The sequence below is a fragment of the Oncorhynchus keta genome, chromosome 2 (genome assembly GCF_023373465.1).
Source record: "Oncorhynchus keta strain PuntledgeMale-10-30-2019 chromosome 2, Oket_V2, whole genome shotgun sequence".
Taxonomy (NCBI): Eukaryota; Metazoa; Chordata; class Actinopteri; order Salmoniformes; family Salmonidae; genus Oncorhynchus; species Oncorhynchus keta.
In genome coordinates this window covers 60,660,145-60,732,233 of record NC_068422.1, presented here as the reverse complement: position 1 = coordinate 60,732,233, position 72,089 = coordinate 60,660,145, and the positions used below count along the sequence as shown (strand labels likewise).

The 72,089-nt window shown below is 44.5% G+C and overlaps 1 protein-coding gene, 2 long non-coding RNA genes and 1 other non-coding gene across 5 annotated transcripts; all 4 read right to left on the bottom strand.

Moving 5' to 3' along the window:
* Positions 1-32,486: 32,486 nt before the first annotated feature.
* On the bottom strand, positions 32,487-41,885 carry LOC118362747 (uncharacterized). 2 transcript variants are annotated; one of them, XR_004821259.1, is made up of 3 exons: positions 38,075-38,776; positions 37,819-37,952; positions 32,487-32,601 (listed from the first exon to the last, which is right to left on the bottom strand). It is a non-coding gene; the product is annotated as an uncharacterized LOC118362747 (long non-coding RNA). The 2 variants fall into 2 exon arrangements; XR_004821258.1 differs by lacking the exons at positions 32,487-32,601; positions 38,075-38,776 and adding exons at positions 39,899-40,303; positions 41,760-41,885 and having other exon boundaries at positions 37,642-37,952.
* A 1,933-nt stretch (positions 41,886-43,818) lies between these two features.
* Positions 43,819-46,836, bottom strand: LOC118358169 (GTP-binding protein RAD-like). The gene is made up of 5 exons (XM_035735689.2): positions 46,678-46,836; positions 45,979-46,344; positions 45,392-45,465; positions 44,998-45,202; positions 43,819-44,797 (listed from the first exon to the last, which is right to left on the bottom strand). Exons 2-5 carry the CDS (start codon positions 46,331-46,333, stop codon positions 44,520-44,522), a joined length of 912 nt encoding a protein of 303 aa, XP_035591582.2. The 5' UTR covers positions 46,334-46,344; positions 46,678-46,836; the 3' UTR covers positions 43,819-44,519.
* Positions 46,837-57,155: 10,319 nt separating this feature from the next.
* On the bottom strand, positions 57,156-58,216 carry LOC127909307 (uncharacterized). Its single transcript, XR_008070725.1, has 3 exons — positions 58,112-58,216; positions 57,780-57,879; positions 57,156-57,454 (listed from the first exon to the last, which is right to left on the bottom strand). It is a non-coding gene; the product is annotated as an uncharacterized LOC127909307 (long non-coding RNA).
* A 3,094-nt stretch (positions 58,217-61,310) lies between these two features.
* On the bottom strand, positions 61,311-61,383 carry trnaf-gaa (transfer RNA phenylalanine (anticodon GAA)). The gene has a single exon. It is a non-coding gene; the product is annotated as a tRNA-Phe (tRNA).
* Between the last annotated feature and the right edge of the window lie 10,706 nt (positions 61,384-72,089).

Here is a 72,089-nt window from a genome sequence, read left to right as displayed (position 1 = left end):
TCCCAATATATACACACCACATACAAAAACCCATGCCACACCCTGGCCTGACCCAATACATGAAGATAAACACAAAATACTTCGACCAGGGCGTGACAGAACCCCCCTAAGGTGCGGACTCCCGAACGCACCTCAAAACAATAGGGAGGGTCCGGGTGGGCGTCTGTCCATGGTGGCGGCTCCGGCGCGGGACGTGGACCCCACTCAGTCAATGTCTTAGTCCCCTCTCCTCACGTCCCTGGATAGTCCACCCTCGCCACTGACCATGGCCTAGTAGTCCTCACCCAGAACCCCACTGGACTGAGGAGTAGATCGGGACTGAGGCAGCTCGGGAGTGAGGGAAAGCTCGGGAGTGAGAGAAAGCTCGGGAGTGAGAGAAAGCTCGGGAGTGAGAGAAAGCTCGGGAGTGAGAGAAAGCTCAGGCAGGTAGATAGATCTACCAGATCCTGGCTTGCTGGTGGTTTCAGCAGATCCTGGCTGACTGGCAGATCCTGGCTGACTGGAAGATCCTGGCTGACTGGCGGATCCTGGCTGACTGGCGGATCTGGAAGAGTCTGGTTGACTGGCGGATCTGGAAGAGTCTGGTTGACTGGCAGATCTGGAAGAGTCTGGTTGACTGGCAGATCTGGAAGAGTCTGGTTGACTGGCAGATCTGGAAGAGTCTGGTTGACTGGCAGATCTGGAAGAGTCTGGTTGACTGGCAGATCTGGAAGAGTCTGGTTGACTGGTAGATCTGGAAGAGTCTGGTTGACAGGCGGATCTGGAAGAGTCTGGTTGACAGGCGGATCTGGAAGAGTCTGGTTGACAGGCGGATCTGGAAGGGTCTGGTTGACTGGCAGATCTGGAAGAGTCTGGTTGACTGGCAGATCTGGAAGAGTCTGGTTGACTGGCGGATCCTGGCAGACTGAAAGATCTGGCGGCTCCGTGCAGACTGGCAGCTCCTTGCAGACTGGCAGCTCCTTGCAGACTGGCAGCTCCTTGCAGACTGGCAGCTCCTTGCAGACTGGCAGCTCCTTGCAGACTGACTGCTTCATGCAGACTGACAGCTCTGGCTGCTTCATGCAGACTGACAGCTCTGGCTGCTCCATGCAGGCTGGCAGCTCTGGCTGCTCCATGCAGGCTGGCAGCTCTGGCTGCTCCATGCAGGCTGGCAGCTCTGGCTGCTCCATGCAGGCTGGCAGCTCTGGCTGCGCTGAACAGACGGGAGACTCCGGCAGCGCAGGAGAGGAGAAAGGCTCCGACAGCGCTGGAGAGGCGGGAGACTCCGACAGCGCAGGGGAGACGGGAGACTCCGACAGCGCAACGAGAGGCGAGGCGCACTGTAGGCCTGATGCGTGGTGCTGGCACTGGTGGTACTGAACCGAGGACACGCACAGGAAGCCTGGTGCGGGGAGCTGCTACCGGAGGGTTGGGGTGTGGAGATGGTACTGGATAGACCAGACCGTGCAGGCGCACTGGAGCTCTTGAGCACCGAGCCTGCCCAACCTTACCTGGTTGAATACTCTCGATCGCCCTGCCAGTGCGGCGAGGTGGAATAGCCCGCACTGGGCTATGCAGGCGAACCGGAGACACCGAGCGCAAGGCTGGTGCCATGTAAGCCGGCCCAAGGAGACACACTGGGGACCAGATGCGTAGAGCCGGCTTCATGGCATTTGGCTCGACGCTCAATCTAGCCCGGCCGATACGCGGAGCTGGAATATACCGCACCAGGCTATGCACCCGCACTGGGAACACCGTGCGCACCACTGCATAACACGGTGCCTGCCCGGTCTCTCTAGCCCCCCAGTAACCACAGGAAGTTAGCGTAGGTCTCCTACCTAGCGTAGCCCTACTCCCTGTGAGCCCCCCCAAAACATTTTTGGGGCTGACTCTCGGGCTTCCATCCACTACGCCGTGCTGCCTCCTCATACCTGCGCCTCTCAGCTTTCACCGCCTCCAGTTCTTCCTTGGGGCGGCGATATTCTCCAGGCTGAGCCCAGGGTCCTTTACCGTCCAGTTCGTCCTCCCATGTCCATTTCTCCAGGTAGTGCAGCCTCTGTTGCCTCTCCTGTGGCTCCTGCCTGTTGACACGCTGATTGGTCCGTTTGTGGTGGGTGATTCTGTAACGGTTCTCTTGTGGTGAAGGAGAGTCGGACCAAAATGCAGCGTGTAGATTGCGATCCATGTTTTAATAAACAAACGTAACACGAATCTAAATACAAACACTACAAAAAACAATAAACGTAACGAAAACCGAAACAGCCTATACTTGTGTAAACTAACACATCGACAGGAACAAGGACACTAAGGACAATCACCCACGACAAACTCAAAGAATATGGCTGCCTAAATATGGTTCCCAATCAGAGACAACGATAAACACCTGCCTCTGATTGAGAACCACTCCAGACAGCCATAGACTTTGCTAGATCACCCCACTAGCTACAATCCCAATATATACACACCACATACAAAAACCCATGCCACACCCTGGCCTGACCCAATACATGAAGATAAACACAAAATACTTCGACCAGGGCGTGACAGTACAGGGACATATTCAGCCCTCATCAGCAAATCACAGCTACCCTGAGCAAACCACAATGACAGGGAGAGAATGTCTCAATGCCCCTGAGGCCTCAGGGTTTTACTAAATCAGTTCAGTGTGCTGTAGAGGGGGGATCACCAGGCAGACTGGGCTGAGACCAGGCTGCGACAGGGTGAGAGGATGCACCTGCGGCTCAACCTGCCCTGAGACTGAGTCAGTCTGAACATAATGTCTCAGGATGACAAGTACTCTATTCCAACATGCTGCCATACATCAGGCGTATAAGGAAACAAATTGACAGGGATCTATGAGATGTCCTTTTCTATTTACAGATTAAGATTAAGATTAAGATTGAGTTGTGGAGATATTCTGAGGGGAGGGAGGGCCAGGAGAAAACACATGAACACAGACCCAGCATATGCCCAACCCAGTCCTATTTGCTTTCAGAGAAAGGACAGACACTACAGAGTAACTACAGCTCCATTGGTGGCCCAGTGTGAAAGGAAAGCCCAGAAGTGACATTGATTGTAAACACTGCATGTTTCTTTTGATAGTTCAATAATCCATTGACATGACTGTAATAAGAGCACAGCTACCAGAGCGAACAATGGTGGTGCTGACAGAAATGTATACTCTACTGAAAGGAATGGACAACAAACAATGGCCATCTATTATTTAGTCCTCGGTTGCAGGACTCACTGCCGAGTTCCAAACTGCCTCTGGAAGCAACATCAGCACAAGAACTGTTCGTCTGGAGCTTCATGAAATGGGTTTCCATAGCCTAACAGCCTCAGACAAGCCTAAGATCACCATGCACAATGTCAAACGTCAGCAGGAATGGTGTAAAACATGCCGCCATAGGACTCTGGAGCAGTGGAAGCGCGTTCTCTGGAGTGATGAATCACACTTCACCATCTGGCAGTCCGACGGAATAATCTGGGTTTTGCAGATGCCAGGAGAACGCTACCTGCCCCCAATGCATAATACCAACTGTACAGTTTTGTGGAGGAGGAATAATGGTCTGGGACTGTTTTTCATGGTTCGGGCTCGGCCCCTTAGTTCCAGTGAAGGGAAATCTTAACGCTATAGCATACAACGACATTCTAGACAATTCTGTGCTTCCAACTTTATGGCAACAGTTTGGGGAAGGCCCTTTACGGTTTCAGCATGACAATGCCCGTGTGCACAAATGGCCATGATTTTGGAATGAGATGTTCGACGAGCAGGTGTCCACATAATTTTGATCCTGTAGTTTACTTATAAGACCAATTTGACTGACGATACACAGAGGTATCTTGTCCATTTTGGCTAGCGTCTAAAAGCAAAGTAAACATCAGAGGGAAATTCCAAAAGCTCCAGAGCCCATGCGAGAACGAAAAACATTACCTCAGATATATTTTTAAACATCTGCTTGGACTCAGTAACAAGTCCTTGGATACAGGCCAATTCATTGGAAATGTAATTCACAGCCATGTATAAATAACCATGGCTGATTGATTAACTAGGTTTTTGGAAAACACAAGTAAAATACTGACAAGATCAACAGCCCACACCAACATTATTCTTAACAGAGGAAAGACCTAGGTCTGTTTATCATACACGTACTGTATGTGTGAGGGACCCTGTCACTTGTGTGTGGTGGAGACTCTGTGACTCAAAACAAACAAACTGGCCAAAGGGTGACAAAGGTTTTTTATTTTTTTTATTTTTTTGGGGGTTCTAGTGCAAATGCTCTGATTACTTTAACTAATCTATGAACAAATCCAAAATACAGTGGCATATAACATAGAGGCAGGAGCTCCCGTCTCGTAAACAGAGGTTTACTATCAGACTGTTAGCTGTTATCTGGGGGTGCAAAAGCCCCTGGCTGGCCTCTGACACTGTTCCCCTTCATGTACCTCTGTTCTGAAAGAGATGGAGAGACTGTGACACACCTCTGGATCAACACAAAGAACATTCTTATCTTCTTCTAACTTCTACTATTATCACGACAGGTCCTCAGGTCTGACAGACATTATAGTATATTACACTTTACACAGCCTTACACAGCTTGACGTGTCATTATGTACCTACCGTATGTAATGTCAGATGCACAGTGCATTCGGAAAGTATTCAGACTCCTTCCAATTCCCCACATTTTCTCATAAATCTACACACAATATCCCATAATGACAAAGCGAAAACAGGTTTTTGGAAATGTTTGCAAATGTATTACAAATAAAAAACAGAAATACCTTATTTACATAAGTATTCAGACCCTTTGCTATGAGACTCTAAATTGAGCTCAAGCGCATCCTGTTTGCATTGCTCACCCTTGAGATGTTCCTACAACTGGATTGGAGTCCACCTGTGATAAATTCAATAGATTGGACATGATTTGGAAAGGCACACACCTGTCTATATATGGTCCCACAGTTGAAAGTGCATGTCAGAGAAAAATCCAAGCCATGAGGTCGAAGGAATTGTCTGTAGAGCTCCGAGACAAGATTGTGTTGAGGCACAGATCTGGGTAAGTGTACCAACAAAAAAGTCTGCAGCATTGAAGGTCCCCAATAACACAGTGGCCTCCATCATTCTGAAATTGAAGAAGTTTGGAACCACCAAGACTCTTTCTAGAGCTGGCACCCGGCCAAACTGAGCAATCGGGGAGAAGTGCCTTGTTCAGGGAGGTGACCAAGAACCCAATGGTCACTCTGACAGAGCTCCAGAGTTCCTCTGTGGAGATGGGAGAACCTTCCAGAAGGACAACCATCTCTGCAGCATTCTACCAATCATGCCTTTATGGTAGAGTGGCCAGACAGAAGCCACTCCTCAGTAAAAGGCACATGACAGTCCGCTTGGAGTTTTCCAAAAGACACCTAAAGGACAAACAAGATTCTCTGGTCTGATGGAACCAATATTGAACTCTTTGGCCTGAATGCCAAGCATCACGTCTGGAGGAAACCAGGCACCATCCTTATGGTGAAGCATGGTGGTGGCAGCGTCATGCCGTGGGGAACGGAGCAAAGTACAGAGAGATCCTTGATGAAAACCTGCTCCAGAGCGCACAGGGCCTCAGACTGGGGCAAAGTTTAACCTTCCAACAGGACAATAACCCTAAGCACACAGCCAAGACAACGCAGCAGTGGCTTAGGGACAAGTTTCTGGATGTCCTTGAGTGGCCCAACCAGAGCCCAGACATGAACCCGATCGAACATCTCTGGAGAGACCTGAAAATAGCTGTGTAGCGACACTCACCATCGGACCTGACAGAGCTTGAGAGGATCTGCAGAGAAGAATGGGAGAAACTCCCCAAATACAGGTGTTCCATACATGTAGCGTCATATCCAAGAAGACTCGAGGCTGTAATCACTGCCAAAGGTGATTCAACAAAGTACAGAGTAAAGGGTCTGAATACTTATGTAAATTTGATATTTAGGTTTTTATTTTTAATACATTTCCAACCATTATGGGGTATTTTGTGTTGATTGATGAAGGGGGGAAAACTATTTAATCAGTTTTAGAATAAGGCTGTAAGGCAACAAAATGTGGAAAAGGTCAAGGGGTCTGAATACTTTCCGAATGCACTGTATATCATCATGTTAGGTAAGGTTGCAGCCGACAGGCGTCAGTGACATAAATAGTAGAGGAGCCCTTGGTCTCAATGGTTCTTATTGTGAGCTTTCTTTGACGTCATCATTGACAGGAATAGTAGATGTGAGAGGGGTTTTTAAATATACCTGGCTTTATCACGGCCCAGGAATAATGGGAAATATAGAGGTAAATGATTGCTGTATGATTAATTATAATTGACTGACGGTCTGTTCTGTTCTGTTCTGTGGTGAACAGGAACAGTGGAATCTACTGGTACCCTCTCAGAACAAGCACGGCACAGATGCTGCGTCACACCTCCGTCACTCTCTCCAGCCTCCCCAGTTGTCAGGGAGGAGGAGGGCGAAGCACCACAAAGGTGAGGTAAATAGGTGCGCCATGGCACGTCTGCAGCAGGTGTTATTAGGGACATGTCTTGCAGCTGCTAGGCACTGGTGGGAAAAATACACTTTTAGCCTCTTAGCCTTTCAGCCCAGCGGGCCCCAGCTGTGACATCACACAAATTAAAGGGGAAATATAATTACAGCCAGCCCCAGCCGCTTCCATTAATAACGCGTCAGAGAGTTTGGGCGGGAGAAAAAAAAACGAAGACAAAAGGTTTTCAATCAATAGAGACTATGTCAGCACAGCAAAGTGGACAAGTCTGATTAATGTATGTCAGCCTGACACATTACAGACAAGTACAGTAACAGGAAGAGGGCCATTAGGCGTATTACTGACACTGCCTAGTCAGAGCGCCTCAGAAGAAAGGATAGGGGCCATTTTTACTTCCACTGCCAGTCAGTGTCTCAGTGCCACTCACTCCAATCCTCTCCACATGTGACTGTGGATCTTCAGGTAGCCTGAATGGATCCCTGAATTACATCATATCTGAATTACATCCTATCATCCTATCTATTTTGAAAACCATTTTATTGTCGGTGACGTCACCCGATACACGGGTAACCACAGTGAGTGTCAGGTCTAACATCCCCATGACGACTCAAATAGAATGGTCCAATTTGTCACTTTAATTTAGCTGTCTTGTAGTGGTTCTTACACAGACGTGACTCAACCAATACAACACCTCGATCTAGAATGGCACCGGAGAGGATGGCTGATGTTTTACGTGCTCCTGGTGTTGTTTGTACATAATGTTGCTGCTACCATCTCTTATGACCGAAAATAACTTCTGGACATCAAAACAGCGATTACTCACCTCGAACTGGAAGAAGCTTTTTCCTTTAACGAGTCCGACGCGAAGGACATACTGCTTTCTCGGGAACAGAACCAGATCCCCATCATTTGTGTGAAGAAAATACGGAGAAAAAAGGGCGGATGTTGAGCTGTCTCCTGAGAAATCATGGGCGAGCGAGTAAACTCCCACTGCCATCCTTTCTATTGGCCAATGTGTAATCATTGGAAAATAAAATTGATGACCTACAATCAAGATTATCCTACCAACGGGACATTAAAATCTGTAAAATCGTATGTTTCACCGAGTCGACACGGATAATATAGAGCTGGCGGTATTTTCCATGCACCGGCAGGACAGAGAAGCTACATCTGGTAAGACGAGGGTAGGGGTGGGTGTCTATTTGTCAATAACAGCTGGTGTGCAATGTCTAATATTAAACAAGTCTCAAGGTATTGCTCGCCTGAGGTAGAGTACATTATGATAAGTTGTAGACCACACTATCTACCAAGAGAGTTCCCATCTATATTATTCGTAGCCGTCTATTTACAACCACAATCCGATGCTGGCACTAAGAGCGCACTCAAACAACTCTATAAGGCCATAAGCAAACAAGAAATTGCTCATCCAGAAGCGGTGCTCCTAGTGGCCGGGGACTTTAATGCAGACAAACTTAAATCCGTTAAAAAAGGAAAAAAAACTCTAAACAACCTTTACTCCACACACAGAGATGTATACAAAGCTCTCCCTGACCTCCATTTGGTATATCTGACCATAATTCTATCCTCCTGATTCCTGCTTACAAGCAAAAACTAAAGCAGTAAGTGCCAGTGACTCGCGCAATACGGAAGTCGTCAGATGACGCGGATGCTATGCTACAGGACTGTTTTGCTAGCACAGACTGGAGTATGTTCCGGGATTCATCCAATGGCATTGAGGAGTATACCACCTCAGTCATTGGCTTCATCAATAAGTGCATCGACGAAGACGTCCCCACAGTGAACGTACATACATATCCCGACCAGAAGCCATTGATTACAGACAACATCCGCATCGAGATCAAGTCTAGAGCTGCCGATTTCAAGGAGTGGGACACCAACCAACGCTAATAAGAAATCCCACTATGCCCTCAGACGAACCATCAAACAAGCTTGTTGGATGTGGCAACTATTACGGACGATAAAGGGAAACCTAGATGCGAGCTGGCCTGTGACCCGAGCCTACCGGACGAGCTAAATGCCTTTTATGCTCGCTTCGAGGCAAGCAACACTGAAGCATGCACGAGAGCACCAGCTGTTCCGGACGACTGTGTGATACGCTCTCGGTAGCCAATGTGAGCAAGACCTTTAAACAGGTCAACATTCACAAAGCCGCGGGGCCAGAAGGATTACCAGGACGTGTACTCAAAGCATGCACGGACCAACTGGCAAGTGTCTTCACTGATATTTTCAACCTCTCCCTGACCGAGTCTGTAATACCTACATGTTTCAAGCAAACCACCATAGTCCCTGAGCCCAATGAAGCAAAGGTAAACTGCCTAAATGATTACCGCCCCGTAGCACTCACGTCGGTAGCCATGAAGTGCTTTGAAAGGCTGGTCATGGCTCACATCAACAGCATCTTCACGGATACCCTAGACCCACTCCAATTCGCATACCACCACAACAGATCTCAATCGCACTCCACACTGCTCTTTCCCACCTGGACAAAAGGAACATCTATGTGAGAATGATGTTAATTGACTACAGCTCAGTGTTCAACACAATAGTGCCCACGAAGCTCATCACTTAGCTAAGGACCCTGGGACTAAACACCTCCCTCTGCAACTGGATCCTGGACTTCCTGACGAGCCACCCCCAGGTGGTAAGGGTAGGCAACAACACGTCTGCCATGCTGATCCTCAACACTGGGGCCCCTCAGGGGTGTGAACTTAGTCCCCTCCTGTACTCCCTGTTCACCCATGACTGTGTGGCCAAACACGACTCCAACACCATCATTAAGTTTTCTGACAACACAACAGTGGTAGGTAGTCCTGATCACCGACTACGATGAGACAGCCTAAAGGGAGGAGGTCAGAGACCTCGCAGTGTGGTGCCAGGACAACAACCTCTCCCTCAATGTGAGCAAGACAAAGGAGCTGATCGTGGACTACAGGAAAAGGCGGGCCGAACAGGCCCCCATTAACATCGAAGAGGCTGTAGTGGTGTGGGTCGAGAGCTTCAAGTTCCTTGGTGTCCACATCAGCAACGAACAATCCTGGTCCATACACACCAAGACAGTCGTGAAGAGGGCACTACAACACCTTTTCCCCCACAGGAGACTGAAAAGATTTGGCATGGGTCCCCAGATCCTCAAAAGGGTCAAGAGCTGTACCATCGAGAGCATCCTGACCGGTTGCATCACCGCCTAGAATGGCAACTGCTCGGCATCTGACTTTAAGGCACTACAGAGGGTGCATACAGCCCAGTACATCACTGGGGCCAATCTTCTTGCCATCCAGAACCTATATACTAGCCGGTGTCAGAGGAAAGCCCAAAAAATTGTCAGAGACTCCAGTCACCCAAGTCATAGACTGTTTTCTCTGCTACCGCACGGCAAGCGGTACCGGAGCGCCAAGTCTAGGACCAAAAGCCTTCTTAACAGCTTCTACCCCCAAGCCATAAGACTGCTGAACAATTAATCAAATGGCCACCGGACTATTTACATTGACCCCCCGCCATCCCTTGACATTTATGAACTATTTTGCATAGTCACTTCACCCCTACCTACATGTACCCCCACCCCGCACATTGACTCGGTACTGGTACCCCCTGTATATAGCCTTCGTTATTGTTATTTTATTTTGCTACTTTAAAAAATTATTTTACTTTAGTTTATTTGGTCAATATTTAATTCTTTCTCGAACTGCACTGTTGGTTAAGGGCTTGTAAGTAAGTATTTCACGCTAAGGTCTACGCTTGTTGTATTCGGCGAATGTGACAAATCAAATTTGGTTTGATTTGATTGATCCTGCAGAGAGGTTCATGTTTCCGGGGTCCTACTTCCTACAGTGTGGTGCTCGCCTACAATGTCATAGCGTTGGGTCACCCTGTCGCTACTACAGTGACTACAGCTATTGTATTGTCATGGTAATATACACAACTCATTCCACTGCTGGATTGGTTACTAAAATATCTGATGGGCTAACAGGTTGGTCTGAACTTGTGTTGATCTTTCTGTGGGTCAAGATAAAATAAAAAATGTCTTAGTGAAAAAACAGAAGATGGATGATGAGGCAGACCATTGATGGTGGTGAGGTTACAGTTGCCGCGCACGGTGGCATCACTGCGGAGAAACAAGTTGAGCCTGCCACCATGCTGGGGACCATTGCCGTCCCCGGGATGCCAGCACCAAGGCCTGGTCCTCCCAGCGAGGGGTACACAGGTACTTCCAGGAGTAGTCCCCCACCAAAACAGGACTGTTGTCGTTCACATCCAGGACATGGACTATCACCAGTGTGGAGGAGGACAGAGAAGAGTTCCCTGGGAGGCAAATAGTACAGTTTTAATTACATTTACATTTAAATTTAAGTCATTTAGCAGACGCTCTTATCCAGAGCGACTTACAAATTGGTGCATTCACCTTATGACATCCAGTGGAACAGCCACTTTACAATAGTGCATCTAAATCTTTTAAGGGGGGTGAGAAGGATTACTTTATCCTATCCTAGGTATTCCTTAAAGAGGTGGGGTTTCAGGTGTCTCCGGAAGGTGGTGATTGACTCAGCTGTCCTGGCGTCGTGAGGGAGTTTGTTCCACCATTGGGGGGCCAGAGCAGCGAACAGTTTTGACTGGGCTGAGCGGGAACTGTACTTCCTCAGTGGTAGGGAGGCGAGCAGGCCAGAGGTGGATGAACGCAGTGCCCTTGTTTGGGTGTAGGGCCTGATCAGAGCCTGGAGGTACTGAGGTGCCGTTCCCCTCACAGCTCCGTAGGCAAGCACCATGGTCTTGTAGCGGATGCGAGCTTCAACTGGAAGCCAGTGGAGAGAGCGGAGGAGCGGGGTGACGTGAGAGAACTTGGGAAGGTTGAACACCAGACGGGCTGCAGCGTTCTGGATGAGTTGTAGGGGTTTAATGGCACAGGCAGGGAGCCCAGCCAACAGCGAGTTGCAGTAATCCAGACGGGAGATGACAAGTGCCTGGATTAGTACCTGCGCTGCTTCCTGTGTGAGGCAGGGTCGTACTCTGCGGATGTTGTAGAGCATGAACCTACAGGAACGGGCCACCGCCTTGATGTTAGTTGAGAACGACAGGGTGTTGTCCAGGATCACGCCAAGGTTCTTAGCGCTCTGGGAGGAGGACACAATGGAGTTGTCAACCGTGATGGCGAGATCATGGAACGGGCAGTCCTTCCCGGGAGGAAGAGCAGCTCCGTCTTGCCGAGGTTCAGCTTGAGGTGGTGATCCGTCATCCACACTGATATGTCTGCCAGACATGCAGAGATGCGATTCGCCACCTGGTCATCAGAAGGGGGAAAGGAGAAGATTAATTGTGTGTCGTCTGCATAGCAATGATAGGAGAGACCATGTGAGGTTATGACAGAGCCAAGTGACTTGGTGTATAGCGAGAATAGGAGAGGGCCTAGAACAGAGCCCTGGGGGACACCAGTGGTGAGAGCGCGTGGTGAGGAGACAGATTCTCGCCACGCCACCTGGTAGGAGCGACCTGTCAGGTAGGACGCAATCCAAGCGTGGGCCGCGCCGGAGATGCCCAACTCGGAGAGGGTGGAGAGGAGGATCTGATGGTTCACAGTATCGAAGGCAGCCGATAGGTCTAGAAGGATGAGAGCAGAGGAGAGAGAGTTAGCTTTAGCAGTGCGGAGCGCCTCTTTGATACAGAGAAGAGCAGTCTCAGTTGAATGACTAGTCTTGAAACCTGACTGATTTGGATCAAGAAGGTCATTCTGAGAGAGATAGCGGGAGAGCTGGCCAAGGACGGCACGTTCAAGAGTTTTGGAGAGAAAAGAAAGAAGGGATACTGGTCTGTAGTTGTTGACATCGGAGGGATCGAGTGTAGGTTTTTTCAGAAGGGGTGCAACTCTCGCTCTCTTGAAGACGGAAGGGACGTAGCCAGCGGTCAGGGATGAGTTGATGAGCGAGGTGAGGTAAGGGAGAAGGTCTCTGGAAATGGTCTGGAGAAGAGAGGAGGGGATAGGGTCAAGCGGGCAGGTTGTTGGGCGGCCGGCCGTCACAAGACGCAAGATTTCATCTGGAGAGAGAGGGGAGAAAGAGGTCAGAGCACAGGGTAGGGCAGTGTGAGCAGAACCAGCGGTGTCGTTTGACTTAGCAAACGAGGATCGGATGTCGTCGACCTTCTTTTCAAAATGGTTGACGAAGTCATCTGCAGAGAGGGAGGAGGGGGGGAGGGGGAGGGGGAGGAGGATTCAGGAGGAAGGAGAAGGTGGCAAAGAGCTTCCTAGGGTTAGAGGCAGATGCTTGGAATTTAGAGTGGTAGAAAGTGGCTTTAGCAGCAGAGACAGAGGAGGAAAATGTAGAGAGGAGGGAGTGAAAGGATGCCAGGTCCGCAGGGAGGCGAGTTTTCCTCCATTTCCGCTCGGCTGCCCGGAGCCCTGTTCTGTGAGCTCGCAATGAGTCGTCGAGCCACGGAGCGGGAGGGGAGGACCGAGCCGGCCTGGAGGATAGGGGACATAGAGAGTCAAAGGATGCAGAAAGGGAGGAGAGGAGGGTTGAGGAGGCAGAATCAGGAGATAGGTTGGAGAAGGTTTGAGCAGAGGGAAGAGATGATAGGATGGAAGAGGAGAGAGTAGCGGGGAGAGAGAGCGAAGGTTGGGACGGCGCGATACCATCCGAGTAGGGGCAGTGTGGGAAGTGTTGGATGAGAGCGAGAGGGAAAAGGATACAAGGTAGTGGTCGGAGACTTGGAGGGGAGTTGCAATGAGGTTAGTGGAAGAACAGCATCTAGTAAAGATGAGGTCGAGCGTATTGCCTGCCTTGTGAGTAGGGGGGAAGGTGAGAGGGTGAGGTCAAAAGAGGAGAGGAGTGGAAAGAAGGAGGCAGAGAGGAATGAGTCAAAGGTAGACGTGGGGAGGTTAAAGTCGCCCAGAACTGTGAGAGGTGAGCCGTCCTCAGGAAAGGAGCTTATCAAGGCATCAAGCTCATTGATGAACTCTCCGAGGGGACCTGGAGGGCGATAAATGATAAGGATGTTAAGCTTGAAAGGGCTGGTAACTGTGACAGCATGACATTCAAAGGAGGCGATAGACAGATGGGTAAGGGGAGAAAGAGAGAATGACCACTTGGGAGAGATGAGGATCCCGGTGCCACCACCCCGCTGACCAGAAGCTCTTGGGGTGTGCGGGAACACGTGGGCAGACGAAGATAATTAACATTAGTACCCATTGAATCATTGTTAACAACAGTCCTCATGGTGTACTGGGTGATGCCGAATTGGGTGATGATGGACTGGCTTTGACGAGCACAGAGAGGGACATTAGAAAGCACAACCTCTCTGAACGACAAAGCAGATTTTTTAATGTTTCTGATACCTGTACACTTCGATCCAACCAACATAATACAGTATCTCCACCAATTAACACCACTGTCCTCTCTAGCCTCTATAAGTGTGGACTCCAGATGTGAGTCAAAGCCCCCATTCTTCAGGTAATGGACCAGTCTGAAAGGATTTTTCACTCGATGTGATAATAAGTGCCTGCGAGGGATAAGGGCAGCGTATAATTGGAGAGGTGCCGTGTGCAGCTCTCAGACCCTGCAAGTCTGTCTTCTGTTCGGTTCTGAGTCATGCCTATCTCGTGTGGGGGAGGATTGGTTTGGAGTTTTCTATACAACATAAACCCCCTCCTCACTTCCCACTCTACACCCAGCAGCTAGCTAGCGACACACTGGCTGTCACTTCGCATGACTCACTCCCTGCTTATTACTTTGTCACTGAATACTGTCTGGTCTTGAATTGTCAATGGAAGTATTGCTTTAGCCTTGCCTTATTAAATTTGACACCCACTGGGACAAACAGAAGGCCGTGGTCTAAGCTGCCCTGAAAGCCTCTGTCTGGAAATATAGAAATATACATTATTCTCAGAAAACCATCTTACGTCCATCTTCAACCATGGTCTACATGGTGTAGGTACTGTTTTCCTCTCTGTCCAAGGCCTAGATGGTCTTCAGCTCACCTGAGTACTTCCCATTAGAGAAATAGCTATTTCTGTCTCCTCGAGTATCTGAACAAAAGTATAGGCGGGGTGGGATAGCACCCTGATTAATGCCTTTAAAAACTGTGAATTCATTTTTAAAAAATTATTATTTCCAATGAATGATGTTTCACCTGATTGGGTGTGAGTCTGGGTCATATCCAAGAATAGTGACAATAACCCGTCCTGGCTCCTCCCCCTCTCTGACGGTGACCACGTAGTGGTTCTGGGACAGGATGGGGCCCTCGTTGACATCATCCACATAGATGGAGACGGTTGCCGTGAATGCTGACCCATGCTCGGACCAGGGCCACCGGATATTCAGCACTAAGGAGCAGGATGTACTCGCTCTCCCGCTCGAAGTCCAGCATCTACATGCATACAGGTTGCCATGTAAATGCTGTTCATATGGAAGTGCATGCACTAACACACAGTTGAAGTCGGAAGGTTACATACATCTTAGCCAAGTACGTTTTTTCACAATTCTTTACATTTAATCCTAGTAAAATTAACCTGTTTTTACGTCAGATAGAATCGCCACTTTATTTTAAGAATGTGAAATGTCAGAATAATAGTAGAGAGCATGACTTATTTCAGCTTTGATTTCTTTCATCACATTCCCAGTGGGTCAGAAGTTTACATACACTCAATTAGTATTTGGTAGCATAGCCTTTAAATTGTTTAACTTGGGCCAAATGTTTTGCGCAGCCTTTCACAAGCTTCCCACAATAAGTTGGGTGAATTTTGTCCCATTTCTCCTGACAGAGCTGGTGTAACTGAGTCAGGTTTGTAGGACTCCTTGTGTAACGGATGTGAAATAGCTAGCTAGTTAGCGGTGGTGCGCGCTAAATAGCGTTTCAATCGGTGACGTCAATTGCTCTGAGACCTTGAAGTAGTGGTTCCCCTTGCTCTGCAAGGGCCGTGGCTTTTGGGGAGTGATGGGTAACGATGCTTTGAGGGTGACTGTTGTTGATGTGTGCAGAGGGTCCCTGGTTCACGCCCGGAATATAGGAGAGGGGACGGTCTAAAGTTATACTGTTACACTTGCTCGCACGCGCTTTTTCAGTTCTGCCCACAAATGTTCTATAGGGTTGAGGTCAGGGCTTTGTGACGGCCACTCCAATACCTTGACATTGTTGTCCTTAAGCCATTTTGCCACAACTTTGGAAGTATGCTTGGGGTCATTGTCCATTTGGAAGACCCATTTGCGACCAAGCTTTAACTTCCTGACTGATGTCTTGAGATGTTGCTTCAAAATATCCACATCATTTCCCTGCCTCATGATGCCATCTATTTTGTGAAGTGCACCAGTCCCTCCTGCAGCAAAGCACCCCCACAACAGGATGCTGCCACCCCTGTGCTTAATGGTTGGGATGGTGTTCTTCGGGTTGCAAGCATCCCCCTCTTTCATTCAAACATCAGGATAGTCATTATGGCCAAACAGTTCTATTTTTGTTTCATCAGACCAGAGGACATTTCTCCAAAAAGTACGTTCTTTGTTCCCACGTGCAGTTGCAAACCATAGTCTGGCTTTTTTAAGGCGGTTTTTGAGCAGTGGCTTCTTCCTTGCTGAGCGGCCTTTCAGGCTACGTCGACATAGTACTTGTTTTTACTGTGGATATAGATACTTTTGTACCTGTTTCCTCCAGCATCTTCACAAGGTCCTTTGCTGTTGTTCTGTGATTGATTTGCACTTTTCGCACCAAAGTACGTTCATCGCTAGGAGACAGAACGCGTCTCCTTCCTGAGGGGTATGATGGCTGCATGGTGTTTATACTTGCATACTATTGTTTGTACAAATGAACATGGTACCTTCAGGCATTTGAAAACTGTTCCCAAGGATGAACCAGACTTGTGGAGGTCTACATTTTCTTTTCTGAGGTCTTGGCTGATTTCTTTTGATTTTCTCATGATGTCAAGCAAAGGGGCACTGAGTTTGAAGGTAGGCCTTGAAATACATCCACAGTTACACCTCCAATTGACTGAAATTATGTCAATTAGCCTATCAGAAGCTTCTAAAGCCATGAAATCATTATCTGGAATTGTCCACGCTGTTTAAAGGCGCAGTCAACTTAGTGTACGTAAACTTCTGACCCACCGGAATTGTGATACAGTGAATTATAAGTGAAATAATCTGTCTGTAAACAATTGTTGGAAAAATCACTTGTGTCATGCACAAAGTAGATGTCCTAACCGACTTGCCAAAAGTATATTTTGTTAACAAGAAATTTGTGGAGTGGTTGAAAAACGAGTTTTAATGACTCCAACCTAAGTGTATGTAAACTACCGACTTCAGCTGTATATGTAGTGTTCTAATAGCTGTAAGACATGGGAACATAGTGTTCAACGGTGCAAGAATGAACACCAGGAAAATAATCATGGGAGGGCTTTACTAACATTTCCCAGAAAATAGCAGATTTGATCTAAAAAAGCAAAAAAGCAATCAATGAATCTGTTGCGAATGTGCCATTTCAGCACTCCATGAGACACACAGGCTGCTCATTTAGACTGAGCTACATATCGAACTGCCCCCTCCTACAAAGGCATGGGATTGTATTAAGCTCATGGAGCCATCACAGGAGATCAGAAAGAGCCTGCATATGTCTGCTGCTAATCGGCGTGTTCCACAGATTTACAGGCTGATCCTACTGGAAAGGAGAGGGTTGTGGAAAAATACACAGTGACTCTAAACAATGCCTCTATAATACCGTCACCTGCATAATATCGCCAGACAAGCTGATTTATCGGCAGAGAGGAGTTTTATTCCCACCGTAAAATGGAAACTGGAATGACAGGGACGGCCATTTGATTCAAGTGTCACCTGACATGAATCCTGAGTGTGATGGAGAATCCCGTTAGTGGACAGCCGTTGCTATGCTTACTCTGTGAGGTCATAGCCCAGGATTGTATCCCCTGTGTTGTCTACATTCTGGTGAAATGAAGTGATTGCTGTTGCTCATAACATGTCGATTGGCCCAAATAGCTACCCCTGTTGCTAGAGAAAAACACAGACGTTGATCAGTGTTGGAGTGACTCATGGTGCTGACTGGAAGTGAAGTGCAGGTTTGTATCAGGCAACAACCAGAAGAATCCAAACACCCCTCAGCTGCCGTTGCTGGCCTTAAGTTGCTGTGTGGAGGGCGTCCCACTCGGTTAAATGGGGACACCTGAAGCATGATAGTCTCCAGCTCAATGGGTTTAAAAAGAAGGAGACGATTGCTAGTGATCCCCTCTTTTATATCAAGATTGTAATAAGATCAAAGAAGTAGTCCTGTGTGTGTGTGTGTGTGTGTGTGTGTGTGTGTGTGTGTGTGTGTGTGTGTGTGTGTGTGTGTGTGTGTGTGTGTGTGTGTGTGTGTGTGTGTGTGTGTGTGTGTGTGTGTGTGTGTGTGTGTGTGCTCGTCTGTAATCTCTATTCTTCCCTTCTGAAAATGATTGAATTAGCTATGTGCACCTGCCCCCTAGCACACGGCCACCGACCACACATTTTTCGACGCCATCCTCTCTCATTCACCATTCATGACGGCAGGTACTGTATGTACGCATGTAGGAGGCATCTGAACAGAACACGTGCTTGACATGGGCCTGGTAGAAAAAGGCCCACACCCAACCTCATACACATCCGCCTACAGCACAGCAGGAGCTGAATACTCTCATTGATATTATCTGGTTTCCGAGCCGGTCACGGGTGCACCTCAGCCACACTCAAGGTACTAAATGATATCATAACCGCCATCGATAAAAGACAGTACTGTGCAGCCGTCTTCATCGACCTTGCCAAGGCTTTCGACTCTGTCAATCACCATATTCTTATCGGCAGACTTAGTAGCCTCGGTTTTTCGGATGACTGCCTTGCCTGGTTCACCAATTACTTTGCAGACAGAGTTCAGTGTGTCAAATCGGAAGGCATGCTGTCCGGTCCTCTGGCAGTCTCTATGGGGGTGCCACAGGGTTAAATTCTCGGACCGACTCTTTTCTCTGTATATATCAATGATGTTGCTCTTGCTGCGGGTGATTCCCTGATCCACCTCTACGCAGACGACACCATTCTATATACTTTCGGCCCGTCATTGGACACTGTGCTATCTAACCTCCAAACGAGCTTCAATGCCATACAACACTCCTTCCGTGGCCTCCAACTGCTCTTAAACGCTAGTAAAACCAAATGCATGCTTTTCAACCGATCGCTGCCTGCACCCGCATGCCCGACTAGCATCACCACCCTGGATGGTTCCGACCTTGATTGAATATGTGGACATCTATAAGTACTGGCTAGACTGCAGGTGTCTGGCTAGACTGCAAACTCTCCTTCCAGACTCATATCAAACATCTCCAATCGAAAATCAAATCAAGAGTTGGCTTTCTATTCCGCAACAAAGCCTCCTTCACTCAAGCTGCCAAGCTTACCCTAGTAAAACTGACTATCCTACCCATCCTCGACTTCGGCGATGTCATCTACAAAATTGCTTCCAACACTCTACTCAGCAAACTGGATCCAGTTTATCACAGTGCCATCCGTTTTGTCACTAAAGCACCTTATACCACCCACCACTGCGACTTGTATGCTCTAGTCGGCTGGCCCTCGCTACATATTCGTCGCCAGACCCACTGGCTCCAGGTCATCTACAAGGCCATGCTAGGTAAAGCTCCGCCTTATCTCAGTTCACTGGTCACGATGGCAACACCAATCCGTAGCACGCGCTCCAGCAGGTGTATCTCACTGATCATCCCTAAAGCCAACACCTCATTCGGCCGCCTTTCGTTCCAGTACTCTGCTACCTGTGACTGGAACGAATTGCAAAAATCGCTGAAGTTGGAGACTTTTATCTCCCTCACCAACTTCAAACATCAGCTATCTGAGCAGCTAACCGATCGCTGCGGCTGTACATAGTCTATTGGTAAATAGCCCACCCATTTTCACCTACATCATCCCCACAGTTTTGATTTATTTACTTTTCTGCTCTTTTGCACACCAATATCTCTACCTGTACATGATCATCTGATCATTTATCACTCCAGTGTTAATCTGCAAAATTGTAATTATTCGCCTACCTCCTCATGCCTTTTGCACAAATTGTATATAGACTCCCCTTTTTTTCTACTGTGTTATTGACTTGTTAATTGTTTACTCCATGTGTAACTCTGTGTTGTCTGTTCACACTGCTATGCTTTATCTTGGCCAGGTCGCAGTTGCAAATGAGAACTTGTTCTCAACTAGCCTACCTGGTTAAATAAAGGTGAAATAAAAATTATCCTCACGCTATCGAAACAACCGTAGCACAGCACCAGAGAGACAGATTAGCTAGTGTTTAGTTAGCGGTGCCCTTGCCTGTGTGGTAAACAGGTAATTACTTTCCACAGACTAATGGCACTGTGTCATGATTCAGTTAGACGCCGTGCAAGCTGTTGTTACTGAGACAACGGGACTACCCTCTGGGTGGTCTCAGTCCCGCCACAAGGCAACATGTTAGTGAGCGTGCTCGGATGTGCTAACAAGCTATTTTATCAGACGGACGGTCGTTGGCTGGCTTTAAGCCTGTAACTCCTACAATAAATATACACTGTATGTGGCGCTTCAAAATTGGCTACAGTAGGCTTATGTCAGAGCCTTATACAGCATATCATTACTGTATGGCAGGGTTCATCAGAGACAATGCAAAGGGGTTGTGCTCCAGTCCTGTATCAGTTTAGACAATACCGGAGGCAACTTCTGGTTTACCTCTGCGGAATATAGGTAACAGTCCTCTACTCCCATAGAGCGGTAGAACGTAGTTGCCCCGCTTCCAGAGAATGGGTACACAAACAATGACAAACACTCCCTCTTTCTCTCCAAACCCCTCCTGTCCAGGCCAGGGGAGAGAGCTGAGGCAGGGCGGTGCTGGGGCGGGGCTGGGAGCGTGGAGGGGATTACAGGAGACCAGGGAAGAGCCAGAGAGACACCCCAGGGATGGGCTCAGATTATTTGGGGATAAACTATTGTTTGTGTCATGGCTTATTTTTGGGACACGTGCCGTGGAAATGCCCGCATGTGCGTGTATGAAGAGACACAGAAAGGGATATACAAAGCAAGATTCAATATGCATGTATCTTTTTCTTATGGTTACTTACTAAAATGCATAATTATTAGAGTCAATATTGAATATTTCTACGTAGTTATTATTACCATGTTGAGATCATGTTAAAATGCCTCCTATTCAATCGACGTCTAGGGCTCTCTGGGTTGTCTTATTTGTGAATGAACAAGAGAGAATAGAGACTATTGAATGGAGGAGATTGCCGTACCTTGGAGAGGATGAGTGAAACCTCATTGGTCTGCTTGTCTGTGACCGGTGTGAACACCTCCTCATTCCCAGACTCCAGCCTGTAACTCACCTGCCAGCTGTCTCCTCCCCTCTCATCAGCATCACATGCCAACACCGCCGTTATCGTGGCTCCCAAAGGAGCATCCTCTTTCAGGTGGAAGGGGCCGTACTAAGAGAGGGGGGGAGGAGGTAGAGAAAAAGGTGAGAGGAGAAAGGGAGAGAGAAGGGGGGACGAGGACAGGGAGAAGACTAAGATAATGAAGCAGGGGCTACTATCTGCATAGCTTTCTCTTTGGGGTTTTTATGCTGGGTATCCGTAAAGCACTTTGTGACAACTGCTGAAAAGGGCTTAAAAAATACATGTGATTGTTTGAGAAATAGTTTAAAAGTATATTATTTAGTATTAGATGGATTTAGCTTGGAATTTGCATTTTTGGGACTACTCCATTGGTTCCGTTGTTCCAGGCAAACCATATCAAGTGCATTTCAAATATTTGAACATATTTGACATAATCTAGGTTATGTACAGTGTATTTGACCCAGGTCTGGTGTGTGTATGCAGGCATGTTCCGTGTGGTCCTGTGTTGTTGACCTTCATTCACACACCTCCAATCTCTCTGCTTGGGAGTCCTTTAATCAGCCACTCACTGTGGCCCTCCACTGAAGCGGCTGAGTCTCTGATCTGCCTGCCCGGGCTAGAGGGTCGCTGATACCATGGGCTTCATCACTCACCTGCCAGCTCCCTACAAACCCGTTCACATGTTGCTGGAAAAAGCAGGGGCACTCTGGCGTGACCCACTCAAGAGCTTTTTCCACCTCTGTGTGTGTGTGTGTGTGTGTGTGTGTGTGTGTGTGTGTGTGTGTGTGTGTGTGTGTGTGTGTGTGTGTGTGTGTGTGTGTGTGTGTGTGTGTGTGTGTGTGTGTGCGTGCACGTGCGCGTGTGCCAGAGTGAGAGAACATGAGCATGGGGCTGGCATCGACTCAAAACATGATTGACAGCATTGTTGAGGTGCATAGAGAATCCAAAATGAGAATCCAAAATGAGCTGTAAATCTTTTGTCATGGCATGCACCCAATGAAGAAAACACTGGATGACTCTGGGATGAATATGAAGGCAGGGCACGTCTACTGTATCGTAACAGTACCTTCTCTCACTCCGAGAGCATCTGAACTTAACAAGCACAGTTGGGGTTTACATTGACTTAGTCTAGCACCAGTGAGGACAACGAGAGCTTTGTGTCCCATTGTCAAGTCCCCATTTTAAGATGACTATCCTGTCTCCTGCATTATTCATGAGGATCAACTATGGAAAAGACCACTGGAAACACTGACTGTCCCCAAAGATGCATCTGATCATAGATCAGCCTTTATGTTAAGACTGAGGTCCATTTCATTGGTAGGCTCAGCTACACTCCCCCCGAACCAGAGGAGATGACAACACTGTGCGGCTCACGAGAGCTCTTATGAGTTTTTTTTATTGACAAATTGCAGAACGATGCAGTTCATTTCTGGACTAGAAGGGATGCATTTTTCACTTTTAACAAAGTATTTCATATTTCATTAAAAAACTGCTTTTTTTTAACCAGTGAGCTCAGACGTGATAGTAAATATTGCTCAGTGCAACGATTTTCCTATGAAGATGTGAAATGTTCTGACTGCCGCAAGTGTCAGGGACATCATTTAGAGCTGTCTTCTGGCGACGCTGGGGATTTGCCTTATTCTATAAATAAAGGATTCTCACAGGACTCATCTGAGGCTTATTCAGATTAACTCAGAGAACATTGTCCATTTGGAGCACAATGAGAAATAAACCCTACAATAATACGGTTCCATCTCCACAGATGTAGCATATTAATTTGATCACCCTGTTGTAGGAGAGCTGTCCTGCAATGCAGGAAATGTCAAACGTGTAGTGTATTTGAGATTTAAAAAAATAAATAAAAAATGCTTCTGAAGTTTGTAACTCCCACTTTTAAATTTCAAACTTGACTTAATTCATTGTCCAAGAATTATAAGCCACGTAACAATTCACATTTTCTGTTGCTGAAGGATTACTTCACTGCTGTAGCGAACAGGCTCAAATGAAGGTCCTACATTTGTATAAGCCTGAGAGTTAAGCTTGGATCCCCCTAAAAGCACTCCATCTCTCTCCCCTCTGGGAAATCAAATCAGTGACCTGGAGGGAGAGTTCAAACACGAAAAAAAAAACGAATATACTGTCTAAGCAGATAGATTTGCAATGAGTGCTCTGAATCACTTCTATCCCCCCCGAACCAAAAATCACGCTGTCAGTCCTCTCTTCAGCCTGGGTAAAGGCACCTCGTGTTGAGTGAAGACGGGTCGTTCTCATCCTGCACTGTCACAACCACAGTACAGGAGCTGTTTAAGCCTGCAAAGGAAATCATCATCAGAGAGAGACAGGCTCCATCAGTGAGTCACTTCGTTTGGCATGCCTCTGTCATACTGATGCCTTCAGTCTTAATCATGATCATCAGTCACTGCAGTGTCATATTTAAACAATATTCTCCTCAGAAGAAGCAGAGGGAAAGCCTCCAACATTACATCTGCTAGTCTAAAACTCATTTACCCTACCACTGCACCCGTCTACATATCACAATAGGTTACTACTGTAGAGTATCTCTGGATTATCTTTACATTGTACTATGTATACATTATCTTTGTGGAAGTAATCCCTCACCCCTCTCCCTAACACCACAGAACCACATTGCCATGCAGTACTGTTGGTCACCTTTAGCGTCCTCGGCAGTGATGGTCAGTGTGTACTGTGGGGAAGCTCCCTCCAGGTTGCCTGCTTGCACTGAGATGACCCCAGAGTCACGGTCCACCTGGAACAAGGCACGAGAGCTCTCTAGGATCTGGCCAACCAGCCGCTAGAAGATTGTCACGTTATCGGTTTTCGGATCATCATTGTCGGCTGCTTGAACTGTGACGATTTTTGTCCCTGGGAAAAGAGCAAAGTCCTCACAGATTAGTGTGTGGGCAAAAACCAATTTTCTTTGAACCCTCAAGTGAGAAACACAGAATCCTATTTTGAGCATCCTGATGAATTTCTCCATCCTTTTTTATTTCGGAGTATTTCGTTTTAAGCGTAAACAAAAGGCCTTTGTGATCCAGTATGTTCCAGAGTTGTCTGTAGGAGTGTGTCATATGAGTGTTCCGAGGGTTGCGTCTCACCCCGTGGGGCAAGCTCCTTGACCACGTTGTGGTACTGTGTGGTAGGGAACGTGGGTGGGCCTGTTGTCGTTGGCATCGCCCGCCAATCACTCTCAGCTCCACAGGCTTGGCGATCTCCCTGCCATCCGGAAGCTCCACCACGATGCTGATCTGGAACTATCAGACATGTGCTTTCACAAAGTGTCCAGATCAAATCTCCCTGTGTGGACGCACAGTGAGACCACAGACCTTCACACTGGAATAACACAAAGTGCCAGTTCTCAGCCATGGAAAGATCTTCATGTTCTGTATTGCACGGTGCACCATTACACACTGGAACCACAGTCTGAGATAAAGCCCCAACGATTTTGTATTCATTATTTATTGAGCTTTCTTGGAATAGATAGGGGGATGGGAGGTGTGTGGGGTGTATGTGTGTGAATGAAATTGCTTTTTTAGAGTGCAGATTGCTCACCCCCCTCTCTCCCCTTTCACTCTGACCTGTCTTTAGAAGATGAAGCCATTAGGTGAACGATAGGCAGTGACAGTGCTAACACTCAGTGTGTCCATTGATTCCTGGGCTGCCAGTCAGCTCACGGCACTGAGCCATTTTGCTTGTGTAGCGCCTTCTTTGACACGTCCAGAGATGATTCATCATACGGGCACGCAACTCTGTCAACACCAAGCGAGAGGTACTGTACACGTGCGTGCATCCCCTCCTCCTCTCCTCCCTTTTCCCTCCATCAGCTGTAAGAGTCACATGGCACGGACATATGAGTCTCAGTCAGTCAGCGTGGAACCATCGCAATCAGGGAACAACCTGGACTGCCTCACTCGTGTTGTGTTGCGTGAGGAGGTGGATCAATAGGCTGTGACTCATGTGTGATGCATGCTGGAACATGACAGCTCCATCATGAGAGGTGACAGTCACTGCCAGGCAGGGAGAGAGGATAAGGAGGGGAGAGGGGGTGTATCTGGCTTTATGATTACTGTGCTATAGGTAAGGTTCCGACAGAATAGACTCTCCGAGGGCTTTCTGTAGAAACAGAACATCCAATAACCTGATGAATTTCTCCTTACTTGTGTCAGTCCAGTGAGCAGTTAAGGTCTCTGGCCAAACACGTTGCTTGTTACTCTGCGGAATGACCCAAAAGACAACCTGTGCCAAAAAAATGGATGTTTATCTAATCCTGTACGGCTTTGGAGCTTAGTTTTTTGGAAAACTGCCGAGGAGGAAAAAAGACACGTTGTGATTTGAGTCATGATCCTCCTTTTCTTGTTAACCCCGATTTTCCTCTGTTCTTACAGTGTAATGCCGTACATCACATGACATGACGATGCGTTCACAGTCCTAACAAGTCCTTACTATATGTTAAAGACAAGGAGGTACGATACAATATGAATGAAAACTGTGTGGCCACTCGCCTGGTCCTGAGTCTCTCTGTCTAGTGGGGCGTTGAGAGAGATGACTCCCTCTTTGCTGACAGTGAACAGCATCTCTGGGAATTCCCCCTCCAGGCTGTTCCCTACCAGACCCCCCCACTCCACTTCACCTAGACACCGCACAGGGAAGCAGGGAAGGCACGGAACAGCTCATAAACTGAACATAGTCAATTCAACGGTCCCTCTGCACTGCAGGATTGTAGGATTGAGGCCCCCTTCAGCTGTTCCCACTCCCTCTCTCTCCTTCTCTCTCTCTCTCTAGTAGAGTATAGACACCTAGGCTCTAACAGAGAGGGAAACCTGTGAGGTGTTTAAATTATAAAGTGCTGAGTCAATGTACAAAAGCTCATACATGTTGGATGGGGGGGCTTCCACTGATTTAAAGCACAGGGCCGGACAGGGAGCTGTATGATTAGCTCAGAGGGCCCCATGAAACAGCACCGAAGAAGGAGCGGTCAACGGCAGAGATACAGGGAGGCATGTGCATCTCCTCAACCCACTGTCACACTTCCACTCCATTGCTTTGGAGATGGCTCCCCAAACGCAGAGGCTGTGTATACACAAGTCCCTCTTCTCACGACTTCCCATAACCAGTGTTATGGTGTTTCAGGGCCTCAGTGCTTTGAAGAGATGTAGTATATAACAACGTGATTGATGACCTGGTTGCTCTAAAAATGGATGAGTAGAGTACACCGTAGCTGATGTAATGTCTTGCTTTCATTGCTTGTTTTTTTAACAGCTTGCAGTGCACGCTCTGTCTTCTACGTCACCTTAAAAGGGCAATTCCACCACTTTTCAACCTCATATTCATTAGCTCCAGCACCATACCGGTGTCTACATATGTGAAAACGGCATGTTTCTATGACTTGTGGTTAAAAAGATAAGAAGAAACGGCCTACATTTGTCTTTTTTAAAAATCTGTGACATCAGTGATTTTCAAAAACCTACAACGGGTTTCTAGCCTTGAGGGAGGGTATTTTCTTGCTCATCACGTCATCAAGAAATTCTCATAGTGTTTGAAAATCACAATTTTTCAATGTTTTCTCCTTTGATGATGTCATCATGTAGAACCTTTTAACTTTGTATAGAAATGCGCTGTTTTCACATTTGTAGACACTGGTACTGTGCTGGAGAAAATGAAAATGAGGTTGAAAAGTGGTGTAATTGCCCTTTAAGTGCACAACTACTGTATTTATAATACGTCAATTTGATTTTACAAATCTGACTTAGATGTATAAGAAGTATGCACAATGTGGAATTCTCCTGCCTTGATTTAGCCTAATTGTTCATTTGGAAAAAGACCAAAAATGCCCAAAGATGAGCAATGCTTCTTGAGATCAACAACCAAAGTGCAACTATATCAATATCAATGACGGAAGGAGAATATTCAGAAAGAAATTTGCATAATGGAAGAAAAACCCATCAGCATAATGCATAAGTGTTGCACAACATTTCACTGAGTAGAGAAATCACTTTCCATATTGCCGATAGTAAAGGGCTCCCAGTTATACTCAGTCTTTCAACATGACCCACTGATCTGTTTGGTAACAGCACAGCTGTGAGTCCTACCACCTACATACACATGGTGGTAAAGGCAGAGTGGGTGGAGAGAGGCTTTTCCCATCATGTGGGCACGGTCGGCCAGTGGTGGATTCTATACTGTTACCTCTTTACATGGACATGCAGATATGGTGTTGTGTTCTGCCCCTACAATACAAGTTATAGCCTAATTCATTGTAATATAGTAATAGCATTTTGACCAGCAGATTATATTTTTTATGAGGGTTTGAGAATCTCAAGGACAGAGTAGCCTTGTATTTTAAATCTGAGCCACGCACGCACGCACGCACGCACACACGCACGCACGCACACACACACACACACACACACACACACACACACACACACACACACACACACACACACACACACACACACACACACACACACACACACACACACACACACACACACACACACACACACACACACACTCACTCACTCACGTTCCGGCAGAGATTTGTATGACATGTTTGAGATTTTGCCTGTCCACATTTTAGGTTGGTAAATTGGCATTGAAAATGTGAAAAAAAGATCAAATCTGCCCACGTTTTGATACCACATGTTTTGAGTCCACACGTTTTCAGTGGGCGGATGGAGCTGGCGTGAGTGAGAGGAGGAGAGGAGGAGGAGAGGGGGAAGAGGAGGAGGAGGAGGAGGGGGGTTGCTGTGGCGACACCCACAGACCACAATGAAATGTAGAAATGCACACATTCACAGCAAATCATGACTTTATGTTCTCGAGTTTGCGTTACTGACCATGTTCCATTGTTGTAAGCACCTGTAACTAGTTAAACAGACTATTGTTCCATCGTCGTAAGGACCTACATATAGAAAACAGACTATTGTTTTCCAGACTAATAAATGCTGATGGAGATGCAGATAAGATCCATACCACTGAGCAGTAACAGAACTTCCTGTTTTGCTCTTTTTGATCATGTCAGATGTTTCCAGTTATTTACACAGCTTTAGCGATTTGGTGCTGAGTCAAGCACTGGGCCGTGGCTAATATTATAAATGTTGAATAACAAGCTAATGGTCCGACTGTAAAGTAAACCAGGTGCAGATACGGCGACACTGGCCTGGCACAGAGCACAGAGACGGATCCCTATTCAATCACAACCGCTAAGTCAGAAACAAATGTAGGTTTTGATTGAACAATCTTCGACATTATGGACACACACACACACACACACACAGACACACACAGACACACACACCAACCGCGGGAATGGAACCTCGGGCTACAGGGACTCAGGCAGGGGAAAGCCTAGGGGTAAGAGTGACATTAATAATGCACACCGTGGTCGCTTAGGAAAGCCCAGGGGGACTAACAAGACAACAACACAACTGCAGTATCCTGATGCTTCACCCATTCCATTACATAATGACATTTTACAATGAACAGTCAAATAAAACATTGGATGAAAGTTTACAGTGTTTGACATTTGTCAGATGACTGCTTTCCATTATTCTAGACTAGAGGCAAAGGACACCTGGGTAGGGACACCTGCAGGAATATATAGGACACCTGCAGGAATATACAGATATCTCTGTGATCCCTGAAAGCATCACTGTGTGTCACGTATGAGATGGGGATGGAGATGGAGCATAATACTATGTCACCTGTGAGATGGGGATGGGGCAGGGGCCAGGGAGGTTCTACCTGTGAGATGGGAATGGGGTAGGGGCCAGGAAGTTTCTACCTGTGAGATCGGAATGGGGTAGGGGCCAGGAAGGTTATACCTGTGAGATGGGGATGGGGTAGGGCCCAGGAAGGTTATACCTGTGAGATGTGGATGGGGTAGGGGCCAGGAAGGTTATACCTGTGAGATGGGGATGGGGTAGGGGCCAGGGAGGTCCTACCTGTGAAATGGGGATGGGGTAGGGGCCAAGAAGGTTATACCTGTGAGATGGGGGTGGGGTAGGGGCCAGGAAGGTTATACCTGTGAGATGGGGTGGGGTAGTGGCCAGGAAGGTTATACCTGTGAGATGGGGATGGGGTAGTGGCCAGGAAGGTTATACCTGTGAGATGGGGGTGGGGTAGGGGCCAGGAAGGTTATACCTGTGAGATGGGGGTGGGGTAGGGGCCAGGAAGGTTATACCTGTGAGATGGGGATGGAGATGGAGCATGATACTATGTCACCTGTGAGATGAGGATGGAGCAGGAGCCAGGGAGGTTCTACCTGTGAGATGGGAATGGGGCAGGGACCAGGAAGGTTATACCTGTGAGATAGGGATGGGGTAGGGGCCAAGAAGGTTATACATGTGAGATAGGGATGGGGTAGGGGCCAGGAAGGTTACACCTGTGTGATAGGGATGGGGTAGGGGCCAGGAAGGTTACACCTGTAAGATGGGGATGGGGTAGGGGCCAGGGAAATACCTGTGAGATGGGGATGGGGTAGGGGCCAAGAAGGTTATACCTGTGAGATGGGGATGGGGTAGGGGCCAGGGAAATACCTGTGAGATGAGGATGGAGCAGGAGCCAGGGAGGTTCTACCTGTGAGATGGGAATGGGGCAGGGACCAGGAAGGTTATACCTGTGAGATAGGGATGGGGTAGGGGCCAAGAAGGTTATACATGTGAGATAGGGATGGGGTAGGGGCCAGGAAGGTTACACCTGTGTGATAGGGATGGGGTAGGGGCCAGGAAGGTTATACCTGTAAGATGGGGATGGGGTAGGGGCCAGGGAAATACCTGTGAGATGGGGATGGGGTAGGGGCCAAGAAGGTTATACCTGTGAGATGGGGATGGGGTAGGGGCCAGGGAAATACCTGTGAGATGGGGATGGGGTATGGGCCAGGTAGGTTACACCTGTGAGATGGGGGTGGGGTAGGGGCCAGGTAGGTTACACCTGTGAGATGGGGGTGGGGTAGGGGCCAGGAAGATTAACCTGTGAGATGGGGGTGGGGTAGGGGCCAGGGAGGTACCTGTGAGATGGGGATGGGGTATGGGACATGAAGGTTATACATGTGAGATAGGGATGGGGTAGGGGCCATGAAGGTTATACATGAAACAGTTTTGTAAAGAGGAATGGTCCAATAGGGATGGGGTAGGGGCCAGGGGTGAGATAGGGATGGGGTAGGGGCCAGGAAGGTTATACATGTGAGATAGGGATGGGGTAGGGGCCATGAAGGTTATACATGTGAGATAGGGATGGGGTAGGGGCCATGAAGGTTATACATGTGAGATAGGGATGGGGTAGGGGCCATGAAGGTTATACATGTGAGATAGGGATGGGGTAGGGGCCAGGAAGGTTATACATGTGAGATAGGGATGGGGTAGGGGCCATGAAGGTTATACATGTGAGATAGGGATGGGGTAGGGGCCATGAAGGTTATACATGTGAGATAGGGATGGGGTAGGGGCCAGGAAGGTTACACCTGTGAGATAGGGATGGGGTAGGGGCCAGGAAGGTAATACCTGTGAGATGGGGATGGGGTAGGGGCCAGGAAGGTTACACCTGTGAGATGGGGATGGGGTAGGGGCCAAGAAGGTTATACGTGTGAGATGGGGGTGGGGTAGGTGCAGTTGAGTGAGGGGCCTGTAACTCACCGTCCTCAGTGAGAGACACCTTGCCGGTCACAGAGTCTATGAAGAACATGTGACTGGAGGGGATCCTGGGGGTCCCTTCTGACTTTATTCTAAGATAATTTTACATTTGGTAAGAACATGAGTTGTTTAACATATTCATATCTACTGTAGTTCATTTGAATAGAGGCAGACTTTATGAGATATTTATGAGATATATAAGATATTCTCAATGTAAATCCTGCTCCTATCCTTTCCTGAAAGTCATGTGACAATGTAATCAATGGCAACCCACTATTATCTGGTGGTGTGATGCTCACCCAGGCACACAGCTCCCTCTGTTCATCCACTCAAACGCGAGTCCCCTCAGTCACATAAATCCAGACGCCTGAGTCATCTCTGACGCAAAAACGCAAAGAACTACCCCACAATAGCCCAAGGTCAGACTGTAGTAAGACTCCAAGAAAAGGAAAGAAAAAGTACATCACCTCCACTTCTAATACACATAGCGAATATGTCCTTCACTAGAGACATGTGGATAGTTCAAGTGATGCTATTTCTGTATAATTCATAAAGATTCAGACAATTTTTTTTAAATTTTTTTTTTATTTTTTACCTTTATTTAACCAGGCAAGTCAGTTAAGAACATGTTCTTATTTTCAATGACGGCCTGGGAACAGTGGGTTAACTGCCTGTTCAGGGGCAGAACGACAGATTTGTACCTTGTCAGCTCGGGGGTTTGAACTCGCAACCTTCCGGTTACTAGTCCAACACTCTAACCACTAGGCTACGCTGCCGCCCCCAATGCAACATCACTCATCAGTATGTATTGAAAAATAAACTCACGAATGGGTCATCACTTAAAATCCCTTCCGTGAACGAACAAGGTTTTCTCCTGAATGGCGAATTATCTGGATTTCTGCACAAGTTGGTCATAACATTTTATCTGATCTTCATCAAAGTCACAACAACAGACAAACACATGTCTGCTTCAACTAATAACACACAAGCAATTAGAATTGTTCTTGTCTTTATTGAGCACACTGTGTAAACATTCACAGTGCAGGTTGGAAAAAGTGTGTGAACCCTTGGATTTAATAACAGGTTGACCCTGCTTTGGCAGCAATATCCTCAACCAATCGTTTTCTGTAGTTGCAGATCAGACCTGCACAACGGTCAGGAGGAATTTTGGACCATTCCTCTTTACAAAACTGTTTCAGTTCCACAATATTCTTGCGATGTCTGGTGTGAACCGTTCTCTTGAGGTCATGCCACAGCATCTCAATCGGGTTGAGGTCAGGACTGACTGGGCCACTCCAGAAGGCGTATTTTCTTCTGTTCACGTCATTCTGTTGTTGATTTACTTCTGTCTTTTGGGTTGTTGTCCTGTTGCATCACTTAACTTCTGTTGGCTTCAAAATGATTTGATAAACTAATTATTCCGTCGGTGATAGCAAGCTGGCAGCAAAGCAGCCACAAACCATGATGCTGCCTCCACCAGACTTTACAGTTGGGATGAGGTTTTGATGTTGGTGTGCTGTACCTTTTTCTCTCCACACATAGTGTTGTGTGTTCCTTCCAAACAACACTACTTTAGTTTAATCTGTCCACAGAATATTTTGCCAGTAGCGCTGTGGAACATCCAGGTGCTCTCTTGCAAATTTCAGACGTGCAGCAATGGGGTTTTTTGGACAGCAGTGGCTTCTTCCATGGTGTCCTCCCATGAACACGATTCTTGTTTAGTGTTTTACCTATTGTAGACTCGTCAACAGAGTTGTTAGCATCTTCCAGATATTTCTGTAAGTCTTTAGCTGACACGAAGATTCTTCTTAACCTCATTGGGCATTCTGCAATGTGCTCTTGTAGTCATCTTTTCTGGGCGGCCACTCCTAGGGAAAGTAGCAACAATGCTGAACTTTCTCCATTTATAGACAATTTGTCTTACCGTGGATTGACTTTTAGATCTCTTTTGTTAGAAGCATGGTTCACATCAGGCAATGCAGTGTTTTTATGGGGCAGGGCAGTTCTTACCAAAATCTCCAATGTTGTTTTATTGATTCGACTCCAGGTTAGTTGACTCCTGCTGAGAAGGACACCTGCGAAAAGCACACAAGGTTTCAAGCACTTAGTATCTAAACGTGCACCTCATAACATGTCAAAAATGTCTCCAATGCTATTTGAAGACATTGTAGTCTCTCACCTTTACATATACAGTATTTCTCACCAATTTCCTCCAATCTAAAATTGTAAGATTTTATTAGGAATGTTGTACAGAGATTGAAATTAAGCATGGGGGAAATATCATTCTTTCACTCAGACTGCTACTCAAATGGCAAATATTGACTTCCTAATTTACAGTTGAAGTAGGTGCCTTTTGTGAAGTGGTGCCTGCAGCAAACCATCCCCACGACATGATTCTGCCACCCACATGCTTCACGGTTGGGATGGTGTTCTTTGGCTTGCAAGCCTCCCCTTTTTCTCCAAACATAACAATGGTTTTAATTAGCGGCGCGACACAGATGGCCGACCTCGCTTCGTGTTTCTAGGAAATTATGCAGTATTTATTTTTATTTTTTACGTGTTATTTCTTACATTGGTACCCCAGGTAATCTTAGGTTTCATTACATACAGTCGGGAGGAACTACTGAATATAAGAGCAACGTCAACTCACCATCATTACGACCAGGAATATGACTCTCCCGAAGCGGATCCTGTGTTTTGCCTTCCACCCATGACAATGGATCGGATCCCAGCCAGCGACCCAAAACAACGACGCCGAAAAGGGGCAAACGAAGCGGTCTTCTGGTCAGGCTCCCGAGACAGGCACATCGCGCACCACTCCCTAGCATACTACTCGCCAATGTCCAGTCTCTTGACAACAAGGTTGATGAAATCCGAGCAAGGGTAGCATTACAGAGAGACATCAGAGACTGTAACATTCTTTGCTTCACGGAAACATGGCTCACTTGAGAGACGCTAACGGAGTCGGTGCAGCCAGCTGGTTTCTTCACGCATCGCGCCGACAGAAACAAGCATCTTTCTGGTAAGAAGAAGGGCAGGGGTGTATGCCTTATGATTAAAGAGACGTGGTGTGATCATAACAACATACAGGAACTCAAGTCGTTCTGTTCACCTGACTTAGAATTCCTCACAATCAAATGTCGACCACATTATTTACCAAGGGAATTCTCTTCGATTATAATCACAGCCGTATATATTCCCCCCCAAGCAGACACATCGATGGCCCTGAACAAACTTTATTTGACTCTATGTAAACTGGGAACCACATATCCTGAGGCTGCATTCATTGTAGCTGGGGATTTTAACAAGGCTAATCTGAAAACAAGACTCCCTAAATTCTATCAGCATATCGATTGTGCTACCAGGGCTTGTAAAACCCTGGATTATTGTTATTCTAACTTCCGCGACGCATATAAGGCCCTCCCCCACATCCTTTCGGAAAAGCTGACCACGACTCCATTTTGTTGCTCCCAGCCTACAGACAGAAACTAAAACAAGAAGCTCCCATGCTCAGGTCTGTTCAACGCTGGTCCGACCAATCTGATTCCACGCTTCAAGACTGCTTCAATCACGTGGATTGGGATATGTTCCGCATTGCATCCAACAACAACATTGACGAATACGCTGATTCGGTGAGGGTGTTCATTAGAAAGTGCATCGGTGATGTTATTCCCACAGCAACGATTAAAACATTCCCAAACCAGAAACTGTGAATTGATGGCAGCATTTGCGCGAAACTGAAAGTGTGAACCACTGCTTTTAACCAGGGCAAGGTGACCGGAAACATGACCGAATACAAACAGTGTAGCTATTCCCTCCGCAAGGCAATCAAACAAGCAAAGTGTCAGTATAGAGACAAAGTAGAGTCGCAATTAAACGGCTCATACACAAGAGGTATGTGTTAGGGTCTACAGTCAATCACGGATTACAAAAAAAACAGCCCCGTAGCGGACCAGGATGTCAAGCTCCCAGACAGACTAAAAACTTTTTTGCTCACTTTGAGGACAATACAGTGCCACTGACACGGCCCGCTACCAAAACCTGCAGGCTCTCCTTCACTGCAGCCGAGGTGAGTAAAACATTTAAACGTGTTAACCCTCGCAAGGCTGCAGGCCCAGACGGCATCCTCAGCCGCGTCCTCAGAGCATGCGCAGACCAGCTGGCTGGTGAGTTTACAGACATATTCAATCAAATATTATACCAGTCTGCTGTTCTCACATGCTTCAAGAGGGCCACCATTGTTCCTGTTCCCAAGAAAGCTAAGGTAACTGAGCTAAACGACTTCCGTCATCATGAAGTGCTTAGAGAGACTAGTCAAGGACCATATCACCTCCACCCTACCTGACACCCTAAACCCACTCCAATTTGCTTATCACCCCAATAGGGCCACAGACGCCGCAATCGCAACCATGCTGCACACTGCCCTAACCCATCTAGACAAGAGGAATATCTATGTGAGAATGCTGTTCATCGACTACAGATCAGAATTTAACACCATAGTACCCTCCAAACTCGTCATCAAGCTCGAGTCCCTGGGTCTCGACCCCGACCTGTGCAACTGGGTACTGGTCTTCCTGACGGGCCACCCCCAGGTGGTGAGGGTAGGTAACAACATCTTCACCCCGCTGATCCTCAACACTGGGGCCCCACAAGGGTGCGTTCTGAGCCCTCTCTATTCACCCACGACTGCGTGGCCATGCACGCCTCCAACTCAATCATCAAGTTTGCGGACGACACTACAGTGGTAGGCTTGATTACCAACAACGACGAGGCGGCCTACAGGGAGGAGGTGAGGGCCCTCGGAGTGTGGTGTCAGGAAAATAAACTCACACTCAACGTCAACAAAACAAAGGAGATGATTGTGGACTTCAGGAAACAGCAGAGGGAGCACCCCCCTATCCACATCGACGGGACAGTAGTGGAGAGGGTAGTAAGTTTTAAGTTCCTCGGCGTACACATGACGGACAAACTGAATTGGTCCACCCACACAGACAGCGTTGTGAAGAAGGTGCAGCAGCGCAGGAGGCTGAAGAAATTTGGCTTGTCACCAAAAGCACTCACAAACTTCTACAGATGCACAATCGAGAGCATCCTGTCGGGCAGTATCACCACCTGGTACGGCAACTGCTCCGCCTACAACCGTAAGGCTCTCCAGATGGTAGTGAGGGCTGAACAACGCATCACCGGAGGCAAAATACCTGCCCTCCAGGACACCTGCACCACCCGATGTCACAGGAAGGCCATAAAGATCATCAAGGACAACAACCACCCGAGCCACTGCCTGTTCACCCCGCTATCATCCAGAAGGCGAGGTCAGTACAGGTGCATCAAAGCAGGGACCGAGAGACTGAAAAACAGCTTCTATCTCAAGGCCATCAGACTGTTAAACAGCCACCACTAACATTGAGAAGCTGCTGCCAACATACTGACTCAACTCTAGCCACTTTAATAATGGAAATTGATGTAAAAAATGTATCACTAGCCACTTTAAACAATGCCACTTAATTTAATGTTTACATACCCTACATTACTCATCTCATATGTATATGTATATACTGTACTCTATATCATCTACTGCATCTTGCCATCTTTATGTAATACATGTATCACTAGCCACTTTAAACTATGCCACTTTATGTTTATATACCCTACATTACTCATCTCATATGTATATACTGTTCTCTATACCATCTAATGCATCTTGCCTATGCCGTTCTGTACCATCACTCATTCATATATCTTTATGTACATATTCTTTATCCCTTTACACGTGTGTGTATAAGGTAGTAGTTGTGGAATTGTTAGCTTAGATTACTTGTTGGTTATTACTGCATTCTCGGAACTAGAAGCACAAGCATTTCGCTACACTTGCATTAACATCTGCTAACCATGTATATGTGACAAATACAATTTTATTTTATTTGGTCATTATGGCCAAACAGTTCTATTTTTGTTTCATCAGACTAGAGGACATTTCTCCAAAAAGTATGATCTTTGTTCCCATGTGCAGTTGCAAACCGTAGTCTGGCTTTTTTAAGGTAGTTTTGGAACAATGGCTCTTCCTTGCTGAGCGGCCTTTCAGGTTATGTCGATATAGGACTCGTTTTTACTGTGGATATAGATACTTTTGTCCTTTGCTGTTGTTCTGGGATTGATTTGCACTTTTTGTACCAAAGTACGTTCATCTCTAGGAGACCGAACGCGTCTCCTTCCTGAGCGGTATGACAGCTACGTGGTCCCATGGTGTTTATACTTGCGTACTATTGTTTGTACAGATGAACATGATACCTTCAGGCGTATGGAAATTGCTCACAAGGATGAACCAGACTTGTGGAGGTCTACAATTATTTTTTCTGAGGTCTTGGCTAATTTATTTAGATTTTCCCATGATGTCAAGCAAAGAGGAACTGAGTTTGAAGGTAGGCCTTGAAATACATCCATAGGTACACTCAAATGATGTCAATTAGCCACCAGAAGCTTCTAAAGCCATGACATCATTATCTGGAATTTTCCAAGCTGTTTAAAAGGCACAGTCAACATAGTGTATGTATATGTCTGACCCACTGGAATTATGATACAGTGAATTACAAGTTAAATAATCTGTCTGTAAACAATTGTTGGAAAAATCACTTGTGTCATGCACAAAGTAGATGTCCTAACCGACTTGCCAAAACTATAGTTTGTTAACAAGAAAGTTGTGTAGTGGTTGAAAAACGAGTTTTAATGACTCCAACCTAAGTGTATGTAAACTTCCTGACTTCCACTGTAGATCTGTCTTCCGTTCCTGTAATGACTGGCTCTGCCTGTCACTCAATTCTGGGCTAATGTGGGTGACATTACTTGACTTCCTGTGCTAATTATTTTCTTGAATGGCAATTACAGCTGAGAAGCTGGGGGGAAAAACTCACTTCCAGCTAAAAGTAAATTCAACTGTAAGTATGAATGGCGAATACAAGTTAATTAAGACACATACGGTAGCCTAAATATCTAATCTGATTGTAATTAACTAAGGATACTGTGTCTCATTTGGTCTTGCTTGACAGTACATTGTTTGAGGACAAGCCAGAGATAATACACCCCAATTAAAACAAATCATTGCATTATATTGCATTCAATTTTATGGTATTTTTGATGACGATGATTACAATATCGTTCCATCCCATCCAATCTCATAGGTCACATTGCATTCCATATTTGCCAATGGCCATAATAACCGCATGGATGACTAATCACATGTATTATAAACATATCACTACATGCAGAGATAATGTCATAAGTGTGATTTTGTCAACCTGCAGGGAGTAAGATGGCTCTGCTTCTCTCTGTCCAGAGGCTTCAAGGCGTAAAGAAATCCTGCCTCAACAAAGATCCCCTCATCGTCCCCTGTCGCCATCACGTCAGTGGAGGGAGCTGGGAGGTTAGGGAGCTGTGTTGGACAAGGACAAAAATATTCATTCAATCTACAATTCCCCCTTCAATACAATTAGACGGTTAGTTTAGTATTCTCGGCAAGAGTACGATTGGAGTTCAAATAAAACTGCTGCTTACTGTGTGTCGGCAAATGTTGACCTTTTACACCAAAGTTGAGAGGATAAGTATATGTCGCTGCAAGCACAGGAGATCTCTGGGCCTTGTGTAATGGGTTTTTGCTCTGCTCATTCAAAGTCAATTGAACATTCACCCGTGCGATGATGTGTAAATGGTTGAGTATGCGCATGTATAGCTCCATCTGGCAATCCTTTTAAATCTTTTGAGTGAGCGGTTATGTGTCATAATGACCGGCGACATTTTCCCCCTTATGGAAAACTTGTTCACCGCTGACAGTTTGTTCTCAAGGACGTCACAAGCTGCTGGCAGAGGGGCTGTAAACGAAACAGACACCCTCTGTTCCAGATCCACAATGCCCGTGTCTGACCCAGCCGCCGTCAGGTATGAATGGTCACGGTATCCTAGTCATGGTGGTGGTGTGACTGTATGTCGTAGAGGACTGTCATGTAGCCTGGCCTGGCATGGTGTGGCTGTGGCATGGCTCGAGCAGCCTATGAAACAGGAGAATGCTCGTGATCTGTGCTGCCACTCAGCACTGCATGTTTTACGGCTTCACATACCACATAGCAACTGGCTCTCAGCCGCCACAGCCGTGCCAATGATCTCGGCATGCGTTTAACTCCTGAGAACCCAACATTTTTATTTGGTCTGGGAACCTTCTTTTTTTTCGACTGCTCCATAACCTAATTTTAGACCAACAGGCTGAAAAGTCTATATTTAAAAGCTGTGCAGTGGTTGACAACGTAGCTAATCGTTCACACCAAACATTCTTCTCTTGTTATGCCTCTAATGCGTTGACATGAAATGCAAATGTTTTCATGACAAAAATGTATCTTTGTGATTCTTAGGCCGGTAGCCTAGTGGTTAGAGCGTTGGACTAGTAACTGAAAGGTTGCAAGATTGAATCCCTGAGCCGACAAGATAAAAATCTGTTGTTCTGCCCCTGAACAAGGAAGTTAACCCACTGTTCCTAGACCAGTTAGCCCACTGTTCCTAGGCTGTCATTGAAAATAAGAATTTCTTCTTAACTGACTTGCCGGGGAGGAAATTAAATAAGAAACATTCATGTTATGATAAAACCCCAGCAATCATGTGCCACAGAGCAGAATACCTGAGGAGTTCAGAGCCATTCAAAAAGTAAAGCGGGTGAGAAAACAACTCTGACTCATACAGACCTGACTGTCAGTGCCGTTTCTGCTCAAGAACACACACGTTTTGAGTAATAACGTTGTCCTTTCCACCCGAACACAAAGTAGTGCCAATTATCCGACCTCCACACCTTCACCGTGTCCGCCATTAGAGTGAATCTGAGGTGTGTTTTGATCATACATCATGCAAAAAGGAAGAACGTTGACTGGACCGCGGATTGAATTTGACAGCTTCAAAAGGCCTCCAATTACGGTGTCAAACACGTGCGCTGACAGGACAAACCTGATGATTTCTAGGTGGCATTTTGAAAAGAATCCTCCTGCCATGAGTGCAGGGCTGATGGTCTAGCATTGAACAGACAGCCAGAGGCGCTCCAATTGTTCTTTAGTGATGAGGGGGCTGTGCGGGAGTAGCTCCGTCATAATTACATATTGAGCGCTGAGTGCAGTGCAACAGCGAAACTTAGCTTTTTTTTATGGCCCTTCTCCCGCTTTAATTTGCATATAGCCATTAATACATCAATCTCAGCAGGACCAGGGTATGATGCATCACATAGACTGGCTGAAATATGGAGATAATTATTCCTTCATTATTATTTCCCGATAAGCAAGCTGCTTTGATGTAAATGTTTATTTTTATTTTTTATAAATGGTCCAACTAACTCAAAAGTCTTACCGTGGCCAGGTACCATGGGAAAATACCATCATCGTTTTCAGGGATGCCAATTTTAAGATTGGTTCCTGAGCACGGTCCTGGAGTACCACCAACGACACAATTCCAAGGAGACAAAGGACATTATGAATTTCAATCATTTCGTCGAAGTTTGTTTTCCCAAAAACAGTATAAATGATGCTACTAATCTGAGATGGCTGTAATGACTTGTGGCCACATTCAAAGGAAGCATACTTCTAGTCAGTGTAATGATGAAGATGGACGTAACTTATCTTCTAGTCATGTGTTTCTGTAACTGTATATCTGTAAAGTCAGGATGCGCAACATTTCCAGTCAAACAGGGGCAATCTTCTACGTTTGGGAACACATGGTTTCTATGGTTTCTGTCTTGTTGCTGATTGGTTCTCACTGTTATGAAGCAGAGAAAGAAAGATGGAGAAAGACAAAGAGAAGAAAAAAAAACAATGTGAATGCTAACTATTCTATTTTAATAATCTTTTAAAAAATAAAAAATAAATTAATGGACCTGCCAATCTGCGGAATCAACCATCTTTAAACTGTAAAGACAACTTCAACAGGCCTACACTTGTGCAAGAAAATGTTGCATTTAAATGCCTGTTAGGTTATACTCAGTAAACACAGGCAGTAGGCCTACATGGTACATTGATGTCTTAGCACATTCAGACTTAACAGCAGAAATAACCTTGCAACCTGGACCACTCAAATTAGTACGATATGTTGCAAATTACAATTTGTATATGTTACAAATTTCAATCTGTGTGATATGTTATGAATTGCATATTTGTATAATATGTTACACATTTGAAATGTTACAAATTCCAAATTTGTTTTGGCTAATGTTAGTTAGGTGGCTAACATTAGCTTTCTTTCTTTTTTTACCTTTATTTAACTAGGCAAATCAGTTAAGAACAAATTCTTATTTTCAGTGATGACCTAGGAACAGTGGGTTAACTGCCTGTTCAGGGGCAGAACGGCAGATTTGTAGCTTGTCAGCTCGGGGCTTAGAACTTGCAACCTTCCGGTTACTAGTCCAATGCTCTAACCACTAGAATAGCCTGCCGGGTTAAGGGTTAAGGTTAGGAGTTAGGAGTTAGGTTAAAGGGTTAAGGTTAGGGGAAGGGTTAGCTAAGTAGTTGCAAAGTCGCAAAAAAAAGTAGACAGTATTTGCAAAGTTATACACCCGACCAACCATTCTCCTTTAGTTTTTGCCTTAATTAAGTAACCTTATGTACCCATACCAAAACCATACTATTTTGAGTGCACTATGTTACGTCTTGTCTGTGAGACCAGGGTGCACTCTCTGTTTCCCAGCACACAGTTATACCTGCAACACAAAACAGGCTAGCAATGAATTGTTCTCTCTATAACAAAAATAGATAGATAAATAAATAAATAAATAAATATTATGACTTTATAGTATGTGTTAGATGGTCACAAAAGACAAGGCAATAGGCACAATAAATAGTTAATGATGAGATTTGGCACTCCAATAAATCCCCCCAAAATAAAATAATGCTGGGCACAAGTCCCGGGAACCTCTGTGCCTCGCTGATGGCCCATCGCGCCGCAGACAGCGCGCAGACAGCACGCAGACAGCTATTCACAACATCCATAGGCAATTCACTTGCAACAATATTTACATGTCTTATTTATGATTCACAAAGACCGGCGAATGAAAACAAACTCACTCTCTGAACCTCAACCTGTAGGGCAGAATAAGAGCCTATACCTCGCAAAAAAACTGAATCAATCAATGGCAAACATCACTTATTTACCTAACACTCCGCGATCGTTTTTAGAAGACAAATGTTCATTCGAAAACGTTGCATTTATTTTGTCTTACCTTCTCTCAACCATATGCGTGTTCCCTATGAAGGTGGGAGAACGGTTTGAATAGTGTGGAAATACGAAGTGCGTTTGCAGGACTCTCCAGTTTGTTTTTACTACCTTGTTTTCTTCCAAGTAATGCTGTTGGTCCACAAGACTCCAGTCCACTGAACAATCGAATGGATTCATATTTATGAGGACATCAATCAAATAACAAGGAAGTCTGTTTTATATGTACCCTTCCGTTCAAAAGTCTGTGGTCACTTATAAACGTCCTTGTTTATGAAAGAGACTCACATTATTTTGTCCATTAAAATAACATCAGACAAAAAAGATCAGAAATGCAGTGTAGACATTGTTAATGTTGTAAATGACTATTGTAGCGGCTGATGTTTTTATGGAATATCTACTTAAGCGTACAGAGGCCCATTATCAGCAACCATCACTCCTGTGTTCCAATGGCACATTGTGTGAGCTAATCCAAGTTTATCATTTTAAAAGGCTCATTGATCATTAGAAAACCCTTTTAAAATTATGTTAGCACAGCTGAAAACTGTTGTGCTGATTAAAGAAGCAATCAAACTGGCCTTCTTTAGACTAGTTGAGTATCTGGAGCATCAGTATTTGTGGGTTCAATTACAGGCTCAAAATGGCTAGAAACAAAGACCTTTCTTCTGAAACTCGTCAGTCTATTCTTGTTCTGAGAAATGAAAGCTATTCCATGTGAGAAATTGCCAAGAAACTGAAGATATTGTACAACCCTGCGTACTATTCCCTTCACAGGACAGCGCAAACTGGCTCTAACCAGAATAGAAAGAGGTGTGGGAGGCCCGGGTGCACAACTGAGCAAGAGGACAAGTACATTAGTGTGTATAGTTTGAAAAACAGACACCCCATAAGTCCTCAACTGGCAGCTTCATTAAAAAGTACCCGCAAAACACCCGTCTCAACGTCAACAGTGAAGAGGCGACTCCGGGATGCTGGCCTTCTAGGCAGAGTTGCAACGAAAAAGCCATATTTCAGACTGGCCAATAAAAAGAAAAGTTTAAGATGGATAAAAGAACACAGACACTTTTTTTTATTTTACCTTTATTTACCTAGGCAAGTCAGTTAAGAACAAATTCTTATTTTCAATGACAGCCTAGGAACCTTGTCAGCTCGGGGGTTTGAACTTTACAACCTTCCGGTTACTAGTCCAACGCTCTAACCACTAGGCTACCCTGCCGCCCCGGACAGAGGACAGAGGAAGATTGGAAAAAAGTGTTATGGACAGACAAATCTAAGTTTGAGGTGTTCGGATCACAAAGAACATTTGTGAGAAGCAGAAAACTTGAAAAGATGCTGGAGGAGTGCTTGATACCATCTGTCAAGCATGGTGGAGGCAATGTGATGGTCTGGGTGTGCTTTGGTGGTGGTAAAGTGGGAGACTTGTAAAGGGTAAAAGGGATCTTGAAGAAGAAAGGCTATCACTCCATTTTGCAACGCCATGCCATACCCTGTGGACGACACATAATTGGAGCCAATTTCCTCCTACAACAGGACAATGACCCAAAGCACAGCTCCAAACTATGCAGTAACTATTTAGGAAAGCAGCAGTCAGCTGGTATTCTGTCTATTATGGAGTGGCCAGCACAGTCACCAGATTTCAACCCTATTGAGCTGTTGTGGGACCAGTTTGACAGTATGATACGTAAGAAGTTCCCATATCAAGCCAATCCAATTTGTGGGAGGTGCTTCAGGAAGCATGGTGTGAAATCTCTTCAGATTACCTCAACAAATTGACAACAAGAATGCCAAAGGTCTGCAAGGCTTTAATTGCTGCAAATGGAGGATTCTTTAACGAAAGCAAAATTTGAAAAACACAATTATATTTCAATTAAAAATCATTATTTATAACCTTTTCAACATCTTGACTATATTTCCTATCCACTTTGCAACGCATTTCATGCATGTTTTCATTGAAAACAAGGACATTTCTAAGTGACCCCAAACTTTTTAACGGTAGTGTATTGAACTTTAGTTTTTGGTGTAGTCTAATTGTTTTATGATCTGGGCAAGAAAAAAATATGGAATAGTTGTATTTCATTTTTTTTATTAAAAAAGTAAACATAACAAAATGATTGAATATTAAAAGGAAGTGAAAATCAACTGTATTTAAAACAAAACATTAAATTCACATGACAAATATAACTTATTATTGCTTTCTTCATTCACATCTGGACTGAAGGATAGGACAAAAGAATCATACATTTTTTCCAAAACCTTGGCCTAACCCCCATTACACATTATTCCTGTCCTTAGTATCATGGCCAAAGTACGAACCTGCGTACCCAGTTTCAAGTAAAAATGACTCCATGTGACAGAATGCAGTGAAATCACTTCGCTTACAGTTCCATTGCTTTTCAGGACTGTGTACCATAATCTAATCTTTAATGAGGGCTATATACAACTCTACCAACACTAAATGGAGTAGAACCAAACACACTGTCCCCCATTATCAAGGCAATCTTACAACTCATGGTTGAAAATAACAAGCCTTGGTGGATTGAATATACATACACAAGAAGTATCAACAACTATACATAAGCAAGACAAAAAAACTCAACTGAAACCTCATGCAGATCATTAACATGGACATGTCTGTTGGTGTTTAATGAATATAATAAAATATATAATTTCTGTACAGCTCTATCAGTCCTTGGGGTTAGTGTTCAAAAAACACACAGCGTCTGGTCTTGAAGTCCAAAGAGAAAACAGCAGTCCAGATACTGTACTCTCAGAGGACCGAGAGGTCATGGCAGGACTTGGACTTCTGTCTGAAGGCCATCTTCTTGTTCTTCCGGGCCACCATACGGCCCAGGAAACGCTTGGCCTTCTTGCCAATGCTCTCGCGTCGTTTGCAGTTGGCCATACGGCGAGCGTTCTCCTCCTTGCTGTCTTTGCGCAGCCGGATCTGCCGGACCATGCCCTCGAACAGGTCCCTGACGTTGTGGTGGAGATTGGCTGAGGTCTCGATGAACTTGCAGTCAAACACCACAGCGCAGGCGCTGCCTTCTGCAACAACAACAAACAAAAAAAGAGGGGAGGCGCAGGTGAGAATCTATAATGTTCCCTGGGGACAGTGACTTCACCCTCATCATTTTGCCTTCGCATAACACCTTGATTACGAGCTTTAACGACGGCAGTCATTCTAACGTAAGTAGCACTATGCAAATACAGAGATGCCTTGGACAGAAGAGATCACCGTCACTTACCATCCACAGAGACTTCTCTGGACCGCACCAGGTCGCTCTTGTTGCCCACAAGGATGATGGGAATGTTCTCAGACTGGCGAGCTCTGCGCAGCTGGATGCGTAGCTCTGACGCCTTCTCAAAGCTGGACTTGTCTGTCACTGAGTAGACGATGATGTAGGCGTCACCTATCCTCATGCACTGTTCCTTCAGCCACTGACTGTTATCCTGTAGGCGAAAGAGAAATATAATTTGATTAGTTACATTGCTTATCCAATCAAAAGCTGCAATTAAAGTTGTTCTAGTGGTATATTACATTGACACCAGCATCAGAGCACTACACATTACATCAAATGATATGCTACGACCAATACCAATTTTCTGAGGGTCAAACTGAAATTGCATTCTATGCCTCACCTGTTCCCAAATGTCGAACAACAAGATGGACGCCTCCTCCTCGTCCACCTCGATCGATCTGTCATATGTGTTTCCTGAAACAAAAGCAAGCAGACAGATAAATACTCCTGGCCAAAATGAATTGTACCCGCTAACTGGGTCAAGTGTGAGATCTCACTCACCATTGCCCATTTCATGATGCCTTTAGTACAGCCTATTAACTTTCAATTAACCTATATCCGTGATGGGTACTACTGTGCATTACTGTCTCCTTCCCTCAGTCATTGATTTTCATATCTCTCCCATCCACTATCTCTGTGGCTGTATATGTCAACAGCAGTACTTTGATATGTGTGGCGCCTTACTGACTGGATGGAAATAGCAATAATCAATGTACTTCAGCCTGTGAGCCAAGATGATATGGAAAAACCAATCCTATATTTACTTAGGTTGGCCTATGTGCATTAGCTCTAATGGGGTGCTGAGGACAGCCACGGTTGAAACAGTTCTTGTCTTTGCTTTTTTTTAAAGTATTGCTTTGTGGTGTATTCTCAATGCCATATAAACTTCAACTCCATCATCATCAGTAATGATCATCAGACACACACCTGTCTCGTCGCAGTCGTGAACATCCTCGACTCCACCGAAAATACGTGCCAGGCTAGACTTGCCGACACCCTGCTCGCCGAGGAGAACCACCTTGTACCCCTGTCCCTCGGAGTCGCTGCCGGAGGATATAACCGAATCGGACGAGTCCGATACACAGCTGTCTCGGTGAGGCTCACCGGGGGTGTAGGACGTGCGGCGCATGAGGTTGGACAGCTCTCCAGTTTGCGCTTTGCGCATCTCGCGGTCGTCCACTGGCATGCTTCTTCTGTGCAGGCTCTGCAGGTGCATGGGAAACGGCATGCTCCCTCTTCTTTTGTCCATGTTCCGCAATTTGTCACTTTTGTTCAAAGTCATGACTTTTTGGTCTGTGAAATAGATGCGCTCTTTAGTAAGATTCTGCTAACATGAAAAGCAACCAACTCCGACAAAAAAAAAATGCATTTCTCATCACTATGCCTAGGTGTTAATAAAAAAAATCCTTTATTAGGCCACAGTTTATATGAACTTTTCTGTCATATTTATTTGAACAAATTAATTTAAGACAATAATGTGTCTGTGTCCTATAATATTAATTACGGTTTGATGGAGCATTGAGCAATGTTAAAATTGAAGTTGAACTCAAATGATTTGAAACAGCCATAGCCTAATTAATGTATTATCACGACTGCAAACTCATTCAATTCCATAAGAAAACTTACATTTGATGTGGGTCTGACGTATTCCAAAATCCTGAACCAGGCAATCCACTTGCGATCTATCCTTCAGTGAAGAAAAGTTTCGTTTTGATCCAGTGAAACGTACGGATCCCCATATTTATCTAGTAGCCGAGCGAGTGACGTCACTATGAGGCAGGGTTTGACCCTTGAGAGTCACGTCTCAGGGAGGAGAGGGAGTGTGGACCGCTCTACAGAGACGTGATGAGAAATGATGCGCAGGCGGGCTGAGGGATTCTCCTCTCCTGCAATGCAATGCCATCATGCCACTGATGTAATTATTTTTGCCGATGTAATTCGGCCATTTACTCTCATTAAATTATAGCCTACCTGCATTGAAGGGGCTGGCTAAAATTTCCTAACTTGCATAGTTTTAACACCAGTTGGCCCAGAGCCATGGAGAGTTGGTGATGGAGGGCGCTAAAATTCATCTGGACAGTTAAGGTTTTTTTCCCAGCCATTCGCAAGGCTGGCAATGTTCAAACATTTTAAATAACACGATTTGTTTGTAATTGATCAGTTATGTGCTACAAGTTGTCAGTGGATTAGCCAAGAGCATCTGAGACATCAAGCATTTCCAATAGATGCTTCTCAGCATTTCGGCCCATAGGTCGCGTAGCCTTGGTGACACGAAGTTGTGAATGAGGCTAATGTGAAAAAAGCAGCTGTTCACCACAGAAACAGGACACATTATTTCTTAAAACGACGCCTAGACATATCACTGGGGACACGGGTATCCCACAAGACTCAACAGGCGACAGGAAAGAAAGCCCATGAAAGAAAGCCATTGCGATCCAAATTGATGATGATTTCACATACATCAGTCTGATTGAGGTTATTTAACCTGGCCTGTTGTCGCCATCTGATGGTGATTATGTGAAATGCACAATGTTGTGTAGGCTGCTGGAACTGCCAGGTCTGTCTTTTACCATTCTGCTCCCTGAGAAGGAGAGAAGATCATTGCCAAAGGAATATTTACGAGCTTACTTCATTATTATCTCTGGCAAGTTGGCATTCCTCATGACAATGCTCAATGCATAAAGTCATTGGGTGGTGTATTGGTGGACAGACAGACTAAAGTTAAACACCTTCTCAAGTGACATTAACAGCAACACAGTTCCCAAAGGTTGTCAGTTGAATAGCACAATGTTTCCAAAAACATGTATTGATCAGATTTTTTAATTGATTGATTTTTTTCTTTGTTGCCGAGGCTTTTTTTCGGTGCTCTATGAAACGTGTTTGACTCACTGCGTTGCTCTGACTCAGTGGTAGCCTGTACTTTTTAAATGGGTCAGACAGTGCCATATATATATGTACAGGAAGAGGAGAACGGGCCTTCCTCCCCCAGGGTTGGATAAGCGTCTCTCAACATGACCTGTCTCTTTAACAAGGAAAGTGACCTTTCATAGGGCTCTTTAATTAAAAATCTCACTCTGTGTACGTGTTCAGTACATGTTTTAATCTTCTGTCTCCATCACTCACATACACATGTAAGAACAGTGTGGGGGAGGAGATGTTTTTCTCCATTCTTATAAACAGTCCACATTAAACTACCAGCTGTTTTGCCCTAAGTGACTCTAGCTATATTGGGTTGCTCCTGTAGTTTCATTGGCATAACATTTTGAACATTGAATAATAGATCAGTCAGTGTTTACGTAGCCTACCGAAGCCTGCTGAGTGGTCTGAGTGGTGATCACTGATTGTGGGCTATATAAATATGAACTCCTCAACGTGAGAACCCAGGGTGTAGGCTTGTTGTTATTCATAGAAGTACATTTGCATATTTTCATTAGGGAACGCCTACTCTGTGAAGTGCGCGTGTGCAATAACGCAATTCGCCTTCTAAACAACGCAATTTAAAAAAAACTTTGGCGAAGGGTAAAGTCTACAAATCTTAGTCCACTCTGATCGGAACAGATACTAGTTTTGGGGACAGACATCTGTATTGAGATCAAATGTTTCATCGATGAGAAAATGTGCGGAATGTTGGCCAAAATCCATCTCGTTCCATCTTCTTTCACTGGCGGACAATGTGTTTCCCATCACTACCATATTTGGCACATGGTAATTAATTTGGTAATTCATCAGTTGTCTTCCTCAAATGAATGAAGTGGATTATTTATGCTGCAGTAGTTTATGTGTCGGGGGCTAGGGTCAGTTTGTTATATCTGGAGTACTTCTCCTGTCCTATTCGGTGTCCTGTGTGAATCTAAGTGTGCGTTCTCTAATTCTCTCCTTCTCTCTTTCTTTCTCTCTCTCTCGGAGGACCTGAGCCCTAGGACCATGTCCCAGGACTACCTGACATGAGGACTCCTTGCTGTCCCCAGTCCACCTGGCCATGCTCCTGCTCCAGTTTCAACTGACCTGAGCCCTAGGACCGTGCCCCAGGACTACCTGACATGAAGGCTCCTTGCTGTCCCCAGTCCACCTGACTGTGCTGCTGCTCCAGTTTCAACTGTTCTGCCTTATTATTATTCGACCATGCTGGTCATTTATGAACATTTGAACATCTTGGTCATGTTCTGTTATAATCTCTACCCGGCACAGCCAGAAGAGGACTGGCCACCCCACGTAGCCCGGTTCCTCTCTAGGTTTCTTCCTAGGTTTTGGCCTTTCTAGGGAGTTTTTCCTAGCCACCGTGCTTTTACACCTGCATTGTTTGCTGTTTGGGGTTTTAGGCTGGGTTTCTGTACAGCACTTTGAGATATCAGCTGATGTACGAAGGGCTATATAAATAAATTTGATTTGATTTGATTTGATTATGACGCAATCTTTGCGAGAGGGAGGGAATCTGATTTAATTGGTCCTCAACTCGAGGCTCAGACACTTAATTCATGACAAATGTAGTTAGCCCTGAGTTAGCCTGCCCCTGAGCACGTGAGATCTGAAGATTTCGGTGACATGTAAATGTACCTGGCTAAAAGGAGAGCGACTTTATTGGTAGCAGTTATCCCAAGTTGAACTCAGAGTTGACCAAAGTTACCTCGCTAACTCCTCAAACTACATTCGTAGTATAAAGGTCTGCAGGCTGGCTCTGGCATTTTCAGGTATTTACTTTAAAAATTAATGGTAATAACACAATAATAACACAATAATGACCTATGTCACAAGGAATAGTCTTATGTACTTAAATGTCCCATAGGGAATGAAGCGGAGTAAGTTAGTAGTCGTGCAAGGAAGTCAGCTCCACTGAGACATGCTGTATACACAAAACAAATGAAGATGTCAAAGTTGAACTTACTGTCCCATGTTGATAAACCACACACACACACACACACACACACACACACACACACACACAATCTAAGTAGGCCTAGCTACAACCATTCTGTCCTGGAAGTCAATTATGCCTTCCACAGAGTTTCTGTGGGTGACAGAAACTGCCTCCTGACCTGCTCTGTTGGCCTGGATGGCTATGCCTCTCATGCCTTGCCTCACCTCATCCCTGCCACACCCTACTGTAGCCACATCTCCACATCACAAGGCTTTGTGAGGAAGTTGTGGAGGATGCACATTGCAAACACTAGGGTATCAACCTTGCTCCATCTGGCCGCAAGGATCCCAAATGCCTTCTCCACTGTCATTCTAGCTCGACAGAGACGATAGTTGAAGATTTCTTTCTCGTAGCTGAGGTTATACCCGGAATATGGCCTCATCAGGTAGGGCTTTAGTGGGAAGGCAGCGTCCCCCACCATTGTGTAGGGTATCTTTCCTAAATCTTCACCCCCCGGGCAGAAAGGCATCTTGGGGCAGCTGTAGGGTTTTTGATGCCATTGCCCTTCCAAGTGGAGAGTTGGCATAGAGTCCTCCGTCACCGTTTCTCCAAAAATCCCCCACTTGAATAGCTGTGAAGCGGTAATTGGCATTCAGAAAGGCGAGTAACACCACAGAGAAGGTTCCATTATAATTTAAAAAACGGCTCCCTGAGTTTAGTGATCATAACTAGTTTTCCATCAACCGATCCCAAACAATTGGGAAAGTCCCATTTTTCATTAAACTCTTGAGAAGTTTGTCTCCAGGTTTCCTCAGTGGGTCGTGGCAGATGGATCGCCAGCATCTTCCTCTCTATGGCCTCACAGGTCTTCATAATGCACTGCGACACTGTCTCGAATCCAAGACGATAGGTGAAGGCCAGGCTGCAAATAGTCTCCAGATGCCAAATACCCGTAATGACAATACATGTTTTGTTATTGGATAACAATCAAAATTGTATTTTACTCTTCACAGAAGTTGAATTGTGCAAAACCAGATGGAAGTCCCTCCATGACACTTTTGTAAGGCACCTACGGAAGGCCCAGCCCAGTGGTTCTGGGGGAACCAATCAGAAAGAATGGAAATACATGAAAATATTATCATTCTTGATACCTTACATCCAGCCAAGAAGGTAAGTTATTATATACATTTGAATTGATTGCACAGAATATTAAATCTCAACAAATTTCAGTATTGCTGACTTTATTTTCTACCTGCTAAGTCACTACGTGATTGGTTCATGTCAGCTGGTATCCCATTTCTGAATGAGTGATTATATAGGCCTATAGATTATGAATCAGTCTCTTATTACAGAGGAATGATGAAAACCAGCAGTATTAGACATTGTGGCCTAGATTTCAGAAATATGATTAATTGAGCCTGAGCTGAGGTTTCTGAAGTTTATTTAAAACACATTTAACTTTTCATTTATGTTGACCTTTTTTCAGCTCAAGAGGCAACCTCAGCCTTGAAAATGCTGATTCGCCTCAGCCACAACCAACGGAACCCGATGACGCTGAAGGCGACGTGGTGTCCCTGAGCCATGACCCTGTGCTTCAGATGCCTGAACGACAGTCAAGACCAAGCACTACAGGCACAGCTCAAGACTGGCAGCCAAGAAAAAGAAAACAGGAAGTCAACTATCAAGATGTGGATGAAGAGCTGCTTGCATTTGTCAGGAAGCCAATCCCTTCTGCTGTTACCTCAGAGGATGAGGCATTTGTGCTCAGCCTTGTGCCAGAGCTGAAGAAAATACGAAGAAACAAGGGACGTCTGAAAGTGCAATTACTCTCATTGATTGTAAACTGGGGTGACCAGTATGCAACACCTCTGCTACCACCTCCACCACCACAATGGCTCTTTGATGCTCCACATGGAAGAGCTGGACTGCGGCCTATGATGTACGGCCAGCCCAGGCATCAATACTCGTACTCACCAGGATCTAGGTCTCCGACACATAACTGGGATGACCAGCAGGAAACACCACTGCCACCACCACGGCCCGCAAGTACTCCGCACGAAAGAGGTGGACTGCAGCCAATCATGTACGATGAGCCCAGGGATCAATACTTACCAGAACCTAGGTCTCCAACATATAGCTGGGATGACAGTACATTCAGTACATTCTCTCAAGAGAGCTAGGACAGAGACTCCCAGTCACATCAATAATCACCTCCGAAAAGGCAGAACCCAGCCCTGCGCATACTTAGGCCCATGTTCTGTTTTAGTGTTTTAAAAAGGGAAACATTTCTGTATGCACTATTTGCACTTTGTTGTTGCAGTTATATATGCATTGCACCTTGCATTTAACTTTTTTTAATTGATTTTTTTTTGTTGCTATTCAGTGGATATTGTTATTGAGAGGGATATGCCATATTTGTTTACATGCCTTGGTGTGACTGTTAATGTCACCTACAACAGGTGCACCATGCCATGTTGTGACTGTTAATGTCACCTACAACAGGTGCACCATGCCATGTTGTGACTGTTAATGTCACCTTGAATAATAATTTTAAAAAAGACTAAACAAAGAACAGTGTGTCTTACTTACCTTGAGTACACAATACAACCTTTTCCAATAACTAACCTTAGAGTGACAGCTGGTCTTTGCTTGGGCTCTATTGGGGTCCTGTAGTTGGTCGTCTGCTTGGTGAGGTCTGGGCCAACAAAAGACAGAAGAGTCTCCATCTCTTCTGCACTCATCCGGAAGTATCGGTGATGTCGGGCAGGGTCCAAGAGCAGCTCCTGGACAAGGTGGTAGTATTGCCCATGCTCCCTTCTCAGCACATTTATGGGATTTAACCTTCTCCTCCTTCCCTGTCTGCACCTCAATAATACAAGGGCGACCAACTCCTGTTTTAGCAGGTGGCGTCTGTTAATCCATGCTGTCATCATCCATAACTTCTTAATATGAAAACCTGTTTATTTTTGTCAAAACGCTCTCCCTCGTCAGGATTCAAACTTGTAAAAGGGTAAATGTGTTAAGCCAAAACACCACAGGAGTTCAATCTCGTTTATCTCAATTAAGAGAAAGGGCTTAATCTATACATTTAAATTCATTTTCACACTGAAAACGTAATGTTAGCCATATTGAACAAAAATATGACCGCAACATGTCAAGTGTTGGTCCCATGTTTCATGAGCTGAAATAAAACATCCCAGAAATGTTTAATTCGCACAAAAAGCTTATTTCTCTCAAATTTTGTGCACAAAATTGTTTACATCCCTGTTAGTGAGCATTCCTCCTTTGCCAATATAATCCATCCACCTGACAAGTGTGGCATATCAAGAAGCTGATTAAACAGCATGGTTATTACATAGGTGTACCCTGTGCTGGGACAATAAAAAGCCACTCTAAAATGTGCAGTTTTGTCACACAACACAATACCACAGATGTCTCAAGTTGAGGGAGTGTGCAATTGGTATGCTGACTACAGGAATGTTCACCAGAGCTGTTGATAATTAAATATTTATTTCTCTACCATAAGCCGCCTCCGTCATTTTAGAGAATTTGGCAGTACGTCCAACCGGCCTCACAACTGCAGACCACGTGTATCCACGCCATCCAGCCCAGGACCTTCACGCCCGGGTTCTTCACCTGCGGGATTGTCTGAGACCAGCCACCCATATAGCTTATTAAACTGTGGGTGTCCACAACCAAAGAATTTCCGCACAAACTGTCAGAAACCATATCAGGGAAGCTCATCTGTGTGCTCATCAAATTCCTCAGGGTCTTGACCTGACTGCATTTCGGCGTTGTAACCAAATGCTCACCTTCGATACACAGTGTCATATCGCGTCGTATGGGTGAGGGGTTTGCTGATGCTGGGCACAGTTGTGGAGACACAGACAGCAACATGGTCTCAGCATTTCATATTATTCTGTAAGTAAATACGATACATCTATTTAGCATTAATTTGTGGGTGTCTATCATCCATTTCAAATGATATGTTATGAATTGCAATGCGTACAATATAATATGAATTGCAATTCGTACAATAACTTACACATTTACAAAATGTACAATATGTTACGAATTTGAAAAAGTATATGTTACGAATTCCAATATGTTGTGGCTAACGTTAGCTAGGGGTGGCTAATGCTAATGTTAGCAAGCTGGCTAACATTAGCTAGGGGTTAGGATTTAAGGTTAGAAGTTAGGTTGAAGGTTTAAGGTTAGGGTTAGCTAAAAGGGTTAGGTTCGGTTTAGGGTAAGTAGCAAAACATGGTGAGAAGTTGCAAAGTTGCTAAAGTTGTCCGTAATAAGATTCAAACAGGCAACCTTTGGGTTGGTAGACGTTTGTTACCTTATGTAACCGTACTAAATGTAACATACTCATTTGAGTGTCCCTGATTTATGTTTACCATGTTACGTCTGGTCTATGAGACCAGTCTGCAGACAGAGGCCCAGCCGGGCACAGGTGTTGAGGGCACATACAACAGACTAAGGCTGGTGTCTTTCAGGCTCCTATCTGGCAACTTTTTGAAGATGGGCCGCTTCATGTCTGGAAAGTTTGTAATTATGACTATAAGATGTAACATTTAATCACAGTGAGCAGATCGGATGTATTGATGGAACCTTAAATGTATAGTGTTTAACCTTTAACATCTCAACTTGCTCAGCACATTAGAACACACACATACATAAGCCAGTGCATGTTTAAGTGCATATCAACTAGTTAGCTGTAGCGTTTGTTGAGGTATCTAATGTTAGCTAGCTGGGTGTGACAATACATAGGCCTAAAATAAAATCACACAATGATTTCAGCCTAGTATGGAAATATTGGGGTTGACAGACTATTTTGATGATGATGTTACAAACTATTCTGACAACCTGTCAAAACACGCAGCAAGCTTCTGTTACTGTAAATACTGTACAGTTATACTAAGTTGTTAGCCAACTGTACTAACGTGATGTAGCCTAATGCACTGATCTTACCTGATAGTGCTAGTTATTCCAATCGAAAACAGCAGACAACAAAACTTCTGATTTCAGAAAAAGATCACATAAGCCGTGGAAGTTTTAAAACGTATCTTCTATAGTAGTTCCGGACAATTATATAACTGTTCTCATTGGTCAATTCTTGGTTACTTCTTGGTTGCACTGGCGTCTCAGATTGGTTGACAAGTGCAATTCTTGGTTATTGCTTGGTTGCAGACACCGATATGTAGCAACCAGAAATATCCTTGACTCACCATTGCCAGGGGGACTGCAATAACTGAGCTCTGTTGTCCATGTTTACAGAGAACAGAAATCGGTCTTGTTTTGCCACGCAATTGTCAGGTGATGGCATCTAGGTGTAGGGGAGATTCTCAATTGGTTTGCTCAACTCATCCATCCTCTCCTCGCCTCCTTTTGAAACAGGTCCAACGTAACCGAGGAGGGGAGGGGAGGAAATGTGGAAACAAATGGCTGGAAGGAGTTGAGACTCCTTCACTCAAGCGGCATCATTCAAATGACATTTGGGCTACAAGGGTTTAATCACAGCTTAAATGTGTCATGTAAAAGTAGTAGTTGTGCTAGACATTTTATAGATAAAAGGCTAAGTAGCATAATGTTTTGAAATATGTGCATGCTTTTCTCCTCCCAGTAAACAGCTGTTTCAAATGTGGTGTAGTGGATCTCAAAACTCTTCCGCGAAGGACAGGTAAGATACTCTTGTGCTTCCTCTTTGGGAGGAGGCTTCGCGCAGGCGAGGGCACTCCTCTGTTCGCCTGCTAACTAATTGGCCCTTTCTCAATTATGGAACGCCGTTTGGGTCTTAAAGCACGTGGTCAAAAGGCGACAGTTTTAATGCTGTGTGTGTAAAGTAAGCAGGTGCTAAATGAAATTCTTATGGTCCAGTGCGATACATTCCTACATTGGAGAGGGATGCCCTTCTAAGTTCTACTTAGAAAGCAGGATATGGGATGCTCTTGAGTAGTGCGTTTCCATATATCTAAGGAATCTCAAGTTTGGTTAAATTCTTCAGGGCAAATTCATTGACTTTTTTTACTTTATAGATTCAAAAAGGGTCTGGAATGTCTAGGTCTCCTGCCTACATGAATAGACACTCAAGCCTCTTCAGAGAGGTTTTCATCTACGCTGAGAAATCTCTTTTGGCCAAAGACATGGCCTCTCTTCAAAGCAGAGCGCTCCCCACCTGTTACCAATCAAAGAGCAATAGAGAGAAGAGTCATTTGTTTCTGGAGTGACTGACTACTGGAGGTGGAAGGTTAGATGCAAAACCATGATCAATGAAGTAACACGACCCACATCAGTAAAACATCACCTAATCACTCTCACAACTGTGGGAAAGCATTTTATAGCCTTATTCTTCCATGGGCCTTCTAAGAATGTAATATATTAAATCCCAAACTACGTTCTCCAACAAGTGTTACTTATGTTACATTTTCACTTCAATGCTTCAGCATTCCTAGGCTGGGATTGCCAGTGGAGCCACAGCTACAGTTCTCTGCTACCGCACGGCAAGTGGTACCGGAGCACCAAGTCTAGTTCCAAGGAGGCTTCTAAACAGATTCTACCCCCAAGCCATAAGACTACTAAACATCTAATCAAATGGCTATCTAGACTATTTGTTGGTACTCTATCTATGCATAGTCACTTTAATATCTACCTACATGTATATATTAACTTGACTAACCGGTGCACCCACACATCATATGTAACGGTATACCCTGTATATAGCCTCGCTGTTATTTTACTGATGTTCTTGAATGATTTACTTTTCTTTTTAAATGCATTGTTGGTTAAGGGCTTGTATGTATGCATTCCACTGTAAGGTCTTCACCTTGTATTTGGTGCATGTGACAAATACAATTTGCTTTGATTTAAATCATTAATTTAAGGGGAATTATCCTGAACATTTATTGCATGACTACCTAGTAAGTTCAGAATACTGCAGACAGTGTTAATTGGTGGTGTCCCAAAATAATTGATATTATGAAAGTTTCTGACAGGATTGTTCAACAGCAAAAAAAAAGTTGTGTAGTGAAAGTTTTCAAAAACATTACATACAACCAACCAGAATCAATTGGACACAGTAATACATAATGCAGCTTTAATATTTTAATACATGTATGATTTATTAGAGTGGGTAAACTGAGCATTATGCAAAGTAGTTAAGTCATGTATGTCAAGGGACTATGTTACAATATGTGCAATGTTACCATAAATAAATCTTACAATAAATATGGACATTTCTTTTACAGGTGCAATGGCAATAAACGACACTGTAGTTGGTACATAGGTCGTGGTGCAGCAAGTTTAAGGGTAGTGGAAAAGCACAAGAGGGACTTTGAGTGAAGTAACTGAGGGCAGAAAAGGATATCAGGGTTCCCAGGAACTTGAAGCTGCTGACCGTCTCCATGTCAATGTACAGTAGATGGGAGAATGGTCAAGTATCACCATCTACTTTGTTTACACTGAAACTGTTGACGTATCACCATTATGCCAGGTCCCACAGCTCCTCCATGTACTCATGTGTACCATGGTAGTGTCTTGTCCATTCTGGGGATACAAATTATTATGATAATGTAAAAAAAAAAAAATCTAGATTTGTTGTTACAGGATTTACACCCAGAGCCCTGAGTCTGCTAACCAGTTTGTGGGTCAGGATGGCGTTGAAAGCAGAGCTATAAAATGCTCTGACGTATGTAAAAATGTATAATTGACATTTGTTGGGACAATAGGCAAACTGGAGTTGTACATTGTGCTACACAATCTATTGTTCCAGTTTTTTAAAAATCGATATCGACTGGGCTACAGTTGAAATGGTAAGAAGCTTCGATATCATGGGGCCCTAACTTCTAACGTCATTTCCTGGTACACCCACAGACACTGCAGTCCGATGTCAACCAGCGGCTCTCCGTCCTACGGTGGCTGAAGACATTTTGCCTGACGTCAAACATTAAAAGAGTGTCAGATTGAAGTGTCTGGAAGAAAATGTAAACAGAACCACAAGAGCAGATTACTTTTTTGTCATCTTTACTGGCACAGTTTTAAAAATGTATAATTGTAGTCACTTTCAATTGATTCATTGACTCCAAGAACCATAGATTGTTTGTAGTTCATAACATTAACACAACTGACAAACGTTGCTTGACTGTAATTTGGAATACACGTTTTAATAACATTGGCTATTTGATTGGGTTTAATGTTGCATACCTTGTGTTGTGCATGCATGGCCAACCAGGTAAGAATCACCAGAATTAATTGATACTTGATGAATCAGGTCTTCTCTGCTTCTTCATCAGCCTCCCTCTTGCCCACTCCAAGCTCCTCTTCATGGTTCCCTTTTGCAAGACACAATTTTGTGAAAATAAAGCGGAAGGAATGGGAACCCTATTCCTTTGAGGAAGTACTGGGTATATGCCTGAAGTTATTTTTACCCTAATAAGATTAGATGGAATATAAATATTCAAAAACTGAACGTGCACATTAAAGTCTACTCTGTTCGAAAGCTGACATGTAACGTTTGCTAACTTTAAGGTTTTACAAGGCTGTCACTAGCCAAATTTGCTTTATGTGAGCTTTGTATTTTCATGCCAATCACGAGCTAGCGTGACTAACGCTAGCATTCAAATGAAAGCCAGTTGCCAAGCTTAAGTTGTTTTGCTCAAATATGCGGCTTTGGGCTAAAAAGGTAACTCAAAAACATATCCTGCTTCAGTACTAGCCGATAAGTCACATTTAGGTAGCTTGTCTTCCTTAAGTCAAAGATAAAGCAAAATAAAGACACCAAAAATCGAGAACTACCAGGATTTTGAGCATCTCCATTGTCTAATCTACATATGCCTGGCCCTGAATTCAAGCATCAATCTTGCTAGTATGTAATTTACCTTGATAGTATTAACACAGTCCAATGTGTTTTCGTGGCTGTTATAGTTTACATGTTTTTTCAGCAGGGCTTTTAATAAAACACAGGACGGTGCCGTTCACTGCGGATAGCAGTATGACCTGGAAAAGTTTGAGGCTAACTATATGATATAATATGGCCGGGGTTCGAGGCTACCGAGGTTAGCTACATTAGCCAGCAAGTATCTGATTTAGCCTATGCTAAACACTGCTGATCCTGGTGCTAGATTAATGTTAGCTGCATTTTATAGCCAGTAATGAGAAACAGATCCTTCCACTGTAAAGTAGCTGATAAACATGACAATTCAGTAACAACACATTTCAAAGACAAAATTGTTACCTTGTAAAGGTTCAAACTCTGCTTGCAGTGGAAAAGGAAGTTCCTTCAAACTGTGAAATCTGGTTGAAAGTAAGGAGCTAGGGAAATTGGCTAGTAAAATTAGCATATTAAAGAACGAGTTAAGTTAGCAGCTGTAGGCGTTAACTAGCGGCGGCAAGGAGAGTCACAATTCCACAAGTAGACAATGGACCTGATCGGACAGCTCAACGTGGACAAAAATGCGCTTGTATGAAATGAGGCAAATTACGTTTACAGGGTTGGATCTCAAAATAAATGTGTAAAGTCATAAAAGCAAATTAAGTCAGTTGTGTAAGACAAATTGAAATTCGTAACACAAATGTTTTTCAAAATCTTAACATATTGTACATTTGGCTAATTCGAAATGTATAGTAAGTTTTTGAAATTCATAACATATCATACGAAATGGATGATGGACATTCCCAAATAGTACATACAATATATAGTAAGAGTATATTTGATATACACTGCTCAAAAAATAAAGGGAACACTTAAACAACACAATGTAACTTCAAGTCAATCACACTTCTATGAAATCAAACTGTCCACTTAGGAAGAAACACTGATTGACAATAAATTTCACATGCTGTTGTGCAAATGGAATAGACAACAGGTGGAAATTATAGGCAATTAGCAAGACACCCCCAGCAAAGGAGTGGTTCTGCAGGTGGTGACCACAGACCACTTCTCAGTTCCTATGCTTCCTGGCTGATGTTTTGGTCACTTTTGAATGCTGGTGGTGCTTTCACTCTAGTGGTAGCATGAGACGGAGTCTACAACCCACACAAGTGGCTCAGGTAGTGCAGCTCATTCAGGAAGGCACATCAATGCGAGCTGTGGCAAGAAGGTTTGCTGTGTCTGTCAGCGTAGTGTCCAGAGCATGGAGGCGCTACTAGGAGACAGGCCAGTACATCAGGAGACGTGGAGGAGGCCGTAGGAGGGCAACAACCCAGCAGAAGGACCACTACCTCCGCCTTTGTGCAAGGAGCACTGCCAGAGCCCTGCAAAATGACCTCCAGCAGGCCACAAATGTGCATGTGTCTGCTTGCTCAAACGGTCAGAAACAGACTCCATGAGGGTGGTAATGAGGGCCTGACGCCCACAGGTGGGGGTTGTGCTTACAGGTGGGGGTTGTGCTTACAGCCCAACACGGTGCAGGCCGTTTGGCATTTGCCAAACACCCAGATTGGAAAATTCGCCACTGGCGCCCCTGTGATCTTCACAGATGAAAGTAGGTTCACACTGAGCACATGTGACAGACGTGACAGAGTCTGGAGACGCCGTGGAGAACGTTCTGCTGCCTGCAACATCCTCCAGCATGACCGGTTTGGCGGTGGGTCAGTCATGGTGTGGGGTGTCATTTCTTTGGGGGGCCGCACAGCCCTCCATGTGCTCACCAGAGGTAGCCTGACTGGCATTAGGTACCGAGATGAGATCCTCAGACCCCTTGTGAGACCATATGCTGGTGCGGTTGGCCCTGGGTTCCTCCTAATGCTAGCCCTCATGTGGCTGGAGTGTGTCAGCAGTTCCTGCAAGAGGAAGGCATTGATGCTATAGACTGGCCAGTCTGTTCCCCAGACCTGAATCCAATTGAGCACATCTGGGACATCATGTCTCGCTCCACCAACGCCACATTGCACCACAGACTGTCCAGGAGTTGGCAGATGCTTTAGTCCAGGTCTGGGAGGAGAACTCTCATTAGACCATCCGCCACCTCATCAGGAGCGTTGTAGGGAGGTCATACAGGTACGTGAAGGCCACACACACACTACTGAGCCTCATTTTGACTTGTTTTAAGGACATTACATCAAAGTTGGATCAGCCTGTAGTGGGGTTTTCCACTTTAATTTTAAGTGTGACTCCAAATCCAGTCCTCCATGGGTTGACCAATTTGATTTCCATTGATAATGTTTGTGTGATTTTGTTCATTTCATTCATTCAGATCTAGGATGTGTTATTTTAGTGTTCCCTTTATATTTTTGAGCAGTGTACATACAGATTGAGGAGTTAAGTTTGTCTTTTGTTCAAACGATAAGCTCACTACATTCACCTCCCACCAGATTTTACCTTTGAAACAGGGATTGAAATCTTAACCTCTTTTTTTCCGGGCCAAATTTAGAACTCTCGCAAAAGAAGAAAAAAAAGAACACCTGCCGAAACCCGGGATCGAACCAGGGACCTTTAGATCTTCAGTCTAACGCTCTCCCAACTGAGCTATTTCGGCTGCACTGTATAATTATTTCACAAAAGACTAGATAAACACACATCAAAACACTTTATCATTATTTTCTAAGGTGTGTGATTGGCTGTCCGGTGTATTCAGTTGACTTCGGGACCATTAATATTTTCTAACAGAGAGTGAGTGACAAATGCCTCCACATTAATGACATAATCACGGACACGTTCTTTTTCAAACTGCTAGAAAGACAATGCTGCCACCTGATGGTCTGACAAACTCACACATAGTTTTAGTTAAAATTTTGGTTAAAATTAGGCTAACCTTTTACCGACGACATGTACGAATAGGAGCCTTAGTTGATCTGGTCTGGAGTCTTCTTGCTGACAGACATAGGCTCTCAATATGTAATGAAAGTTCTCCAACTCCTCAGATAAAATTACCTGTTATTTCATCTATTGTCCATGAGAAGGTGGTAGTGAGCACCTCAAATTTGCACTTAACCTTCAGGATGTTGCAATATTAATGTTGTCTAACTCAACCATTCTAATAGTTATAGTTTATGTATTATATAAGTTATAGTATTGCTTACGAACACTATTTTAAAACATTCTTTTTAAACAAAGCTCTCCTTTTATTTCGTTTAATCATAACTGTACGTAGGTATCATCTCTATTGCATAAAGATGTTTTATATTATCTTTTTAATTCGTGTTTTTTTTTCTCCCCCTTGCTGAATTGTCCACACGTAAAAAATATAGCAGAGGATGGTTTCGATCCATCGACCTCTGGGTTATGGGCCCAGCACGCTTCCGCTGCGCCACTCTGCTGTCTGGTGAATAAAATATTAAATGCATAGTTTGAACAAACCTCTTTCACTGTTATAGCACAATAAATATGAACAACTCTAATGACAAAATGTATATCGTTAAACTAAATTAGCATTTCGCTACACTCACATTAACATCTGCTAACCATATGTAACCCATTTTTTGTTTAAATTTTATAAACTAAGACCTTTCTTAGTATGTGGTTAAACTCAAATATACTAATTGACTAATCGATAAAAACAAGGTATAATCTTTGTAAATGATATCATAAATAGTACTGATGGAGTTACATGCAGTTGAAGTCTGAGGTTTACATACACCTTTTTCAAATACATTTAAACTTAGTTTTTCACAATTCCTGACATTTAATCCTAGTAAAAATTCCCTGTTTTAGGTCAGTTAGGATCACCACTTTATTTTAAGAATGTGAAATGTCAGAATAATAGTAGAGAGAGTGATTTATTTAAGCTTTTATTTATTTCATCACATTCCCAGTGGGTCAGAAGTTCACATACACTCAATTAGTATTTGGTATCATTGCCTTTAAATTGTTGAACTTGGGTCAAACATTTCAGGTAGCCTTCCACAAGCTTCCCACAACAATTGGTCCAGCATCGTTAGGGTTTGGCAAGGGTAAGGCTGTCATTGTAAATAAGAATTTGATATTAACTGACTTGCCTAGTTAACTAAAAAAAACAGTGATGTGAGAATATCCTTACTCTCTGTGTTTATCTTGTCATGTCTAGACTGTCTGTAAGATTATCACACTGAGAATGGGGTCAAGTTATTCAACTGTAGTCCCTCTTATTCAAAGCCATCAAATTATGCACTTGAGAATAAACTTTAACAGAACTAATCTGTGGTACTTTTACAATAACGTCTGTCAGGTGATGGCTTTTCCCTGGAGTTTGAAAATGTTTCATTTGAACAGTCAAAGGAAATACCTTAAATATTTATTTTTGGGAACCTTCATACTTTCTGCCGAATAACAACAATGTCCATGCTGTACTCATTGGTTTGCATTGCAGTGGTTTTAAATTGCAACATTTATTGGAGGCCAAGCTCCCCTCCTCCCCAGTATACAGGAAGTGAAGGGGCTGCTGCTGGCTGAGAGGATATGATTATTGACAAAAGAATAGAAGACACAGTGGCCAGATCCCAACCCTTATCCTCATCACAAACGTGACGTAGGAGAACTTGTGCCGGTGGAGCAGGTGCTGGAGGAAGTTGGAGGTCTTGTAGCTGGGGTCACCCCCGGCATGGCTGAACATACAGGACACACCTGGAGGCACACCAACCAATCAACAACCCTGTCATTACCTCACCAGTACACCAAAACAGAATGCAGTAGAATCTCTGTTGGTTTAGGATGCACTCTCATGCAGTTACGTCAACGTTGCGTAACACTTCATATCAGTACATAAAAGCTTGAGGAAATTCATACTAGGACAGTGTCCATGTTCAGACTAGGACAGTGTCCATAGTTCAGACTAGGACAGTGTCCATAGTTCAGACTAGGACAGTGTCCATAGTTCAGGGTATAACATAGCAGACTAACCACTTTGTTGGGATCGTTGCGATGGTTCTCCAGACAGTGTTGGGCCAGCTTCTGTTGGTCCAGATTGCGGGCTCCACAGAACGGGCATGAAAAGTGGAATGGTTTGGAATATTGCTGCAGGCAGGGAGAAAACACACGTTTAGAGCCATAATGGATACAACATGGGTATGCATCACACACACTTTGCCAGACACACACTGATGGATTGTTGTTGTGTGTGTGAATATAGCTCCAAAGTCTGAGGCCCAGTTTCCAGACATTAGCAGGATGCCAATCATGTCCTACAGCACACCTGGAAGGACAGCTGGTCTGTGTGGACATGAGGGTCAGGAAGCAATGTGCTGCAGTGACATTTACGCTAGCCGAGCCACACACACACATAGAATAGGGTCCTTAACAATGTGTTCATTAACTCACTGCTTCATCAGCACCACACCAAGACAACAGGGCCTATTCACACACTACCCTCCACAGCTGACCAGGGGCAGCCCATTAGAGTCCCATCAGACTTAAGGTTGACAGGTCTCTCAGGTAGGACACAGTCTACTAGCTAATGGGAAATGTCTAATTTACAGACATGTCTATGTGAATAACTGATAAAGCTGCACACTGTACTGTAAATGTAATAGAACAGCAATGTCCTCAGGAAGAAAATCAAACATTATTTTAGCCTTGGTTTTTAAAAAACGGTCAGTTTACACGGAACCCAAACCGGCTGCGTGCGTGTGCCATCGTGCATAAATGTATTTTGTCCCCCCCACACCAAACGTGATCACGACACGCAGGTTAATATATCAAAACAAACTCTGAACCAATTACATTCATTTGGGGCCAGGTGGAAAAGCATGAAACATGTATGGCAATTTAACTAGCTAGCTTGCACATGCTAGCTAATTTGTCCTATTTAGCTAGCTTGCTGTTGCTAGCTAATTTGTCCTGGGATATAAATATTGAGTTGTTATTTTACCTGAAATGCACAAGGTCCTGTACTCCACCAATTAATTCACACATAAAACGGTCAACTGAATCGTTTCTAGTCATCTCTCCTCCTTCCAGGCTTTTTCTTCTCTTGACTTTATATTGCGATTGGCAACTTTCATAAATTAGGTACCTTACCACAATCGAGCTATTTCGTCTTTCAGTCACAGACGTGGGTATAACCAATGAGGAGATGGGAGAGGCAGGATTTGCAGCACGATGTGTGTCTGAAATAGAACTGACTTCTATTTTAGCCCTTGGCAACGCAGATGCTTGTTGGCGCGAGTGAGCAGTGCGGGTGCAATAATTGAATAACATAGATTTCTAAATTTATTTTGGAATTCTCGTGCACGTGTAGTCAGCCTGTGAGGGGAGTGGTGTCTCCAGGGAGAAAACGAATCTTCTGAAATTTCATTCGTGATCTTATGCTGCCATCTATTGGAATTATTTAGCAACTGCAGTACTGAATAAATTGTATATCCGTAATGAAGTGGTAATTACTCCAAATGGCAAAATATAAAATTTTCTCATTCATTTTATCACTTACAACCGTAAAATAACAATATAAACCATAATAAACCATGAAACAGACATAAACACCATACATTTAGTTTATTATTTTAAATTTTAAAAACGATTTATTTAGATGGGTGACATTATCTGCGAAAGTGACACCCCCTTAACATATAAACACAGACACTGGACACAGACACTAAAAATGTGTTGTTTTTCATTATAAATCTGGTAGCTCTCAAAAGAGCCTTTGCTTTGCTAAACAGTTCGTTTTCCTGAGTGTGCTGCCTGCCTGCCTGTCATCAGAGGAGTCTGTCTGCCCACCATGTCATCAGAGGAGTAGATCTGTGAATAATGAAAAGTTCATCAATTATTGCCACACTTTAAGATAGAGGCCTAGTTTACATTTTAGTCATTTAGTAGATGCTGTTATCCAAAGCGACTAAGGTTAAGTGCCTTGCTCAAGGTTTCGACAGATTTTTCACCTAGTCCATTCAGGGATTCGAACTAGCCCCCTTTCAGTTACTGCCCAACGCTCTTAACCGCAAACTACAAAATGTTTAAACGCAAAAAGGCAAATGGTACTAAATAAATGTTAAACTGCTTAAATAAAAGACTCTTTCTTAGAATTTTAAGACTGCCACTGTTTTGGGGAAATAGGGGTATGTATGTCTATTTCGCCAAATATCTCTCAATGTGTATATTTACATTTTTTCAAGTAGGACACCATATTAATCAGGATAATCTCTTCTATCGAATTATGTAAGGCTGGGCAGTGTATCTCGTTGTCATCGATCGTTAGACCAAAAATAGTCCTTAGTTGCAATTCGTTTTCTACTTCCTCGTTATGCAGACAATGAGCACAGTTGACACCATCGATGTGCGTATGTTGACTTTCTACAGTAGTTTTTTCTTCTTCAGTTTCGTCCTAAAAACAAATTGTAGTGGTAATGTGAAAAGGGATACATTTTTTTGTGCCATTTACGCAAAATGGAATTCTAAGCATAATTCCAGTCAAAATAGGGTCTACAAACGCTCGATTCAATCAATTCGCTCGTGTTCCAGTTTAGCCAAAGTTCAATTTCCGTTTTCAGCCTTGGGTGAATTTGGACTCGTTCTATTGTCCAGCCTGCCATAGGGCGGCGCACAATTGGCCCAGCGTTGTCCGGGTTTGGCCGGTGTACTGTCGGCGATCATTGTTAATAAGAATTTGCGCTTAACTGACTTGCCTAGTTAAATAAAGGTTAAATAGATAAAAAATATTTGCCATGCAATGCAGATGGATGAGGTAACCTAGCTAGATCATTATTTTCTTGCTTATTGTACAGTGGAGGATAAAAATACCTGTATGCCTATGGATGTGTCGCAAGCTATGTAGCCGATATGTGTATGGAACAGAATTGGTATACATATTAGTTTAGAACCTAGCTATGAACCTCAGCTATCATAGCCAGTTGTATCAACTTCAAAACAGTCTGAATGACATTTACGAAGCCTATGGATTGAGTAGAATATAATATAACTTTGTGCCAAGGATGCAAGTCGTATATACATGTAGTTATTACCATGCATGGGATCCTCACATTGTAGCCTGTACATTTAATATATTCCCTAATCATGTACTCTACTTTGGCAAATAAAGGTGCAGTTCAGGTATGAATGTCTGAGATAATTGTTCAGTCATATCCAATACCAGGAGTATCAAATTCCAGTATTTGAATGATGCTCTGTCTGCATGTGTGCATTACAATCATACACTTCAACAGTGTTTACCAATCTTGGTCCTGGGACATCAATGGTTACACATGGTAACTAACACACTAGAAACAGGATTTAACTAGTTAAAGGCTGATTTGTAATTCATATATTCAGAAATATAATTTAAAAAAACAGTACACTACACTTCTTATGCATCATGTAAATACTCTAAAACCGGTTCATCTCAATATCTAATTTCCTTCATCTGCATTGATCTGATAAACACAGGATAGGTGTAGTATTTCATCAAATGAGAGACTTAATTTCAACCAGTAGAGAATGTGAAATGCTGTTACGGCTTTCTTCTGTCAAAAGAGAGGAGGACCAAAATGCAGCGTGGTTATTTTTATACATCTTTAATAAAGATGAAAATACAAACAATATACAAAACACAAGAACTGTGAAAAACCGAAACAGCCCTATCTGGTGCAAACAAACACAGAGACAGGAACAATCACCCACGAAACACTCAAAGAATATGGCTGCCTAAATATGGTTCCCAATCAGAGACAACGATAAACACCTGCCTCTGATTGAGAACCACTTCAGGCAACCATAGACTTACCTAGACTACTTCACTAACCACAATCCCATAACCTACAAAAAAAACCTAGACAAAACACACCACATAAATACCCATGTCACACCCTGGCCTGACCAAAATAATAAAGAAAACACAAAATACTAAGGCCAGGGCGTGACAAATGCTTTATTGAAAGAAGTTCATTATCCAAGTGTTATAAATACATAATACATGCATTAGAAATATTATAATTTTTATATTATATTATAAATACATGTTCAAACTGAACTTCAATGCACATCTGTTGTGCATGATAAAATCAGAGGAAGAAATACGAGGTGGCGAGAGAGGTGTAAAAGTCAGAAGGGGAAGGCAGCATATGAATCACAGTGGTACCATAATATTCTCTCAGTTCATCACAATTATATAATAGTGTCTCTAGTGGTGTCTCCTAAACAGCCTTGGGCTCCCAGTCGGCCCAAAGGTTATCTTAAGAGCGGGTGAGGTGGCGATGACGGTACTCGGGGTTGGCATCCTCTCTCACATCAAAACATACCTGCAGATGAGAAACAGATGAGAGAGCATGTTTAAGAGCATATTTAAGCCTAGTGTTTTTTCTTTATTCTAACACTGTCAGTCATCAATCATCAGGAGGTGAAATGCAAAACTGACCTTGGATCATTAACTCTGGGACTACTGCATCTCTATCTGTATTTCAATGCAAAGCATCTCTTTAATAATACTTCCTGTTGACCCGACCAAGTGACCACTCAACTCTGATCATGCTGTGTCCTCTATGTAGCCAGTTCAAATGCAGGAGGGGTTTACCGACACAGCTGATATAACCTAGATTATTTAGGGAGAAGGGGGAGAGAGGGATGATGTGAAGGAGAGAGACCGTTATTGAAAAAATAAGGTAGTTAAAGAGACAGTGTTCAACAGTAATCTGTGTGTGTGGCCTCACCTGGTGTCCACGCTAAGTGGCTGCAGAGTACTTTATGCTGAAAAACATGCACAAACACACGAGGACAAACAATATAGCGTAATTATAGAAATAATGAAGTGTCTTACTATTCTCCATGGTTGGCCCTCTTGCCTATTCTTTGAAGGTGGAAGGAGCCACAATTCAAATAAAATTGTATTAGTCACATGCGCCGAATACAACAGATGTAGACCTTACAGTGAAATGTTTACTAGCAAGCCCCTAACCAACAAATACAGATAAGAATAAGAGATAAAAGTAACAAATAATTAAAGAGCAGCAGTAAAATAACAACAGCGAGACTATATACATGGGGGGAACCAGTACAGAGTCAATGTTTTTTTAATTTATTTTTTATTTCACCTTTATTTAACCAGGTAGGCTAGTTGAGAACAAGTTCTCATTTGCAACTGCGACCTGGCCAAGATAAAGCATAGCAGTGTGAACAGACAACACAGAGTTACACATGGAGTAAACAATTAGCAAGTCAATAACACAGTAGAAAAAATGGGCAGTCTATATACAATGTGTGCAAAAGGCATGAGGAGGTAGGCGAATAATACAATTTTGCAGATTAACACTGGAGTGATAAATGATCAGATGGGCATGTACAGGTAGAGATATTGGTGTGCAAAAGAGCAGAAAAGTAAATAAATAAAAACAGTATAAAAACAGTATGGGAATGAGGTAGGTGAAAAAGGGTGAGCTATTTACCTATAGACTATGTACAGCTGCAGCGATCGGTTAGCTGCTCGGATAGCTGATGTTTGAAGTTGGTGAGGGAGATAAAAGTCTCCAACTTCAGCGATTTTTTGCAATTAGTTCCAGTCACAGGCAGCAGAGTACTGGAACGAAAGGCGGCCAAATGAGGTGTTGGCTTTAGGGATGATCAGTGAGATACATCTGCTGGAGCGCGTGCTACGGATGGGTGTTGCCATCGTGACCAGTGAACTGAGATAAGGCGGAGCTTTACCTAGTATGGACTTGTAGATGACCTGGAGCCAGTGGGTCTGGCGACGAATATGTAGTGAGGGCCAGCCGACTAGAGCATACAAGTCGCAGTGGTGGGTGGTATAAGGTGCTTTAGTGACAAAACGGATGGCACTGTGATAGACTGCATCCAGTTTGCTGAGTAGAGTGTTGGAAGCCATTTTGTAGATGACATCGCCGAAATCGAGGATCGGTAAGATAGTCAGTTTTACTAGGGTAAGCTTGGCAGCGTGAGTGAAGGAGGCTTTGTTGCGGAATAGAAAGCCGACTCTGGATTTGATTTTTGATTGGAGATGTTTGATGTGAGTCTGGAAGGAGAGTTTGCAGTCTAGCCAGACACCTAGGTACTTATAGATGTCCACATATTCAAGGTTGGAACCATCCAGGGTGGTGATGCTAGTCGGGCATGCGGGTGCAGGCAGCGATCGGTTGAAAAGCATGCATTTGGTTTTACTCGCGTTTAAGAGCAGTTGGAGGCCACGGAAGGAGTGCTGTATGGCATTGAAGCTCGTTTGGAGGTTTGATAGCACAGTGTCCAATGACGGGCCGAAAGTATATAGAATGGTGTCGTCTGCGTAGAGGTGGATCAGGGAATCGCCCGCAGCAAGAGCAACATCATTGATATATACAGAGAAAAGAGTCGGCCCGAGAATTGAACCCTGTGGCACCCCCATAGAGACTGCCAGAGGACCGGACAGCATGCCCTCTGATTTGACACACTGAACTCTGTCTGCAAAGTAATTGGTGAACCAGGCAAGGCAGTCATCCGAAAAACCGAGGCTGTTGAGTCTGCCGATAAGAATTTGGTGATTGACAGAGTCGAAAGCCTTGGCGAGGTCGATGAAGACGGCTGCACAGTACTGTCTTTTATCGATGGCGGTTATGATATCATTTAGTACCTTGAGTGTGGCTGAGGTGCACCCATGACCGGCTCGGAAACCAGATTGCACAGCGGAGAAGGTACGGTGGGATTCGAGATGGTCAGTGACCTGTTTGTTGACTTGGCTTTCGAAGACCTTAGATAGGCAGTGTGCGGGGGCACCGGTTAGTTGAGGAAGTATGTACATGTAGGTAGAGTTATTAAAGTGACTATGCATAGATGACAACAGAGAGTAGCAGTGGTGTAAAGTGGGGGAGAGGGGGGTTGCAATGCAAATAGTCTGCGTAGCCATTTGACTAAATGTTCAGGAGTCTTATGGCTTGGGGGGTAGAAGCTGTTTAGAAGCCTCTTGGACCTAGACTTGGTGCTCCGGTACCACTTGCCATGCGGTAGCAGAGAGGACAGTCTATGACTAGGGTGGCTGGAGTCTTTGACAATTTTTAGGGCCTTCCTCTGACACTGCCTGGTATAGAGGTCCTGGATGGCAGGAAGCTTGGCCCCAGTGATGTACTGTGCCATTCGCACTACCCTCTGTAGTGCCTTGCGGTAAGAGGCTGAGCAGTTGCCATACCAGGCAGTGATGCAACCAGGCTCTCGATGGTGCATCCTAGAACCTTTTGAGGATCTGAGGACCCATGTCAAATCTTTTTAGTCTCCTGAGGGGGAATAGGTTTTGTCGTGCCCTCTTCATGACTGTCTTGGTGTGCTTGGACCATGTTAGTTTGTTGGTGATGTGGACACCAAGGAACTTGAAGCTCTCAACCTGCTCCACTGCAGCCCATTGATGAGAATGGGGGTGTGCTCGGTCCTCTTTTTCTGTAGTCCACAATCATCTTCTTTGTCTTGATCACTTTGAGGGAGAGGTCTCTGACCTCTTCCCTATAGGCTGTCTCATCGTTGTTGGTGATCAGGCCTACCACTGTTGTGTCAAATTGAATGATGGTGTTGGAGTCGTGCCTGGCCGTGCAGTCATGAGTGAACAGGGAGTACAGGAGGGGACTGAGCACGCACCCCTGAGAGTGGCGGATGTGTTGTTACCTACCCTTGCCACCTGGGGGAGGCCTGTCAGGAAGTCCAGGATCCAGGTACAGAGGGAGGTGTTTAGTCCCAGGTTCCTTAGGTTATTGATGAACTTTGAGGCCATTATGATGTTGAACGCTGAGCTGTAGTCAATGAATAGCATTCTCACATAGGTGTTCCTTTTGTCCAGGTGTGAAAGGGCAGTGTAGAGTGCAATAAAGATGGCATCATCTGTGGATCTGTTGAGGCGGTATGCAAATTGGAGTTGGTCTAGGGTTTCATGGAATGATGGTGTTGATGTGAGCCATGACCAGCCTTGCAAAGCACTTCATTACTTCAGATGTGAGTGCTACGGGCCAGTAGTCATTTAGGCAGGTTATCTTAGTGTTCTTGGGCACAGGCACTATGGTGGTCTGCTTAAAACATGTTGGTATTATAGACTCAGACAGGGAGAGGTTGAAAATGTCAGTGAAGACACTTTCTGGTTGGTCAGCGCATGCTCGGAGTACACGTCCTGGTAATCCGTCTGGCCCTGCGGCCTTGTGAATGTTGACCTGTTTAAAGGTTCATACTCACATCGGCTGTAGAGAGCGTGATCACACAGTCTTCCGGAACAGCTGGTGCTCTCATGCATGTTTCAGTGTTATTTGCCTCGAAGCGAGCATAGAAGTAGTTTAGCTCGTCTGGTAAGCTTGTGTCACTGAGCAGCTCTCGGTTGTGCTT

Excerpts from the sequence above, each read along its gene's own strand:
- LOC118358169 (XM_035735689.2), bottom strand. The coding sequence starts at position 46,333 with ATGACTTTGAACAAAAGTGACAAATTGCGGAACATGGACAAAAGAAGA. Across the intron at positions 45,466-45,978 it reads TCACGACTGCGACGAGACAG|GAAACACATATGACAGATCG; the intron begins GTGTGTGTCTGA and ends CTTTTGTTTCAG. Across the intron at positions 44,798-44,997 it reads CAGAGAAGTCTCTGTGGATG|AAGGCAGCGCCTGCGCTGTG; the intron begins GTAAGTGACGGT and ends TTGTTGTTGCAG.